The sequence below is a fragment of the Myxine glutinosa genome, chromosome 1, assembly GCF_964187855.1.
Source record: "Myxine glutinosa chromosome 1, kmMyxGlut1.1, whole genome shotgun sequence".
Classification (NCBI taxonomy): Eukaryota; Metazoa; Chordata; class Myxini; order Myxiniformes; family Myxinidae; genus Myxine; species Myxine glutinosa.
In genome coordinates, this window is record NC_136261.1 from 198,103,551 (window position 1) to 198,175,639 (window position 72,089).

The 72,089-nt window shown below is 44.6% G+C and overlaps 2 protein-coding genes across 5 annotated transcripts in view; one reads left to right on the top strand and one right to left on the bottom strand.

Annotated features, from left to right (window-relative positions):
- The window catches only part of LOC137432908 (beta-1,3-galactosyltransferase 1), a 22,119-nt gene extending 15,558 nt beyond the window's left edge, over nt 1-6,561 (top strand). The window contains exon 4 of one of the 4 annotated variants that reach the window (XM_068125222.2): nt 6,342-6,561. In XM_068125222.2, the coding sequence (XP_067981323.2) occupies nt 6,342-6,364 (23 nt within the window). In that variant the 3' untranslated portion in view covers nt 6,365-6,561. Of the gene's footprint in view, nt 1,081-5,817; nt 6,127-6,341 lie in introns of those variants that run through there. The other 3 variants (XM_078782249.1, XM_078782253.1, XM_068125229.2) reach the window with 3 other exon arrangements.
- Nucleotides 6,562-24,133: 17,572 nt separating this feature from the next.
- LOC137432900 (uncharacterized) lies at nt 24,134-42,928 on the bottom strand. Its single transcript, XM_068125208.2, has 11 exons — nt 42,758-42,928; nt 42,574-42,670; nt 42,341-42,487; nt 42,073-42,152; nt 40,881-41,217; nt 40,567-40,787; nt 39,920-40,070; nt 24,970-25,117; nt 24,747-24,857; nt 24,522-24,646; nt 24,134-24,367 (listed from the first exon to the last, which is right to left on the bottom strand). Exons 1-11 carry the CDS (start codon nt 42,926-42,928, stop codon nt 24,336-24,338), a joined length of 1,620 nt encoding a protein of 539 aa, XP_067981309.2. The 3' UTR covers nt 24,134-24,335.
- Between the last annotated feature and the right edge of the window lie 29,161 nt (nt 42,929-72,089).

Here is a 72,089-nt window from a genome sequence, read left to right on the forward strand (position 1 = left end):
GTGCAGAAGCGTGGGTTTTGTGCAGAAGGCGTGGGTGTTGGTGCAGAAGGCCACAAAGGCACAGGTTTTACTACAGAAGGCGCGGGCGTTGGTGCAGAAGGCGCGGGCGTTGGTGCAGAAGGCGCGGGCGTTGGTGCAGAAGGCGCGGGCGTTGGTGCAGAAGGCGCGGGCGTTGGTGCAGAAGGCGTGGGCGTTGGTGCAGAAGGCGCGGGCGTTGGTGCAGAAGGCGCGGGCGTTGGTGCAGAAGGCGCGGGCGTTGGTGCAGAAGGTGCGGGCGTTGGTGCAGAAGGCGCGGGCGTTGGTGCAGAAGGCGCGGGCGTTGGTGCAGAAGGCGCGGGCGTTGGTGCAGAAGGCGCGGGCGTTGGTGCAGAAGGCGCGGGCGTTGGTGCAGAAGGCGCGGGCGTTGGTGCAGAAGGCGCGGGCGTTGGTGCAGAAGGCGCGGGCGTTGGTGCAGAAGGCGAGGGCGTTGGTGCAGAAGGCGAGGGCGTTGGTGCAGAAGGCGCGGGCGTTGTTGCAGAAGGCGCGGGCGTTGTTGCAGAAGGCGCGGGAGTTGTTGCAGAAGGCGCGGGCGTTGTTGCAGAAGGCGCGGGCGTTGTTGCAGAAGGCGCGGGCGGTGGTGCAGAAGGCGCGGGCGTTGGTGCAGAAGGCGCGGGCGTTGGTGCAGAAGGCGCGGGCGTTGGTGCAGAAGGCGCGGGCGTTGGTGCAGAAGGCGTGGGCGTTGGTGCAGAAGCGTGGGTTTTGTGCAGAAGGCGTGGGTGTTGGTGCAGAAGGCCGCGAAGGCACGGGTTTATGTGCAAACGGAGTCTTGAGAGCTGTGGAGACGCCCTCCGATTCCAGCCCTGCACCGGTCACGTGATCAATGTCTGGGGCGTGGAGGGTATTCCATCGTTCTGTCCTTTCTCCCAATTCCTTCTCCTGTGGTATGCTTGGGGCCGGTTAAGGCTTTATGTTGTTAAGGACCTTCCATACAGTACGACACCTCAGGGCACGTATTTCCTGTTAATAGTACTGTAAATAGATGCTCTCATATTGTCATCTGTTCTTTCCTCTCCTGGTTTAATAAATACACAAATGAATTAACTTGGTGTCTGTGGAATATTTTGAGTCGCCCTGATCGTGAGCCGCATTAGATTTTAATAATCCGTTAAAGGATATGTTGAGTTTTGGGGCGATTAGTGTCCCACATGAGACGTTCCCCAGTCCTGGTGTAACGAAACCTCTTGTGCCGCCATTTCTGTGCCTCGCGTAAGGGAAAAGCCAGCGCATCGCTCGACCAACTCAGACGTTCTAACGGAGTAAGGTAGAGCAGCAAATAGTTCCTCGACCATGCTTGGAGCGTCCAAACCAGTGGATGGCCTAACTACTTTAACAGTGGTTTGTCAGGATTCGGATTAGGAAACAGGTCCTGTTCTTACAACTGTGGAAACTGGTCCCTCCTCCCACACCCTATCCAGTAGCCCAAAAAACCCCAGGAGCAGCAGTACACCCTCATCACCCAGAACCATGGGCATGAGTCTTTTGTTGGTATGGTGCAGAAGATGGATACCGGCTAGAACCTAGGACAAGTTGATGGCAAAGATGAGAGCTGGCCAGGCTATTCAGGACAACATTGAGGCCAGCCTGGGGCCATCAGGGCAGTATTGGGGTTCAGGCCCGACACAACAGTTTGGCAGGTCCTTGGCTGACGTGACGTACATGTACAGCGGAATGGTGGCCGGTCAGGCCAGGATAGCCACAACAATGGCTGCCAGGGGAGTGACTGGAGGAAACAATCAGGAGTAAAGTTGACAAACAAAATTGACAACACAAAATCCTCCTCTTGACATACAAAGCCCTCCATAACCTGGCCCCATCCTACCTGGCTGACCTCCTCTCCAGACACACTCCCACCCGCAACCTCCGCTCTGCTGGTACCAACCTCCTGACCCCCTCCATCCGGACCAAATTCAGATCCTGGGGGGACAGGGCCTTCTCCATCGCTGCTCCCACCCTCTGGAACTCACTACCTCACACCATCAGAGACTCCTCCTCACTCACCACATTCAAAACATCACTAAAGACCCACCTGTTCAACACTGCATTCAACATTCAACCCACAGCATTTAACCCCTGACTATCTCTTCTCCTTCTTCCTCCTTTTGCTTTAAATATTTCCCTATTGATTCTTGTCTTTTTGCAATTGTTGTTTTCATGTATTGTTATGCATTATGTTTGCCACTCTGTCAAAGCGCCTTTGGGCTTCTGGAAAAGCGCTATACAAAATAAATGAATTATTATTATTATTATTAAAGGGAACACAGAGGAAACAAGCGTTATGCCTAGGTCCCCCGTCGGTGAAGTGATGAGTTGACAAAGTGGAAGACGCAAGGTGGCCATCTTGGATTTTGACGTGGCGACCCAATTTTCAATAGTGTTCTCCTTTATGCGTAGATACACCCACACACCAGATTAGAAGTTAGTAGTTCGTTTATTTTTCAAGATATTTCGCTCACAAGGTTCAGACATATATATGGTGGTGGCCATCTTGGATTTTGACGTGGCAACCCAATTTTCAATAGCGTTCTTCCTTATGGCTAGATAAACCCACACACCAGATTAGAAGTTGGTACCTCGCTTATTTTTCAAGATATTCCACTCACAAGGTTCAGACATACATGGCGGTGGCCATCTTGGAATTTGACGTGGCGACCCAATTTTCAATAGCGTTCTTCCTTATGCGTAGATACACCCACACACCAGATTAGAAGTTAGTAGTTCGTTTATCTTTCAGGATATTTCGCTCACAAGGTTCAGACATATATATGGTGGCGGCCATCTTGGATTTTGACGTGGCGACCCAATTTTCAATAGCGTTCTTCCTTATGCCTAGATACACCCACACACCAGATTAGAAGTTGGTACCTCGCTTGTTTTTCAAGATATTCCGCTCAAAAGGTTCAGACATACATGGCGGTGGCCATCTTGGATTTTGACGTGGGTTGCACCCACACCAAATTAGAATTTGGTCCTTCGCTTATGCACGCATGGACGAACGGCCGCACGCACACACTAACGGAGGGGAAAACCATAGTCCCCCTTTCACTCGGGGGTCACTCGTGCTGCGGGGGACAATTTAAACAAGGATTGACAGAAAAGAAATATGGGCAGAGGAAACTAAGGGTCTAAAAGAGGAGGCTGTGAAACCAGTGCTTTAGGAAGAAATAGCAGTCACTTCGCCATCTTTTTCTGTTTTATGTATAATTCTCGTACGTCTGGCAAGAATTGTTGGCTGAATGTACGTAATATTACACCACACCCATCTTTAGAAGTGTTTTTCTGTTGTCGTTACTGTACGTAATATGCGTAGTGTTATGGATTCGTCACTTCCGTCGTTGTGGTTTTCATCCACTGTGAGGATTTTTGGTTCCATGTACTATTATTGTTATTGTTTAAGTGAAATGGAGATAACTGTTTGCAAAAGGTAAAAAAAATAGTGTTTTAAAAGAAACCGGAAACCGGATCGAGAGAAAAACCGGATGAAGAAGAGGAGGAAGAAGAAGCGGAGCAAGTGAGGTCGAGAAGAAGCCGAGCTGCTTTGAGGTCTTGAGCAAACGCTGGCGAACGGGGGTCACGAGCGAACTTTGGGTTTCCTATGAAAGCGATTCCTGTGACAGAGTGGTTATCGCTGTGACAGATAAACCTGCGTGACAGGTTTTGCGGTTGATTCCGAAGAGAATCGTTATTGGAGTGCAGGTACGCCTCCAGTACGGGCCCGTCGGCCATTTTGCCTCGCTCCCGCCATTTCGCATCGATCCAGCCTTTTCACCTCGCTCCAGCCATTTCACCGCACCCAGTCGTTGACCTGGTTTGCGTGTGTAACGTGGATTTCGAGTGGGAATTTGCGGTTCGCCGTTTGGGAGCCGTTGAACGTTCATACCTGAAGGTGTGATTTCCCAGTCGCCTTTTGAGGGCACCTTTGCGCATCTTTGGCAGCGTGACTGTCAGCCAAACTGGATTCTGGTCTCGATACGACATCGTTCTTACGATCACCGGAGCGTGGATCGACTTTGGCTTGATGCCGGGACAGAGACTTTGGGAATGTTCTTTTCGCTCACTTGGAGCACAGTGAGTTATATTGTAAGAAACTGATGGTACCATCATAGGAATGATATAATATTTGTTGTACAATTGATTAATATTGTTCTTGTGCTGTTATTCTTGTGTGACCTTAATACAATACTTGTTTGTTGGTAACAATTGGTGTGGTTTCACCATTGGTCATTGCCACCCAGAATAACACATCTTTCTGCCGTGACTCCTTTCGGGGCACAGAGGTACACCGTGACCGGGGTTTGGGGAGGAGCACGTAACAGTAGCTATGCAGTTTTGCCTACTTTTAGTGGAATCCTTTCAAGTTATGAAATGTTTTAGTCGTCATGGACCTTCCCACTATAAAATGTGGTCGATTCGTTTTTAAACCTAGGCCTTGTAGCCAGAAGCTATCCAGTGGATACATTTAATGCACCGGATATGTGATTTATCCACAGGATAGGCTTATCAGGGCTTCTGGCAACTGGGGTGGGGAGTGTGGAATTGTCCTTAACTTTAACCAATTTTGAGATAGCCTGGCTGAAAATAAGAATTGCAAAATCACTATTTTTCGTCGGTCAGTTTAGTAGCTCAGTGGTGCTGTTCAAGTCGTGTTATTACCTTCACAACCGAAGGTGGCCAGAGGTTATGTTTTCTCCCCCTTCTCTGAGCAGGATGTCTCAATTGTGGATGGATTCGGATGAAAGTTTGTGGACAGGTTGGGTATGTCACAAGGACGAAATGATTAGATTTTGGTGAAGATTCGAATCTGAGAATTTTAAAAGTGATTCTTCACCATTGAAAGATAGTTCCAAAAACTATATATAGCAGGTATCTCAAAAATATATGGATGGAGTTGGATGAAATCGTTGTTGGATTTGCCACGGGGAGCAAATCGTGCATTGGGGAGAGGATATCTCCCACGATAGGGGAGAGGTTGGGTTTGTGACAAGGACAAATTGATTCAATTGCGGTGAAGATATGAATCCGGATACAAGAGTTTTTAAAATCCTTCAAGTGATTCTTACCATTGAGTAAAGGACCAAAAACGATATGTAGCGTGATATTTCAAAAAGTTGTGGATGATTTAGGTAAGTGACAAGACCAAGCCGATTAGATTTTGGTTCAGGTCCGGATCCAGTATGACCTATCGGTGGGATACAAAACATAAACTGTTCAGCCTGGTGGAGGTATGCGCTCTACTGAGTGCCGTTCTAGTTATGTATCGATACACGTTCCATTCATATGTATTTTAAAGACGTACTCACCTTCCAATCCGCGAAGGAAATGAGTGCAAAATCCCATCCCATTATACAGATGGGATAAAAAAAAAAACCAAAAAAAAAAACACTTTCCCAACAGCACGTATTTTATAGACGTAATCACGTTCTTAATAGTACATCCTTTATAGATGCACTGTACTCATGTTTTTAATAGTACGTCATTTATAGACGTACTCGCATTCTAATCATACATACTTTATAGAGGTACTCAGTTGAAAAAGGATAACGCGTAATACTGGCTTACCCTCCATATTGTTCTGGAGAGCCATCAGTTGGTGTTTGTAGCCGATGTAATGTCAGCACATTGTGTGCAAACAGAAAACTAAAATGCACCCAAATGCAATATTCTCTAGTGAGGGTAATCAAATGAGCATGCAAAAGACAGCAATGAGCACACAATATGAACAAACAAACAAAACTGCACAACAATCGACACAAGTGGGAACGTTTTGCCTTACCTTGGAAGCAGGTCATTCGGAGAGGACAAAAAGAAAAGCTGCCACCACCACCAGAAACTGGAAATCGACACTTCTTACAAAGGAAGAAATCTCAGTTTTCATTTTCTGTAATACTTTCAAAAACATCACAAAGAAAACAAGACCGAAAGTCTAACAGCAGCGTAGCCGGGCTTGTTTGATACTTTACTTTAACCCTTGGATGCAAAAGTGGGTAATTTTTGACCCGGCATGGCTTTTGTTTTGCTCTAACTTTGTGATAAAAACATTTCTATGCATGACCTTCCATATATGCTTCAAATAAAGGTTAATATACATTTCTATGTGTTTGTTTTATTTTTTTTGTCTTTCAGGGTTGTTGTAATAATATTTTATCTAAAATTTTGGGGTCATCCATGAGTGGGTACTTTTTGACCCGGGCTAAGAATGATTGTTTTATCACGATAACAATACATTTTTACACATGACCTTTCATATGTGCTGAGAATAAAGGGTATTACGTATTCCTTTGTGTTTTATTTTATTTTTCTTTCAGAATTGCTGCAAAATAGCACTTGACTGTGCACCTTTGCATCCCAGCTTGGGTCACTTCATGGGTTCAAATTGGTTCCAAGTGAAGTCTGAAAATGAGCTTCAGGCTTTTTTTGGCTTGAACTTGCTGGCTGGCTATGAGAGGAGTTGGGACGTTCCCATAAGGGAACTGTTCAGCGAGCACTTGTGTAACCCTATATACCACGTGACGATGTCAGTCTCTCGCTTTGAAGGCATACAGCGCTATTTGTGCTTTGATAGCAAGCATACAAGAGCCACTCGCCTTCAGTCGGACAGAATGGCGGCCTTCCGGTACATTTGGGTCCTGTTCCTCAAAAACTAAGGAGAGCTTTGTTCCATTTGAGTGTATAACAATTGACGAACAACTCATACCATTTAGAGGACGTTGCTCCTTCGTTCAGTACATGCCAAGCAAGCCAGCTAAATATGGGCTGAAAGTTTTCTGGGCTTGTGACCTGGATGGAATTGCATACACAGGGAGACAGCCTGGTCAACCTGTGCAGAAGAATTTGGCACACAATATTGTCACAACATTGTGTGCTGATTTTAGGGGTACAAGAAGAAACGTGATGGACAATTTTTTCACGAGTGTGTCACTGGTTGAGGAGCTGCTCACCAAAGGATTCACACTTGTAGGCAAGGCACACTCAGAAAAAAAAACCTCGCATCCCACCGGTGATGGCAGCCAATAAGCAACGACAGTGGTACAGCAGTGTATTTGGATTGAGGGACAACACCACCATGGTCAGCTATGTGCCAAAACAAAGAAAAGCTGTAATTCTTCTCAGCACGTTACACCACGACAATGCCATTGATGAAGACGAGAGAACGAAAAAGAAACCTGAAATTATCCAGTATTACAACAGAACAAAGGCTGGTGTGGACACGATGGATCAGATGGATCCGCACATACTCGTGTAAACGGCAAACCAGGAGGTGGCCTGTGGTGTTGTGGCAGAACGTCATGGATGTAGCTTGCCTCAATGCATACATCCTGTTTACGTTACAACACCCACATTATTTGCCGAATGTGACCCACAAACGCAGCTTGTTCATGAAATAACTTGTCCTGGAACTCGTCAAACCACATATGGTCGACAGGATACATGTAAACCTCCAGCTTCCAGGAAGGGTCTTGAAATCTTTGGAGATTTTCAGCATCCAACAAACACCAGAGACATCTGGAGAACAGCAGAGGTCATCACTGAAAAGAAAAAGATGTATCCACTGCCCGTCGAAGAAAGACAAAAAGACAACAATGATTTGCAGCAGATGCACACAACATGTGTGCAAAGACCACAGCAAAATTGCGTGCAATACGTGCAAGTCATGAAAGACGTTTTTTTGTTTTGAACTTTTTTGTTTTGCATTTTTGACATTTTGCCAATGGCATTTTGCAATAAATGCTATTGGATGCATTTGTTTTTTTTTGTTTTTTTGTTTGTTTTTGCCATCTTGCCCCATACCCTCCCCCACACACACACACCCTACTATCCCCATGCCCCATACATACTCACGAGGGGTGAAGGTCATAGGGCAAAACAATTTTGGGGGAGAAAATGTTATTTCTGCTAAGTTTGAGTCCCGTGGGTAAAGGGTGTGTAAGATATACACACACACACACACACACACACACACACACACACACACACACACACACACACACACACACACACACACACACACACACACACACACACACACACACACACACGGTTCCTGTAAAGGGGATGGGGGTGGTGTGGTGGTTAAAAAAAAATAAATTAAATACACACAAAGGAATATGTATTACCCTTTATTCTAAGCACACGTGAAAGGTCATGTGTAAAAATGTATTGTTAGTGATAAAACAATCATTCTTAGCCTGGGTCAAAAAGTACCCACTTCTGGATAAACGTGAAATTTTTGATAAAACGTTATAACAATCCTGAAAGACAATAAATAAATAAAACAAACACATAGGAATATGTATTACCCTTTATTTGAAGCATATATGGAAGGTCATGCAGAGAAATGTTTTTATAACAAAGTTATAGGGAAACAAAAATCACACCAGGTCTAAAAGACCCAGGAATGCATTGAAGGGTGGAGAATTATTATTAGGTTTACTCTCCATGAAATGGAGAGAAACCTATTATTACTGCCAGAGTTTTTCTTATTAGGTTTACTCTCCATAAATGGAGAGTAACCTATTATTACTGCTAGAGTTTTTCTTATTATTATTATTCTTCCACCCTATTAGGCCATCTTGTTTTCCATGAAAAAACACAAAAAACCCTTTTTCTCCGCAACGGCTGAACGGATCGAGCCCAAACTTGGCATGCATACTCGGATACCCATGACGAACAAAAAAGTCAGTGAGCACGACGTCATCCGACACGTGGTTTCAGAGTTATGACGTTTTAAAATTTCAAACTAGAAATGGAATCACCTCCATAATTTGTGGAGATATCGAGTGGAAACTTTACACAAATGTTCCACATGGGGGGATGTTTCATCGTTACTTGAGACGTTTTGATAAGTCACATGGTTTGGCCGCAATAAATAATGGAAGTTAAATTTTAAAAAGCTTGTAACTCTTGAACCACTGCATGGATCGACTTGAATTTTTAATGCAATGTAGCTCTCATCGGGTGGAACAAGTGTGCAAAATTTCAAGATGATTGGATGTACGGTCGCGAAGCTAAAGTCTTTATTGTTGAAAGAAGAAGAAACACACCATTTTGTCTTCCCAGGCCACATCTCCCAGTGTTATTGCCATTCTCAGTTTTAATTTCCTTAAAAAAACATTTTCTCTGCAATAATAGGGCCGATTGAGATAAAATTTTCACCATAGGAGGGACTCGGTCTGTAGAATATTTTAATGGTAATTATGACGTCGCAGGTCACGTGGTTCGGCAGCCATATTGTTTTTCATGAAAACACGAAAACCGCTTTTTCTCTGCAACGGCTGAACAGATCGAGGCCTAACTTTGCAAGCGGCATCGCATACTCATGACGAACAGAAAAGTCAGCGAGCACAACATCATCCGACACATGGTTTCAGAGTTATGACGTTTTTAAGCATGAACCTTTAAAACCTAGCTCCTCCCTAATTTTTGATCCAATCGAGGAGAAAATTCACAGATCTGTTCAGCATGTCAGTCTACTAAAATGTCATTTTAGAATTTGCGATAGGTCACGTGGTTTGGCAGATATCGTTAATTAAACGAAAATATTTTTCTTTTAAATGGATATCTCTTGAATCGCTTTATTGATCGACGTGAAACTTCATACTGTAGTAGAAGTCATGAAGAGTAACAAGTGTGCAAAATTTCAAGATGATTGGATGTACGGTCGCGAAGCTATAAGTCTTTATTGTTGAAAGAAGAAGAAACACACCATTTTGTCTTTCCATAACGTGCTCACGATAACGCGATCTCCCGCGGTCATTTGAACGTCAAAAAAAATTATAATTGCAGCTTTGTCAATAGATGAGGCATATTAACAAACGAATGAAACAGATTTGCTCAAATTTTGACTATTTTTAACTTGATCGTATTTCACTGAAAGTAATGAGGACTGAAGAAGAAGATACCCTTCCAGGACGTGATCATTATCACACGATCTCCCGCGGTCATTTCAACCTCAAAAAAAATTACAATTGCAGCTTTGTCAATAGATGAGGCATATTAACAAACGAATGAAACAGATTTGCTCAAATTCTGACTATTCTGACTAGTTCTGAGACTCAAATGGCAGTTCTAGCGCGGAACGCGCCGCTGGTAAGATATGATAATTTATGCAGCACGACATGGTCATCACGGGGAACAAGGCGCCTTTGCGGCGCAAAACGGCTCTCTCAGGGTCAAACTCGGTATCGTTGTCAGCGCACGGTTAAGCCCTGCAAGAAAAAGTTTATTTGGTAAAAATCGAGCCACGCGTTCAAAATATATGACTGGTTATGTTCGCCAGCACGTCTCTGATCGAATCGGCTCGAGTTAAAACAAACACGTCCGTTGTCGGGTCCGTCTGAGACAACCATTGGGCCTAGAATGCTGGGACTGGTCTCGTTGGATAGGCCTGGATCAGATCTAGAAACGCTGGAAGCTGCACCTCTCTGTGATAATCTTGTGGACCGCGAGAAGAGATCGTGCGACACCATCGCAACTGTTTCCAGCACTTCCGCATTTGACCATTTCATGAACACCATACGCCCCGCCCATCACAGCGCGTACGTAATACACGAACATACAGTGGCCCATTTGCGCATACGCAAACATCCATCCACATATTACGTAAGCGTGCACATGTGACCTTCCAATTCAGCGCTACCATTTGCGCATGCGCCGAAGTCTTTCAGGGCATCAAATCAACACCAGAACAGCGCATTTGCGCATGAGAGCGATCCGGCTGTGTCCCATGCACATATTACGTACGCGTCCACACGTGACCTTGCGCTCCAGCGCTACCATTTGCGCATGCGCGATTTTTTCAGCGTTTAAGTGCTTCGTCGCACCACCTGCGCATGCGCAGGGTTGACGCATTAGAATGTTTGGTGCTGTGCGAGAAGGAAATGGCTGTCATGGTTGCAATTGGTCTTGAAATTTGCGCAATTAAATGCCCTACACGATGCCGTTAATTTCGTCAAAACCCATCCAGCCGATCTGAAGTTATATGAAGAAATGCATTTACGTCATGACGTCATCACGCGATTTTCGAATGCAGACGTCTTTTCGGAAATTAAATAAAGATGGCAATCAAAATGAATCATGTCCGCGATCTGCGCATGCGCGGTTTTCTCAGCCGCATTTCAGTGGCATCGCAGTGCAGCCCATCTGCGCATGCGCCAGCTATTGAAAATTGGGTCGCCACGGCAAAATCCAAGATGGCCACCACCATGTATGTCTGAACCTTGCAACCTGCATATCTTGAAAAATAAGCAAAGTAGCAACTTCTAATTTGGTGTGTGGGTGTATCTAGGCACAAGGAAGAACGCTATCGAAAATTGGGTCGCCACGTCAAAATCCAAGATGGCCACCACCATATATATGTCTGACCTTGCAACCTGCATTTCTTGAAAAATAAGCGTGTGTGTGTGTGTAGGGGGGATGTGTGTGTGTGTGTGTGGGGGTGGAGGGATGTGTGTGTGTGTGTGTGTGTAGGTGGGGGGGGGGGGGTTGGTTGTGTGTGTGTGTTTGGGGGGAGGGGTGTGGGTGGGGGTAGGGGGGATGTGTGTATGTGTGTGTGTGTGTGTGTGTAGGGGGGATGTGTGTGTGTGTGTGTGTGTGTGTGTGTGTGTGTGTGTGTGTGTCGGGGTTGTATCCAAGGGGGTTGTGTCAAAGCATGTCCAATGAAAGTGGGGTTGTATCACAAGTGGGGTTGTATCAAAAGTGGGGTTGTATCAAAAGTGGGGCGAGTAAACCGGTCATCACTGCCAGCAGTTTTAAAGTGGCGGTTCTAGTTATTAGGTTTACTCTCCATGAAATGGAGAGTAACCTATTATTACTGCTAGAGTTTTTCTTATTATTATTATTCTTCCACCCTATTTTGCACCTCCGAAAACTTCATAATTAAGTTTCTCAGCAACCGCTGGTCGGATTGACAGGAAATTTTCATCAAATGATCGGCTAGGCTCGTAGAATTTTTTAATGCTAATGATGACGTCATAGGTCACGTGGTATGGGCGCCATCTTGTAAAACACCTTCAACTTTGCCGCTCTGTATCTCCGAAACGGCTCAATGGAAAAATTTGAGGAATGGCTCATTCTAAAGAACTCTGCAATGGGAACAAAAAACATGTGTATTGAGTATATCAAAAATGCTAACGTTAAGAGGTTAGAATTCGTCAAACAGTTTTTCTCCCCCGAAAATGAGATTTTTTCCCCAGATGCTTAGTTAAAAAAAACTCAGAATGCGAAACTTTTCGAAGTCATACGTCACATGGTTCGGCCGCCATCTTGTTTTCCGTGAAAAAACACAAAAAACCCTTTTTCTCCGCAACGGCTGAACGGATCGAGCCCAAACTTGGCATGCGTATTCGCATACCCATGACGAATAAAAAAAGTCAGCGAGCACGACGTCATCCGACATGTGGTTTCAGAGTTATGACGTTTTCAAATTTCAAACTAGAAATGGAATCACCTCCATAATTTGTGGAGATATCGAGTGGAAACTTTACACAAATGTTCCACATGGGGGGATGTTTCATCGTTACTTGAGACGTTTTGATAAGTCACATGGTTTGGCCGCAATAAATAATGGAGGTTAAATTTTAAAAAGCTTGTAACTCTTGAACCGCTGCATGGATCGACTTGAATTTTTAATGCAATGTAGCTCTCATCGGGTGGAACAAGTGTGCAAAATTTCAAGATGATTGGATGTACGGTCGCGAAGCTAAAGTCTTTATTGTTGAAAGAAGAAGAAACACCATTTTGTCCGCCCAGGCCACATCTCCCAGTGCTATTGCCATTTTAAGTTTTAATTTCCTTTAAAAAACACTTTCTCTGCAATAATAGGGCCGATTGAGATAAAATTTTCACCATAGGAGGGACTCGGTCTGTAGAATATTTTAATGGTAATTATGACGTCGCAGGTCACGTGGTTCGGCCGCCATCTTGTTTTTCGTGAAAACACAAAAACCCCTTTTTCTCTGCAACGGCTGAACAGATCGAGGCCAAACTTTGCAAGCAGAATCGCATGCCCATGACGAACAAAAAAGTCAGCGAGGGCGACATCATCCGACACATGGTTTCAGAGTTATGACGTTTTTAAGCATGAACCTTTAAAACCTAGCTCCTCCCTCATTTTTGATCCAATCGAGGAGAAAATTCACAGATCTGTTCAGCATGTCAGTCTACTAAAATGTCATTTTAGAATTTGCGATAGGTCACGTGGTTTGGCAGATATCGTTAATTAAACGATTTTTTAAAAAAAAATGGATATCTCTTGAATCGCTTTCTTGATCGACGTGAAACTTCATACTGTAGTAGAAGTCATGAAGAGTAACAAGTGTGCAAAATTTCAAGATGATTGGATGTACGGTCGCGAAGCTATAAGTCTTTATTGTTGAAAGAAGAAGAAACACCCCATTTTGTCCTTCCAGGCCACGTCTCCCAGTGCTATTGCCATTTTAAGTTTTAATTTCCTTTAAAAAACATTTTCTCTGCAATAATAGGGCCGATTGAGATAAAATTTTCACCATAGGAGGGACTCGGTCTGTAGAATATTTTAATGGTAATTATGACGTCGCAGGTCACGTGGTTCGGCCGCCATATTGGTTTTCGTGAAAACACGAAAACCCCTTTTTCTCTGCAACGGCTGAACAGATCGAGGCCAAACTTTGCAGGCATAATCGCATACCCGTGACGAACAAAAAAGTCAGCGAGGGCGACGTCATCCGACAAATGGTTTCAGAGTTATGACGGTTTAAAGCATGAACCTTTAAAACCTAGCTCCTCCCTCATTTTTGATCCAATCGAGGAGAAACTTCACAGATCTGTTCAGCATGTCAGTCTACTAAAATGTCATTTTAGAATTTGCGATAGGTCACGTGGTTTGGCAGATATCGTTAATTAAACGATTTTTAAAAAAAAAATGGATATCTCTTGAATCGCTTTATTGATCGACGTGAAACTTCATACTGTAGTAGAAGTCATGAAGAGTAACAAGTGTGCAAAATCTCAAGATGATTGGATGTATGGTCTGGAAACTAGAAGTTGTTATTGCCTGAAGAAGAAGCACCACAACATGTTTTTTTGACCAGCCCATGTGACATAACCACCTCACGAGCTAAGGGTAGCTCGAAATTAAATTGTCTTCGGATTTGGCAGTCGCTGGAGGGTGTTAACATTCGAATGCAACAAATCTGGGCAAATTCTGATGAATTTTCGTAAAACTACACGATATTGTCATTTACATTGGAAAATAACATTGTAAAACTCTCCGCCGCCTCGGCTTATTTCTCGCTCTGAAGGTCATCCTGTCTTCAATTTTAAGGAGAAAGAGAGGTATCTGCAAGCAATGGTGACCTTTATTTTTTGGAAATCCGATTTAAAATGACGAAGTTATCCAAAATCTAACATTTTAAATGGATCGCATTTCCAAAGTGAATCTTCCACAGGTAAAATATCCATGCGCGCAGGCAGACCTTGCCGCGTCAATTTGGCTCCGATTTCAAATCGGATTTCGATTGTCGTATTGCCTCGGATGAGTTAACAAAATACCACAACAAATTTGGTGACAATCATGAAAAATTTGACCAAGTTCGATCGACGGGATACTTCGTTCTCCGCTGACATACGGCACGGGCCACGGAAGACGTCATGCCACGGCAGGACGTTCTTCCACGGGTGGCAGATATCGTTAATTAAACGAAAATATTTTTTTAAATGGATGGGGTGGAGGGGATGTGTGTGTGTTTGTGTGTGTGTGTGCGTGTGTGTGGATGTCTGTGTGTGTGTGTGTGGGTTGCGGGGGGGGGGGGGGATATGTGTGTATGTGGGGGGGGGGGGGGGGTTGGGGTGTGCGTGTGGAGGAGGGGGGTTGGATATGTGTATGTGTGTGTGTGTTTGTGTGTGTATGTGTGGAGGGGTGTATGTGTGTGTGTGTGTGTGTGGATATGTGTGTGTGTGTGTGTGTGTTGGGGGTGGGGTGTGTGTGTGTGTGTGTGTAGGGGGGATGTGTGTGTGGGGGTGGAGGGATGTGTGTGTGTATGTGGGGGAGGGGGGGGGTTGGTGTGTGTGTTTGGAGGGGTGTGTGTTTGGGGGGAGGGGTGTGGGTGGGGGTAGGGGGGATGTGTGTGTGTATGTGTGTGTGTTGCGTGCGTGTGTGTGTGTGTGTGTGTGTGTGTGTGTGTGTGTGTGTGTGTGTGTGTGTGTGTAGGGGGGATGTGTGTGTGTGTGTGGGGGGAGGGATGTGTGTGTTTGGGGGGGGAGGGATGTGTGTGTGTGTGTGTGTGTTTGGAGGGGTGTGTGTGTGGGGGGAGGGGTGTGGGTGTGTGTGTGGGAGGGGGTAGGGGGGTGTGTGTGTGTGTGTATGTGTGTGTGTGTGTGTGTGTCAGGGTTGTATCCAAGGGGGTTGTGTCAAAGCATGTCCAATGAAAGTGGGGTTGTATGAAAAGTGGGGTTGTATCAAAAGTGGGGTTGTATCAAAAGTGGGTGCGAGTAAACCGGTCATCACTGCCAGCAGTTTTAAAGTGGCAGTTCTAGTTAGGTTTACTCTCCATGAAATGGAGAGTAACCTATTATTACTGCTAGAGCTTTTCTTATTATTCTTCCACCCTATTTTGCACCTCCGAAAACTTCATAATTAAGTTTCTCAGCAACCGCTGGTCGGATTGACAGGAAATTTTCATCAAATGATCGGCTAGGCTCGTAGAATTTTTTAATGGTAATGATGACGTCATAGGTCACGTGGTGTGGGCGCCATCTTGTAAAACACCTTCAACTTTGCCCCTCTGTATCTCCGAAACGGCTCAATGGAAAAATTTGAGGAATGGCTCATTCTAAAGAACTCTGCAATGGGAACAAAAAACATGTGTATTGAGTATATCAAAAATGCTAACGTTAAGAGGTTAGAATTCGTCAAACACAGTTTTTCTCCCCCGAAAATGAGATTTTTTCCCCAGATGCTTAGTTAAAAAAAACTCAGATTGCAAAAAATTTCGAAGTCATACGTCACATGGTTCGGCCGCCATCTTGTTTTCCGTGAAAAAACACAAAAAACCCTTTTTCTCCGCAACGGCTGAACGGATCGAGCCCAAACTTGGCATGCATATTCGCATACCCATGACGAACAAAAAAGGCAGTGAGCACGACGTCATCCGACACGTGGTTTCAGAGTTATGACGTTTTAAAATTTCAAACTAGAAATGGAATCACCTCCATAATTTGTGGAGATATCGAGTGGAAACTTTACACAAATGTTCCTCATGGGGGGATGTTTCATCGTTACTTGAGACGTTTTGATAAGTCACATGGTTTGGCCGCAATAAATAATGGAAGTTTAAATTTTAAAAAGCTTGTAACTCTTGAACCACTGCATGGATCGACTTGAATTTTTAATGCAATGTGGCTCTCATCAAGCGAAACAAGTGTGCAAACTTTCAAGATGATTGGATGTAGGGTCGCGAAGCTATAAGTCTTTATTGTTGAAAGAAGAAGAAACACACCATTTTGTCTTTCCAGTACGTGCTCACGATAACGCGATCTCCCGTGGTCATTTGAACCGCAAAAAAAATTATAATTGCAGATTTGTCAATAGATGAGGCATATTAACAAACGAATGAAACAGATTTGCTCAAATTCTGACTATTTTTAACTCGATCGTATTTCACTGAAAGTAAGCCCATCAAGGCGCGTACGTAATACACGAAAATACAGTGGCCCATTTGCGCATATGCAAACATCCATCCACATATTACGTAAGGTGCTGTGCGAGAAGGAAATGGCTGTCATGGTCGTAATTGGTCTTGACATTTGCGCAAATAAATGCCCTACACGATGCCGTTTATTTCGTCACAATCCATCCAGCCGATCTGAAGTTATATGAAGAAATGCATTTACGTCGTGACGTCATCACGCGATTTTCGAATGGAGACGTCTTTTCGGAAATTAAATAAAGATAGAAATCGAAATGAATCATGTCCGCGATCTGCGCATGCGCGGTTTTCTCAGTCGCTTTTCAGTGGCATCGCAGTGCAACCCATCTGCGCATGCGCCAGCTATTGAAAATTGGGTCGCCACGGCAAAATCCAAGATGGCCGCCACCATGTATGTCTGAACCTTGCAACCTGCATATCTTGAAAAATAAGTGAAGTAGCAACTTCTAATTTGGTGTGTGGGTGTATCTAGGCACAAGGAAGAACGCTATCGAAAATTGGGTCACCACGTCAAAATCCAAGATGGCCGCCACCATATATATGTCTGACCTTGCAACCTGCATATCTTAAAAAATAAGCGAAGTAGCAACTTCTAATTTGGTGTGTGGGTGTATCTAGGCACAAGGAAGAACGCTATCGAAAATTGGGTCGCCACGTCAAAATCCAAGATGGCCGCCACCACATATATGTCTGACCTTGCAACCTGCATATCTTGAAAAATAAGCGTGTGTGTGTGTAGGGGGGATGTGTGTGTGTGTGTTGGGGTGGAGGGATGTGTGTGTGTGTGGGGGTGGAGGGATGTGTGTGTGTGTGGGGGGGAGGGATGTGTGTGTGTGTGTGGGGGGAGGGATGTGTGTGTGTGTGTGTGTGTGTGTGTTTGGAGGGGTGTGCGTGTGGGGGGAGGGGTGTGGGGGTGTTTGTGTGTGTGCATGTGTGTTAGGGTTGGGGGGGTGGGTGGGGGGATGTGTGCATGTTTGTGTGTGTGTTAGGGGTGGGGGATATGTGTGTGTGTTTGTGTGTGTGTGTTGGGGGTGGGGGGGATGTGTGCATGTGTGTGTGTTAGGGGTGGGGGGATATATGTGTGTGTGTGTGTGTGTATGTGTGGAGGGGTGTGTGTGTGTGTGTGTGTGTGTGTGTGTGTGTGTTGGGAGTGGGGTGGGGAGATGTGTGCGTGTGTTTGTGTGTGTGTGTGTGTGTGTATGTGTGGATGTGCGTGTGTGTGTATGTGTGTGTGGGTGTGAGGGGGTGGGTGGATATGTGTGTGTGTGGAGGGGTGTATGTGTGGAGGGGTGTTTGTGTGGGGGGAGGGGTGTGGGGGTGTTTGTGTGTGTGTATGTGTGTTAGGGTTGGGGGGGGTGGGGGGATGTGTGCATGTGTTTGTGTGTGTGTTAGGGGTGGGGGATATGTGTGTGTGTTTGTGTGTGTGTGTTGGGGGTGGGGGGGATGTGTGCATGTGTGTGTGTTAGGGGTGGGGGGATATATGTGTGTGTGTGTGTGTGTGTGTGTGTTGGGGGTGGGGGTGGGAGGACGTGTGCATGTGTTTGTGTGTGTGTATGTGTGTGTATGTGGGTGGGGGGTAGGGGGAATGTGTGTGTGTGTGGGGATGTGTGTGTGTGGGGGGATGTGTGTGTGGGGGGGGGGGGCATGGCGGTGTGTGTCGGGGGATGTGTGTGTGGGATGTGTCTTGGGGTTGGGGGGAGGGGGATGCGCGCTTGTCTGGATATGTGTGTGCGTGTGGGGGGAGGGGTGTGCGCGTGTTTGTGTGTGTGTGTGTGTGTGGATGTGTGTGTGTGGATGTTGGGGGTGGGGTGTGTGTGTGTGTGTGGATATGTGTGTGTAGGGGGGATGTGTGTGTTTGTGGGGGTGGAGGGATGTGTGTGTGTAGGTGGGGGTAGGGGGGATGTGTGTGTATGTGTGTGTGTGTGTGTGTGTGTGTGTGTGTGTGTGTGTGTGTAGGGGGGATGTGTGTGTGCACGTGGGGGGAGAGGTGTGCGCGTGTTTGTGTGTGTGTGGATGTGTGTGTGTTGTGTGTGTGTGTGTGTGTGTAGGGGGGATGTGTGTGTGTGTGGGGGGGGAGGGATGTGTGTGTGTGGGGGGAGGGATGTGTGTGTGTGTGGGGGGGGGGAGGGATGTGTGTGTGTGTGTGTGTGTTTGGAGGGGTGTGCGTGTGGGGGGAGGGGTGTGGGTGTGTGTGTGGGAGGGGGTAGGGGGGATGTGTGTGTGTGTGTGTGTGTGTGTGTGTGTGTGTCGAGGTTGTATCCAAGGGGGTTGTGTCAAAGCATGTCCAATGAAAGTGGGGTTGTATCACAAGTGGGGTTGTATCAAAAGTGGGGTTGTATCAACAGTGGGGTTGCATCAAAAGTGGGTGCGAGTAAACCGGTCATCACTGCCAGCAGTTTTAAAGTGGCAGTTCTAGTTTTTTTTTTTTTTTAAATTCGTTAAATATTCAAAGAATACACCTCAAAGAATATAAAAAGATAATTACATTTACTTTTGTTTTTCTTTTTTGCAACAATAAAAGCCTGACAACTCAGGGTCACTAATTACTCACTTCTGGATGCAAAACTTTATTTTACGACTGCATCTAAGGGTTAAGAGGATAGCATAATCTTGTGCCGCCAGCAACCTGGTTGGAGATACCAGTTAACAAATAATGTAAATATTAAATAATTTTGAAGTACTCCAAGTCTCCAAGCTGTCCGTCACCATGGAAGTGAAGAGATTGCATTGAGGCACTGGTATATTCTATATGTTGGTCAGTTAGTCAACACTATCAAAGTGACCTCAGCACCATCCCGACACACACCACTGTGTGTGTTACGGAATGAGGTGTTTTATGGCAGCCGAAGTGCAAATCCTGCCACCAACCTCCTTGAGAGAGGACCCAGCGAGTTGGGACTCATTCTTCCAACCTCTTCCAATTTCTTAAAGGGTGTTGAAAGAAACAACTGGCAAAGCCCAATAGCATTACATTCTACCTTTCAGACGTGTAATTGTCGGCTATAAAACCAACCCAATATGTGGGATAAATATGTGAGGGAAATACATACACACATATACACGGAGAGACAAACGCTGTAAACACAGGAACCAAACATCTATGCTGTAAAAAAAATCGTTTCGTTTACTAATCAAGTTTCATCGAAATTGTGTGTGCAGTTTCTGAGAATAAAGCAAATACCTATTTTGGGGGTGCAACCCCCCCCCCCCCCCCCCCGTAAACCCTCAAAGAGGCAGTTTTTTAAAATGCGGTGAACAAACTTCAGTACATCACGGGTGATGAAGGTTGTGGTCAAGTTTCATTGAAATAATGTGTGTAGTTTCAGAGGAAAAAGTAAATTCCTATTTTGGGGTGTCAAACCTGGATCCACTTCGACTCATGGTAAACTCCCTCAGACTCGAATTTTTTTTTTTATGCCGTGAACAAACTTTAGTCATAACACAACACATCATTTGTGCCAAATTTGTTCGTAATCCCACAAGCGGTTTCGGAGAAGGTTCAGGTGTTTATGGACTGACTGACAACACGCCATCACATAAGCTCCCCTGAACTTCGTTCCAGGTGAGCTAAATACATAAAACTACACAGAAGGAGCCCACAAACAACAACCTGCCACGATAATAAATCGAGTGTTATAAAATATCCTTATTTTCAGGTGTTTTGCTTCATGTGTTTCACGTGTTTGTTTGTGTTTCACACTGAATGAAAAACGTAAACGTCGGGCATGCAGATTGATACATGACAGGTTCAACGATATGTCCGGCCTGAACGGCATAGGAATCAAAATGACGGTGTGTGGAGTCAGCCGTCATAATGCTGTAATAACATCATATCACCCCTGTCATGTGACCAGATCCTCAGCTCTGATTGGTGTATGTTTGAGGGGACATACATACATACGGACAGACAAACACTGTTCTCAACGGCTTTGCCCTATGGGCTATGCTGTAAAAAATAGTTTTGGTTATCATGGGTGAGTACCCACACAATACTCGAGATAAATTATATAACACATGTGACAAAATCTTCAAACTTTGATAGCAATTCATAGGATGGGAAGTCCAACTCTCTTTTTGACTCAGGGATTATCGAAGATGAATCAATTATTCATGGCATCTACTACATACGATCATGAATATTTACCAAAAAAATTGTCAACTTTACTGCAATTTTTCGGATTGACAGAATATATCACAAGTATAACTCAGCGTTGAGCTGTTTAATTTGGGTTTGATTCCCAACCCAAAGGTGGACTGTCACCTTGATGTTTCACAAGTAGAATGTTCGATCAATGAGTGCACAGTACCGCAGATTGGATTTTAAGTAGGTATCCCATTTGCCAGAATTTGCTGATGGTGAATTTAAAAAATATTTTTATTTACAGAAGTGAGGCTCATGGAAGAGCAAGGTAGATCTGGCAGTGTAACAAACATCAAGGGTATTAACGAACAGGATAATCGCAAAGGGGAGAAAATACTGAAACTAGCAAGTAAGATGGTTGGGTTAGGAAAGGTGAATAGCTGTAATGAAGATAATGTCAGAATTGGGATGACAAGAGATGGCGGTGCACTGCTTGCTTGAAACCCTGGAGGGAAGAACGAGACAGCACAGCCTCTGGAAGGTGGTTCTACAGATATTAAATATCTGTGTCTTTAGCAAAGTGTTGGCTGTTGTGTGCCGACACCCTGGCCAAATTCTAAACTCCTGTCCTGACTACTGTTCGGAATGCAATTGCATACCACCCCCTGTATTCCTTTTCTTCATCAGCACGGACCTGCTTGAAAGGGTATGTGCTCTTAACACCTACAATTTCAGTTTATTTTAATTATTACTAGTAATAGGTGTCCACAACCATCCTTGACCATGCTGTGGACCATCGGTCAAGGCCCTCACCTTTTCACCTTTATTTGCTTTTAAATTCGTTTTATCCACAACAGCTTGAGAGATTGACACAATACTTTCAACATAGGACTGCCTACCCATGAAGAATTGTTTTTAACAAGGTTACATGATGACTGGATGGAAAATGCAGCCGGTGTTCCAAAAGGTTGGTTTTCTGTAGGTTGGGTTGCCAGGTGTTTCATATAGCAGGAATAAACGTAATCTGTACTGAATGTGAGTTTTATGTCTAAGCTTCACTTTTTCAAGAATGACATATGATTGTACAAGAGTAAAGTTTTGCATACAACATATGCAGTTTCCTTAGAGGTATTCAGGTTTTCATGGGGTTAAAATATTACTGGACAGCAACTTTGAAATGAGTTTATAAAACCAAAACACAAGGATTCAAATAAAGTGAGTTGGGATAGATATCACCATCCTCGAATACAGTAATATTAAATACCTTAAAAAATATATTATACTATACTAGCAGAAGTACCCGGCATTGCCGGGCGGGCAGGGGAGGGGAGGGGAGGGGAGGGAGGGGAGGGGGGAGGGGGGAGGGGAGGGGAGGGAGGGGAGGGGGGAGGGGGGAGGGGTGGGGAGGGGGGAGGGGGGAGGGGTGGGGAGGGGGGGAGGGGGGGAGGGGGGGGGAGGGGGGGGGAGGGGGGGAGGGGGGGGAGGGGAGGGGAGGGGGGGAGGGGAGGGGAGGGGGGGAGGGGAGGGGAGGCCCAATGGCCATGTCTATGCCACAAATCAAGTACGTGAGCGAGTCGGGCGCACTGAATTGAAAATATATAGAACGCTCATACTCCGTGAAAAGTGAAGCCAACTGGCGGCGGGGATGGAACATCACGTGATGGCTCTGAGCGAATCAGCGCGCTGCTCTGCCACCGGTCAGAATCCGTGTATAATATTCCTCGCTGAAAAAAATCTATGTGAAACATGCTACTATCTATGCTAAATCATGCTAAATGCTAATCATGCTAAAATCTATGCTACTTGCTGTGAGTTTCTGGCGGCAAGGAACATCACGTGATCGCGTCACGAACATCATTCGTGATCACGTCATCGTGATCGTCATCAATGAGCGAATCAGCGCGCTGCTCTGCCACCGATTCAGATTCCGTGTATAATATTCCTCGCTGAAAAAAAAATATGGATCTAAAGATGAAAGAAAAAAAAACCTATGCGGTGTGAATGGCAATGTTCCTCGCTGAAATGTGAAAAAACGCAATCGCTTTTCGCTCTGAAATACGTGTGAACGCGTAACTGAGTTAATGGTGGCAAGGAACATCACGTGATCGCTCTGAGCGAATCAGCGCGCTGCTCTGCCACCGGTCAGATTCCGTGCATAATATTCCTCGCTGAAATGCGCTGAGGTAAAAATATGGTAAAAAAATATTATGAAATATTTTTTTTTAGGTCGGTCATGTTCTTCCCAGGCTCAATGGCCATGTCTGTGCCAAATATCAAGTACGTGAGCCTCTCCGTTTAGGAGTCTATCGGTAACATCACACACACACACACACACACACACACACACACACACACACACACACACACACACACACACACACACACACACACACACACACACACACACACACACACACACACACTGTTTTATATATATAGATTATAATTTAGCACTTTGAAGACAGAATTATTCAACAGCATCTTTGTTGGAGATGAAGTGCATTTATATTCAAAATTCCTGCCTTTATGCAATTTATACATACGGACATTGGGTTTGATTCCCAACCAACAACCATTACTGCTGGGAAGGTAATGGCAAACCACAATATTTAGATGAAAGTGATATGTTGTATTTGGGGTTAGGTTATTCACTGTAAGTCAATACACCTATGGTACAGATAGGTAAAATTATTCAACACTAGTGAAGAACCTGACCTTACAGATGGGATTATGTTCCCATCGCTGGCGTATTTTAGAATGACTTGTAATACCCCCATCCAACAGAGGTGGCGCTATGCTTACAGTAACATGGAGAGAATCCTCCCCCTTCCCCCGCCCACTGAACCCCCGGAACTATGAATTTTCTCAACCACAAAACCTTCCCTTGCACACCCTGAGTATACCCAAAAGTTTCTAACTCATTCCAATAACATTTAACTCATTCAAGCGTTTCAGGAGTACATATAAGCTCTAGCAGGGAAAATGGCCTTAAAAATGCCTGTTGTTGTTGTTGTTGTTGTTGTTGTTGTTGTATAGAAGTCAAGTAAACACCCAACCACTTCTCGAATACGATACCAAAGCTTATGACTTTTACAACATTACAAAATGTAAATCTTTACCAATAACACCTCTCCCTGCTATTTGAAGCATTTAATATCCCACTTATGTATTTGTTTTACCATTCTGAAAAGCAGTAACACTAATAATGTCACAAGTTATGTCTTCATTTTTCATTATTTTTCCTTAATAAGAACCATTGGCCATGCAAATAGCTTTAAATGCCTGCCAATGTACATTTTTGTTTCTTACAGGTTTGTAAGGCTCATGCTAGAGGTGACCATCAAAGGAGTATCAAGTTTAATTGGCCTATGGGGAGGTGAGCAACATACATATGGGAAATATGCATAGAAAGGAGGTTAAACACACCAGAAAAACTAAACAAGACATGAAAACAATGTTGGACAAGACAAAGTAGTGAGCTGCCACTTTGAAGGATCAATGTGTATGCACAGTAACACCTGGACTGAAGTTTCACTTCAAATATCCTTTTGCTGTGAGACAAATATTCCTGCAAAACAAGTGCATTTAGAAGATTAAAATTAATTTTCAACAATGACAAATTCCACATTCTAGCAAGTGTTAAATATTTACAACAGAAACCTTGTTTATAGTCATGTTTTAAAAGCAGAAGTGTAGACATGTTTGTTGGTAGAAATATAAACCTTTTCCTTCCGCATGTAATATTGATCCGTCAGGATTTGTAATTTTGCAGATAATTGTAGCTTTTCTGTCTTCTTTGGATTGTAACTCTGCGTCAAACAGGATTGTTTTGAGAAGGGGAATGGTCCTGAATAAAGACAATTATTGGTAGCAAAATAAATATTTTACTTTTGTGCCATTTTAAAATCAGATGAAAAAAAGAACAATCATAAAAACCAGGTGCTCACCTTATGTAGTTTATATTCAAGTTGACAGTCATGACTCGGCCCAATGAAAGGAAGGCAAGCGTACCCAAAACTTCGTCTATAAGTGCAGCTGTGGCCCCGCCGTGTGCAAGACTGTGTAATATCAACAACACTTTAAAATCATTTTAATTGCGACAGGGACAACATATGCTAGCACGTAGTATTCCTGCAGAGTAGATAAATGCAAATGAATAGAACACTTTACCCAGGCACACCCTCCACGTAAGGCCCAAATTGAGCGACACATGCCAATCGCACGTTGTCCAAATTGTAGAACATTGCATGTTCAAACATGGAGCCCTCTTCATCCGTGCATCGTGTGAGCAACCTTCCGTTTGGAAACGATTTCAAATCTGAGTGAAAGAGGGAATGTTTTGTTTTGTTAATTTTTCAATCAACATGAGTAACACTAACATTCTCAAAAATGTCTTTAAAACAATAAAAAGTAGAACAGTACTCAGAGCGCATACCTCCGCCAGGCTGAACAGTTCAGGTTTTGTATCCCACTTATAGGCCAGATCTGCATTCAGATCTTAAACCAAAATCTAATCAACTTCTTCTCATCACCAACCCAACTCGTCCACCAGGTTTTGTCAAAATCCATCCACAACCTTTTGAGATATTGTCATATGTTTTTGACTATATCTCTCAATGGTGAAGGATCGTTTAATAAAATTCTCAGATCCAGAGCCAGTATATTCACCAAAATATAATGAATTTGTCATTGTCACGCCCCCAACCTGTAACTTTTTGAGATATCCTGTTCACAGACTAAACAAAGAAACAGACAAAGGCAAACAGGGGTGAAGACATAACCTCCACCCACCTTCAGTGGCAGAGGAAAAAAGGTCAATATTGTGGCTGGAACTAACGGATATTGAAAAAGTACGTAATTAAATACTATTATGTTTGTGGGGGTAGTGATATGTAGAGTCAGGTACATTCGTATAGGTCGGTGCTCCGGATGTCGGGTAAGAACCATCACCTGTAATAAGTTCTGTTTAGCCAAATGTCGGAGTAAGGTGTATCTTCGTCCCTGTCCCTGTAATCTAGCATGTTAACTAGATTAGGGCATAATGATAAATTATCCCTTGTAAGTCTTACCCTATGTGATTTATCCTTTGGCTCTTTTGGCACTGCACCGTAGACACTAGTGAGAAATGCCCATTAATTGCACTAAATAATAGCCATAAAACAAACCGGAAGCCAGTTCTGAACACTGCCATTTGGGACACACCAGCTACATTGCCATGAAAGACAGGCAGGCCGAAGACACGCCCCAAGGGACTCGTGATTGGCCAGGGCGGAGCAAGAAGCTACCTGCCGATTGGTGGAAGGAAGGCCAAGGAGGAAGCTGAGCGCCGATTGGCAAGGACCACCGAGGACGTCAGAAGCGAGCAAGAAGCGGCGCCCTGAGTGGTGGAGAAGCGCTGATGACGTCACTACCTGACATTAAAAGAACTCTAAGACTGACATTTTGAGGGGGAGGGAAGGGTCGGAGAACCGGGGGGCGGGGGGAGGGGCAGTGGGGAACTGGCAGGCAGGGGGCGGAGGTGGGGGGGGGGGGGTGTCAGGTGGAGGCGTGGCAGGGAAAAACTGAGAAGGGGGCAGGAGAACCGTCATGGTAGGGGTGGCAGGAGAGCTGGTGGGCAGGGGGGAGGGGAGGAATGAGAGTCAGTGAGGCAGGAGAACCGTCGGGGCAGGGGTGGCAGGAGAGCCGGCGGGCAGGGGAACCGCTGGGGCGAGAAAAACCGGTGGCCCGTGGGGTGCAGAAGAACCGCCTGGGTGGGGGCAGCGGCTGGGCCGGGGATGCAAGGAGGGGAGTGTGACTGGACCAGACCAACGACCATTGAACTCCACACTCCTGAGGGGTTGGCAAGCAGGATTCAAACTCCAGCCACAGAGCCCTTCCACCCGAATACAAAGATCGATAAAACCCAAATACAAATACCCTGGGAATAATGTACTGCATCACTCCACCAGGGTCTGGACACAGAGGACTCAAATCAATACACTTGTTGTCAAAGTAAGTTTTAAACTTCGGAAAAATACAACACGATAAAGTCCCTCAAAAAAACACATTTTTATTTATAAGAAACCCCTTCCAAATGCATATCTCAGCCAAGCCACATAATTTTCAGACAAGTCCCACATTTCCGAACCAGGGAGGAAACGGTGCCCCATGACCACCACCCAGTCCGAGAGTGAGGACACGTGCACCTGGACTGACGCACCCACCGGGACATCACAAAACGATCCAAAAATGGCATCACTCTACCTCCAAAGAATGGCCATGTCGGGGGGGGGGGGGGGGGGGTGGAGGGGGTGCGGGTTGGGGGGAGGTGTGGGGGGAACTGACACTGACTTGTTACGGATTAGTCACTTCCGTTGTTGTGGTTTTCACCCACTTGACATATTTCTGATATTATGTACTATTATTATCTTCAAAAGGTTTATGGTTCATGAACAGTTATCAAAAGTTAAAAAGGTTAACTTTAAATGATACAGTAAACCGAACCGGAAGACGACGCGAGAGAAGAGGAGAGGGCGGAGCGAGAGAGTCGGAGAAGAAGCGGGTTGCTTTGCGGTCTGAACGAACGTTGTCGAGCAAGAGTCACGTACTTTGGGTTTCCTGGGAAAAAGAAATTCCTGCGATAAAGTTGGTATTGCTGTGACGGATCATCCTGCGTGTCCGGTTTGGCGTTAGATTCCGAAGAATCATCGCTGGGTCGCGAACACTCGAGAACCACGAGCCGTCGGCCATTTTGACTCGTGCGCTTCGTGCGTCGAGCAAACTTTCCTTGCTTCGTCAACCGTTTCCACCGTTTTCAGACGTATCAGTGGTGTGGGTGGGCACCGAGGCTTTTGACGATTACTTTGCGGCTCGCCGACCTGAACAGTGAAAGTTCATACCTGGAAGGTGCCTTTGGATTTCCCAGTCGCTGCGAGTGCGCCTTGGTGCTGCTTTAACCACGTGACCTTTTTCTCCGCTTTGGGCCACGTGCACCTTTGTGCCGTTTTGGGCGGCGTGTCTGTGCCTGTCCTCTGAACGAGATTCTGGTTTCGATTCGACATCGTTCCGTTGATCACTGGAGGGGACCATCTCTGAGCTCGAAGACGGGAATATAGAGACATTGGGGAAGGTTCATTGCCACTCACTTGGAGTACAGTGAGTTACCTTATGCATATTAGCTGATGGTACCATCATAGGAGATATTGATTGTACTCTTGATTCCCATTAGTGTTGTACTGTTTTTTGTGTGATTTTTTAATACAATTTTTATTTGCAATTGGTGTGGTTTCACCATTGATTTTTAGACACAGGATAACATATTTTTCTGCCGTGACTCCTTTCGGGGCTCGGAGGTACACCGTGACCAGGGGGTCAGGGAGGAGCACGTAACAGACTGCAGAAAATGTTTGAACAAAGTCCCTCAGAGAATGCCAAAGGAGACTCCTACCTTTCTCCAACATCCACAACCATTAGTCCTGCGTTCCCATCAGGTTGGCTGAAGGGAAATCCCCGGCCCAAGTCTCGCACGAGTCCTTCCAGGGCAAGTCCTTCAATAACACACACCAATAATACATGAACACTCCAGAGCGTCCTTTGTTTTGGAAGTTTAAATATGGTAACCCCACTTTCGTAGGTCAGCTGGGGCAAGTCTTTCACAACTGCACATTAGTGGTGCATCTGAGCCATTGTCTGCAGACGGGAGGTTACCTCCGATGGGAATGAAGCAGGTCAAGGAGCACACCTCAGAGGGGAGGGATCTCAATGGAATAGCACGGTTCTCACACAAGTCTCATTGTTTTGGGCTCGGAGGTGTGAAGTGGAGAGGGTGGGGGACTCGGGTTTGTCGTTAGGGCAGGGGTGGGAACGGGTGCCGTCGAGGCCACACCCACAACCCACCACAATGCAATTTCGAATTTAATTGAGCAATATCATTATTAATGGTAAAAAAAACCCATGTAGCCTATGTTCAACAGGACGTCCAATTTGTTCTATGTGTCAAGTTTGGTGGCAATTGTCCCAGTAGTTCGGGCATGACTGGTGTTTGACGCGCACGCACGCACACACACACACACACACACACACACACACACACACACACACACACACACACACACACACACACACACACACACACACACACACACACACACACACACACAATTATAAGAAGGTAGAGTAGATCGTGTCTTGAGAGATTGCCTCTTTTTAGTGCCAAGCCCAGGTTTCTCGAAACAACCAGTCTTTTATTCTCTCAAGACGTTTTATTGCGACCCATCTACTTTACCGTTTGTATGATAACTACAGGGTCAATCCGGCAATTTCAGTGTTTAAAATACAGTTGACATCAGATGGCAATAAAATGTTTACTTTTCAGAGAGATATCTTTTTTTTTTCCCCACAATACTTGTATTTACTCCATGTTAAAACTCGAGCTTCCAGGGAAGCAGAACTCAACTGAACTGACTGGACAACATTAAAGTAGGTTAGTCAGTTGTCTGTACTAGATTTGACTTAAATGAAAAGCCAACAACCTTGTGTAATAATTTTAAGGTCCTTGTATCCTTATACTTGTCCTTGTTTTACAATTGATACAATGTTACACTTTGCAACAATGTTGCAGAAATATAGTGTAGGCGGCCATTTTGTGACGGATCGGGTTGGAATGCAATAGCAACCTACCTTGTGTGGTAAGGGTTAAACATTCTAAGTTTGATCAAAATCTGTTAATATTTGTGGACGCGAGAGTGTTAACGTCGTTTTCATGACCAAAAACAAAATGGTCGCCTAAGTCCGCCATTTTTCAACAGATCGGGCTGAAATGTAATACCACCCTGGTCCTTGGGGTAAGGATACTGCATGTCAAGTTTGATCAGAATCGGTTGATATTTGTGGACGCTGGAGTGTTAACATCGAAAAGTTAACGGACGACAGACGACAGATGATGGACGCGAGGGTTCAGGATGTGATGAACTCAACTGGACGGTAGTCCAGTTGAGTTAAAAATGAATCGACAGCATAAAGTACAATTTTCATAGAACCCATTTCTGGCATATTGGTGCTGTACAAGAATAAAGAGTGCAATAATTGCACTTGTTGGCACACTTGAGCCAACAAACTATATTCACATACTGTAAGCTCCAAATAATGTCAGTTAAGTTGGTCATATCCAGCATCCAAATGGAGCCATGTACAGAATAAAGCATTTCCATTTCACAAATTTAGTATCAACAGCTCGAGGAGTATTGGCAATCATGAATTATAGTGGCGTTTAATATTGACATTAACTATTACATACAATTATTTTTAATTATAACAATTAAAACATCCATGAAACATCCAACCAGCCTTGTCCGACATTTCAGCCTGCTACCAACATGCATCCGGGGAAAAGAGATGGGGAAGGGGCACGATAAGATGAGAGAAAGAAGATGGGGTCATACATCATGCCCCTTCACACTTTGCACCAGCCCGGTTGAACTAGCGCTGTCCAATGGTTCTGGCAAATGGTCTTGCATCCGGACTCCTCACACTCACGTTTTGGCAGGAAAACACGGGAGGAATTAGGCGAAGTGACTCGGTGATGTAACGAGGCGGCGTAGTGTGACGAGCGATTCCCGATGCAAAGGTGTGAAATGGCGAGAGGTGTTGGATGTCTGTGGATTAAATAAACTAGCAACGGTACCCGCCCCACGGGTGGGGCTTCAATTGGGAGGCCCAAATGAAAAGGCAAAATATCAGAAATTGAAGGCTTTTTTTCATTTTAAACGATTTATATAAACATCTGTTAAATCAAATCACACGCAAATCATCAAAATCTAAACAGTATTTGTAGAATTTCAATAAAAGCCACATCCCTGTTCATATCGGTAAATATTATTCCATCGTGTTTGGAAAAACTGGAAAATTGGAAAAAAATTTGGAAAAACAATAAAGCCGATTTTACTCCAGGGAGTCCCAGCATTACCCACCCAAAATTTCGTTGTGATCGGTTCAGCCGTTTTTGCAGTACCTGGGAACAGACAGACAGACATTTGGTGAATTATAGTAACTAGGGCATGCCCGTACTATATATATATCTAAAATTATATCCCCCCCCTCTATTTACATGAAATGGTTTGGTCCATTCGCAAAGCCAAAGCGAACGGCTTGCGAGTACGGTGACAATCCCCCCCCTCTATTTACATGAAATGGTTTGGTCCAAAGCGAACGGCTTGCGAGTACGGTGACAATCCCCCCCCTCTATTTACATGAAATGGTTTGGTCCAAAGCGAACGGCTTGCGAGTACGGTGACAATCCCCCCCCCTCTATTTACATGAAATGGTTTGGTCCAAAGCGAACGGCTTGCGGAGTTTGGTAAAGAAATCGCCATAGCGTGCACAAACGCGCAGGAAAGCGAAAGAATCGCAAATTAGTTTTAATTAGTTTTAAAACATAGTTTAACGCCAACATAGCGGCAACATAGTTTGCCAACGTGAAATAAATGAATACGCTCTCAAATGTGCCGTCCGAGGCAGAGTCTGTTCGGCACGTTCGGCACACGTGATAACTCGCTGCTCTCTGATTGGTTGAATCGTTTTTTGGACATAGCTCGGTAACTACTTCTCCGATTAATATGAAACCTTGAAAAGGCACATCCTCGGGTCCCCAGCAATATACCTGGCAAGTTTAAAGTATATCGGACCCGTGGTTGTCGAGAAACAGCGGTCAGACACACAGACATACACACACACATACACACACACAGAGATTACTGGAATTATAGATAGATGAAGGATGGAGAATGAGATCTTGCCTGAGGATCCTCCCCTTGTACATGATTGGTTTGTTGGTGCTCCGACCTCTGATGACATCTTGAGATTGGCTTTCGGGTATTTCTCTCAGATTGAGTTCTAGCCTTAGATCCTTACCAAACCGGTCTGAGCTGGTTTGACAACATTTGCAATGAGGGCTGGGAGCAGATGGCATGGCCTCATCATGGAACTTTAGCAGAGAAGGTGTTTGTGATGCGCAATGCGGGAAATGGGAATACAAAAAGAAATTGACACATTGGATTTCTAACTACACACTCGCAACGCATATCTGCCCACATGAATGCAATATACTGTACTCAAAACTTAAAAGCTAAACAGAATACTATGAAATAACTAGGTTTATTCTTTGTGTGTGTGCTTCTTTCACCACAGAGGTCCAAAACCGTAACACCTCGACTGAGGCTGTTTTCAAGTTCAAAGGGCCCAGTTATCATACAACACAACTCCCCTTAATCTAAACCTAGTGTCAGAAAATACAAGTTTTACAGGTTCATGTTCCCATGTCAGTAAAATATGAAACAAAATGCATTGCGTAACTAAGGCTACACGTACGTATATCCCCCCCCAACCACCCCCCCCCCCCCGCCCCACCCCGTCTGACATTGAACCTTCTACTATCATGGTGTGCGTGTGCTCTGGCTCTCAGTATCGCAGGCGCCTCAAAAAGAGAGTTATTTTGGCCTGGAGGGCCCGCCATAACAACAAGGGCCATGTGGCCGCTCAGTGCAAAGATGAGTTTTCAGTCCATATAGCCCGCAATGATGAACAGGTGGCTGCAACGATAAACAAGCGACCGCAACAATGAAATAGTGACCACAACAATGAACAGGTGGCCGCTCACTCGGGTGTCTCTCGGCCCACGTGGCCCACCCTGAACAAAAACCTTGTCGGCTCTCAAATGGCCTGAACAACAAGGCACAGCAGGTGAGTGGTCATGGCAACACAGATGGCATGGTGAGGCAGATGGCAATGCAAGTGGCATGGTAAGGTACATGGCATGTTAAAGCAAGAAAAGGCATGCAGGACCAGCATATGTTGTAGGGCAGGCCCAGTGATGCACTCGTACTGTCATGGGGGCAGGAGTGTAGTAGCAGATCATTCACTGGCTTCAGCCCTACTATCTCTACACTTGCCCGCCTTAATCCCTCTGAACTAACTCTAACCTTGACCCTTTACTCCATTATCTTGAATGCTGTCCCTCTAAACCATGCTAAACGATCTCTCTCTCCCGGAACCCACTAATCCCATAAACTAACATACTGTTATGTTGGTTTGGTAGGGCATATATAGATCCAGGTAGTTCTGCATAGGTAGGTGCTCCGATGCCGTGAAGAAGAAGAACCACATCGATGTACAGTAAAAGTCAGGGACCCGTCTAGCCCGTTTGTTCGGATTAAGGTGCATCTTTGTCCCCATTACGAGGAATGGGGCATGTTAAATAGTTGTAGGGATTACGCTAATTCCATTGTGTGACATCCCCTCTGTGATCATCCTTTTGGCAACACATCACATACATTGGATAGATCCATTAGTGCACACACTAATTAAATCCCCGTCCGCCACAAGACGATAAAACTGAACAGAAGAGCAGACAGCAAGCGGCCGCGCAATGTTACACGATGGCGATGATACATCGAACAGGCAGGCTGAGAGACACACCCAGGAAGGCTCGTGACTGACAGGGGGGAGGGGCGAGCAAAGAGCAGGCCACCGATTGGCAGAGTAGGGAAGGATGTGTGATTGGTCAGGGAAGGGACAGAAAGCTTCCCCGTGATTGGGGGTAAGGAAGGTGAAGGACGTGCCACACTGATTGGCCACAGACCAATGACACCACAGCCAATCAGTGCGGAAGGCGCGAAACCACGACCAAGAAGCTACGCACTGGTTGGAGGAGAAGCACCGGTGACGTGAGAAGGTGCAAAAGGCTACGAGCAAGCGACGCACTGGTTTGGAGGGGGGGGAGAGAGCTGATGTGAGAGGACAAGTGACAAAACGACGGGCGAGCCGACATTTTCCCTCTTCTCGTTTTGGCTTCCTTCCTGCTTGGACCTCCCTTCTGCCTTTGCTTCTCGTTCCCGTTTGGACCTTGGTGATCGAGAGCCGACGATCATCCTCCCCTGTTGTTCATCCTCTCCTGGTGCCTGCGTGCAAGTGCTGTGCTGTGCTGTGTGGCGTGGGACGGACCGTGCAGCGAGGCCGGGGTTCGCGCCGACCGGAGCGCGGTCGGACGACTGCGCTTGGAGCTGACCATCCCGGACAATTCCTGACGACCACATCCAGACAGATAAGATGCACCCACAGCCCACAACGATTTATTTGCTTACTTCCTTCCCCTGTGCTGTTGTTGAAGTCTGTGAGTGGTATCCCAACCTAGGTCTTAGTTATTTATCGTCGCGTCCATTGTTCTCGGGTTCCGTTAATAAATATTTCTTTTTGTACATTTTACATCCGTTTTTGGTTTGATTTATTAATTTGCAGGTGAAGACTGCGCGGGGCCGTGAAGGTAAGTGGGCATTCTCCCCCAAACCCCCCTGCTCGCGTATCGTCCGCCATCAATTGGAAACGCCTCAAAGTAAGCTCGATTAGGCATCCCTGGACGCTCTGTCTTAATAGAGTCGTCCACAGGACAATATTGTACCTCCAGGGAGGAAAATTAAGGCACGTGACGATAAACACAATGCGGTGACGTGGCCTCACAAGGATCTCTGGCAGAGTAGCCTGATGGGAGGTGTGCATGTCGGTCACATGATTTTATTCTTGTATAAACCTTTGTTATAGGCTTAAGTATAATCGTTATTTTGTAGTTAATAAGAGATGCTTGCTTCACCATTTATATTCCAATGAGAACGCTCGCTTTCTCCTACGTGCTGGAGTCGAGCCTGTTACTTCTCACTCTTGCTTTGAACATGTTTTACGATCTAACCTCGGCCAGGAATGTAAACTAATCAAAGGCCGGCCACTCCAACGTGTGAAATATAACCTCCAACCTCCGGCCATTTCTTTGAGTTTGGAGAAAACATCTGCTCCGCGTGATAAGAACTCTAAGCTCCACTCCCTCGAGGCCACAGGAAGGGACCCCCGGTGGGAGGGATTAAGCCCGCTGATTTCCTTTGTTTGAGCCCACTTTCAGCGGAGATCTTGTGGATATGCTTTCTTATATAAACGGACCTCGGTCCGCTTATTCTCTAGGTGGGTCAACGAGGCACGCTGTCCATTTGTGCAGTATATGTTGGCTCTTCTCCGCAGCTGTGTACATGATGGATCAATAAACGCTTGTTACTCCTTTTCTTCGTTGTGGAAACCTGATTCGCTTCCCAACATGCATATCCATACACTAAAAATTGGGACACAATGGGTCCACTCAAAACCCAATTACCACACTCCGTTATTCCAGAGGCTGCAGACATTAAAAATGGTACAACGGGGGACCATCCATACTCTATCCTAGATTTCCAATGAAACTCTTCTTCTTTTATCATTAACTACCCCCCTCCCCTATACAGTGGTTCTATGCAACCAATATACCTGTAGATCAGAGTGTTGGTTCTCTAACAAGTTTGGACCTCATCTTGAAAATTCCTTCTGTGACTCCGCACAACATCGCGGCTGGGCAATGTGGCTCTCCTCACAGGATCTCCCTGCTTTCTCAAAATTTGGCATCCCGTGCTGCTGGGTCATTGGTTGCATAGACCCCCTCCCCCAAACCCCGACCAACCCTCCTTAATTACTGAGTCATGGGTGGAACTCCCTGGCCTCCCCCAATAGTTCTCTTCCTGGCATGTGGCACTTGAGTCCACTTTTGGGTACTCAGTCCATGCCGTACTTCCCCTGCCCTTCTCTGGGCTCCACCTTGATTACCGCCTGGTGCAATGCACACTCAGGGCCGGGATACTCGCTGAGCCACACTCCCAGACTGTCAATGCCCTTCTGCACTCCGCAAAACAAAAATTTTCTACTCGCAGCACCAACAGCAGAACGACATTCTGCACCAAATTATCTGAACCCCATCTGATCTAACACCAATAAAGGTGAGGGTTTGTCCACAGTGGGGCATACTCTGCTCCACTCAAAAACACCATCCTCGTACCATGCACTCAATCTTCAATCTCTAAAAACTCATTCACACTTGATCACACAAGACAACTCATCACAACTATCGGGGATGCCTCTTCGCAGTGGTTGTACCCCCCAATGCAAGTCAGAGGCCAAATATTCCCCATTCTTCCCTGCTGCCTGGATTCGTTAGGGCAGTACGGTCAGGGTTAGAGTGCCGATCTGTCCACATGGACCGGCTCTTTCCCTCTTGTCCATGTCTCTTTTTGTACACCGCACCTTTCCTATGCCGTCTCCAGGCATTGCAAATCGTCATTGCCGGGCACCGAAGGGGGCTCGGCAGTGACGCACGCTGAAAGAGAGTACTCAGTTTTCACTCTCGTTGTTTGTTTTCTTGTTTTCTTGTTTGTTTGTTGTTTGTCCGGACGATATCTCAGCCATCCTTTGAGCTAGGAAGCTGAAATTTCGGCACAATAGTGAGCAAGTCCTTTGTAAAAAACGGTATTTTTTGTTTTTTGATTAATCAATAAATTGAGGAGTTATTTTAATTATTAGCGATTAATTAAGTACTTATTTAATTAATCAAATTTCCTTTCTCTTCTGACCATTAACTCAGGCACCTTTTGAGTTAGGAAGCTGATATTTGGACATGCCAATGACCAGGTGATTTGGCTGCAAAGGCTATTTTTGATTTATTAATTAATCAATTAATCGATTAATTATTTAATTATTCGATTAATGACAAAAATGTTTTTTTTTTTTAAGTTACAGATTCTGATGAAATAGTGGTAGTTTATGTGTTCTCTGACCAAACTGATTAATAATTTAATTTTTTTATGATTATTATTTATTTATTTTCATTATTAATCATTTATTTATTTTCTTTCTCATTTGGCCAATATCTCAGGCACCTTTTGAGCTCGGAAGCTAATATTTGGACATGAGTGACCAAGTGATGTGGCTATCAAGGATATTTTTGATTTATTGATCAATCAATTAATCGATTAATTATTTAATTATTCGATTAATTACTAAAAAAAAAAAAAAATATTCAGTTACAGATTCTGATGAAATGGTGGTGGTTTCTGTGTTCTGTGACCGAATTGATTAATAATTTAATTTTTTCATGATTATTATTTATTTATTTTCATTATTAATCATTTATTTATTTTCTTTCTCATTTGGCCAATATCTCAGGCACCTTTTGAGCTGGGAAGCTAATATTTGGACATGACAGTGACCAAGTGATGTGGCTATCAAGGATATTTTTGATTTATTGATTAATCATTTCATCTATTAATTATTTATTGATTAATCGATTAATTATTTATTGAGTAATCAATTAATTATTAAATTTTTTATAAATTACTTATTTAATTAAATTTCTAAAAGATACATCTTCGGATGAAGCACAAGTGGTTTAGTTATGCTATTAGCCAATTGATTATGAAAATATTTTGTGATAATCTTTTATTGATTTTAATTATACAATTAATCAATCAATTAGTGTACACCTCTCCCTCCCAATGCAGCCTCAATGAGCTGCACTGCAGTATTGCCGGGCGCCCGAGGCGCCCCGGCAATGCCGGGCTGTAGGATATTTAATTATTTGGCATGGGGGCGGTGTACTTTGAATGTATCTTTACTTGTCTCTATTTCTTTCTCTCTCTTTCTTTCATTCCCTCTCTTTTTCTCTCTCTAACTCTGTTGTGGCCCTGACCTGACTTTGTGAGGGTGGGGTACACCATCCTGGATGTGGGGGATTTCTGGGTCGCTTCTGCAAGATCGATCGGCTGTATCTGTGACGCGGGCTTGTTCGAGAGAATTGTCCAGGGCTATTATTTTTTTTATTTTTTTTTGTATACTGAATCGAGGCTCGTGAAAGAGCTAACATTTATTTCACTAACAAAACAACCAGACAAACAAAATATACAAAAAGAGGGAGCGGAAGACAAGATGGGGAGAGAAGGGGAAGCACACAACCACAACTTTTGAGAGCAGGAAGAAGTGTGGGAGGGAGAGGGCTTGGGGGGAGGAGGCATGGGAAGGGGGGGGGGGAGGAGGCATGGGAAGGGGGGGGGGGGAGAGGTATAAAACACAAGGGGACCGAAATTAGCAGGGGTAGAAAAGATCAAGGTTTTGGATAGGGGAGGATAAGAGATGGTGGTGAACAGCTGTTTTAAAGACCTGGAGGCTGGAGTGGGATTGAAGAGAGTGAGGGAGTTTGTTCCAGAGGCGGGAGAAAAGAGGAATGAAGGAGTGAAGGTGAGCAGAAAGTCTTGATTTTGGCAGTTTAACCATAAGAGGGTTGCAGGCAGATCTTGTGCGACCTGTAGGAATATTTGGGGGACAGAGCCCAGAGAGAGCTGGGGGGGGAAGGCCAGAGAGGAGTCGGTAGAAGACGGAAAGACCACCAACCTGCCTGCGGTGAGTGAGTGAAAGGCCCTTGGAGTTAGCTTCATCGCGGGAGATTCCAATGATTCTGAACGCTTTGGTTTCAACAGCCTGAAGACGAGCTAGGTGTGAGGCAGGAGCACCAGACCAGAGGGGAGAGCAGTATTCCATAGAGCTGCGGATGAAAGCCTTGTATGTGGTGAGGAGCTCAGGTGTGCCAAGGAAGGACTTCGCACGACAGAGGATGCCCAGTCGGCGACTGGCTTTGGAGGCCAGATTTGAAATGTGGTTTTCCCAGGAAAGATCATGGCAAATAGTGAGACCCAAAAGCTTGAGTGACAGAACTTCTTGGAGAGGATTATTCAGAAAGTGGATGGGAGGGTTGTCCAGTCGGTCTTTTCGGAGAGACATCGTAAGAGTGTGAGATTTATCAGGATTGAAAGACATGTTCCATTTGGATGCCCAGTCTGTGATTTTGTCCAGGTCTGCAGAGAGTGAGGAGGCTGCAGACTGCCGATCTGAGGGATGAGGAATGGAGCGACAGAGAGTAGAGTCGTCAGCAAAGAGATAGAGAGGGTTTTTAAGAGAGTCAGAGAGATCATTGATGAAGACCAGAAAAAGCACAGGGCCCAGAACACTACCTTGGGGAACTCCAGCCTGAACAGGAAGAGGAGATGAGAGAAACCCATTCAGGGCCACACGTTGACTACGACCAGAGAGGAAGTCCGCCAGCCATGCGTGGAGATTTCCATGGATACCAAAGGAGGAGAGTTTGGTGAGCAGAGCAGGGTGCCAGACCGTATCGAAGGCATGTGAAATGTCAAGGGAGACAGCTCTAATTTCCTGTTTGGCGTTGAGGACCTCCATCCATTGTTGAGAAAGCAGAAGCAACATGTCCAGAGTAGAGTGACCAGGTCTGAAACCAAATTGATGATCAGAGATCAAGCCATTGGAGAAGAGGAAAGATTTCATATCTGAAGCAATGATGGATTCCATGACTTTGCTGATAATTGGGAGAAGGCTGATTGGTCTGTAGTTGCTAGGATCTGTTTTTTGCACCTTTTTTGTGCAAAGCGGTGATGTTGGCTGATTTCCAAGCAGATGGCAGATGGCCTTGAGCAAAAGAGAGGGTGAAGAGAACAGAAAGAGGGAGTGAAAGAGCGGAACAACAGGATTTTAGGACCCGTGGGCTGATGCCGTCAGGACCAGTTGCAGAATCAGAGTCGAGGGTTGACAAACTTTTCCACCTTGTCAGGAGGAAAGGACACAGAGTCCAGGAGCAGCTGGGTACGACTGGGTACGGTGGGTACAGAGAGGGATGGGTTTGGGACACAAGATTTAGAGGCAAACACAGAGTTGAGGCATTCAGCTTTTTCACGTGTGGAGTCAGCCATTAAGCCGTTTGAGGTGAGGGAGGGGATGGAGGGGGAACAAACACCAGAAACAGATTTGACCAGACGCCATCAGGATTTGGAAGAGGGAGACAGATAAGAGAGTTCGGTCTCTCTTATCAACAACGACAACAACAATAACTCAACTCATCACACATTCCTCCTTCCATTCCAAACTTTGCCAGGAGGAAGAGGAAGAAAAGAGGAAGTCTCTAATCTATGGTCTGTAAATTGTAATACAAAAATAATTTAAAACCACAAATCGTCAATTTCAAATGTCACTAATCCCTCTAATCCTATAATCGTCCCCCATCAAGCAAAATTTTAAAAACTTATTTATTCAATTCAATGTCATAAACCGTAGATAAGTCGATCCGGAGTAAAAGTTGAGGCCTGGACTTTCAGAAAAAAAAGTTTCGACTTGGACTACACCGGTTTTTTCAGCGTACAAGTGATAGTGTTAAATAAAATTGTATGTTTCTTATACTCACCCTCAAATTTTCCCATTTGTACATATCTTCTTGTGCTTGGAAGCTTTATCCATGAGTCATTCAAAAACTTGTTGTACAGATTCAATGTCTCTGAAGTCCAGCTTGAGTTCGGTGTCCCGTAATCCTTCAAATCCATCTCAGTGTCAGATGTCTGAAAAAGATCATGAACATCATGTAAAAATTTTTACGGCGTAGCCCATAGGGAAAATTCGTCTAGAACAGTGTTTGTCCGTCTGTATGTATGTATGTATGTATGTATGTATGTATGTATTGTTATGAATTATGAATTTTGGGGTAGTGATATATAGATTCAGGTAGATCTGTATAGGTAGAAGCTCCGATGATCGGGGGTAGAAAGAACCATTTCGATGTACATAACTCAGGGACCTGTTTAGTGTTTAGCCCGGATGTCGGATTAAGCTTGTATATTTGTGGTCATACGAGGATGGCCTTGTGCTAGTAGGGATTATGCTAATTCCCCTGTTTGTGAGACATTGTGATCTATCCTTTGTCCCTTAGGGCACCATACATAGACACTAAGCAGGCCCAAAAGCACCACACACACTAAATAAATCCCCCCCCACAATAAAACGAACCGGAAGCCAGATGACACACTTGGGCTGACAAACCCGACTTGGCAGACTCACATAGCACAGGCAGGCTGGGAGCCACGCCCAGAAGGGCTCGCTATTGGGCAGGAGTCGACCAACCAAAGGCCAGGAGAAGGAGGGAGCCATGACTGGTCGCCACGGAGCAAGAAGCGACCCGCTGATTGGTGGAAGGAAGCGACGCACTGATTGGCCACCGACCGATGGCATGAGAGAAGTGACGCGGCCATTGGTGGAGAACTGGGCCAAGTGCGGGTGGCCTGCGGGGGTTGGTGAAAAGGACTGATGACGTCACGACTCCGTCGATAAAATAACGCTCTGACTGACATTTTCCCCTCTTGCCTTGGACTTACTCTCTTGTCTTCTCTCCCGCTGGCGCTGGCCCCTCACGCCTTCCTCCGCCATCGACTCTCTCCTCTTGGTTCCGGACTCTGGTGGAAGACGGTTGAGCGAGGACGAAGAGTTGGGTTCTCTGTGCGAGTGGCGAGCATACAAGCACGGCTTGCCACTGGAGCGTGACGAGGCAGGGGCGAGCGAGACGACCGGTGAGGCCTGGCAACGCGTGAACGAGGCGGACCGAGGTCTACTTCCCACCAATGACTGGGCAGTTCCTGCCAAAGCACCAGATGAGCCGACGAGACCCCGAGTGGCTGAGCACACACACACACACACACACACACACACACACAGCTTTTATTTTCATTTAAATTCTCCCCTCGCGTGTGTTATAAGTCTGGTGTGAGGGATCCCAATTTAGGAGTTTTGTTTATCGTGTTTCCTTTGTCCTGGCATTCCGTTGAAAATAAATCCTTATATTATTTTCCCTGTATATTCTAAATCCGTTTTCATGTGAGTTTATTTCCTGCAGGCTTTGAAAACTGCCCGGCGAGATCGCGTCAGGTAAAAGCTTCCAGCTTCTTCTTTCTTCCTCCTGCGTGTCGATATAAAATCCGCTATTGAACCGAATGCCTCAAAGTAACGCTCAATTGCTATTCGTGATTTCCCGGTCTTCACCGAGGGGAATCGCAGGTCAGTATGTATGTCCCCTCAAACGTATACCAATCAGAGCTGAGGATCTGGTCACATGACAGCGTGATGTGATTACATCTGATGTGATTACGGCGGTATGGCGGCGAACATATCGTCGAATCTGTCATATATCACAATAGCTATGCTCTACCTTTACGTTTTTCATTCAGTGTGAAACACAAACAAACCGATTGTTAAAATGACCATCAAATATCGAAAGCATCGGCGTTACGTGTCTCCCAACAAAACGGTACGTACCCAACCCTTGTGGGGTATAATCTAGATTACAGTAGATCTTCCCTCAGTTCTGTAAGTAAAGCTTACCTCATGGATGTCTGGATTCCTCCAAATTTCTTTGTTGAATGTTATAAACAGCATTAGTGACTGTTTAAAAAGCTAATCATGTGTTTGTGGTTTATAATATTTTACAAGCTCGGCTACGCCGCTGTTGGACTTTCGGTCTTGTTTATATTACATTTTATTCCTTTTCAATGAAGTAATACGTGACCTAAGCACCAACAACTGCCCGCAGTTCTTGTGTTGACCCGCGTTATCCGCAAATGAAAGCAGTTCCTTCATAGCACTACATTTCCCCCCTTTTGAAAATAAACATTCAGGATAAACAGATACACATGCATGTGCCGCATTCAAATTTTCCATGAAAGAACAGGTAGCAACACATTAACAACACAATGTTGCATCAGTTAACTTACAGAATGTTGCTCTTCGGTGAGGCAATAGACATATATATCATGGTCTCAATCGCTATATCTAGCTGGTTTACCTGATCTGGTGGTCATACTGTGTCGCTCGGGGCTTGCACTACTCCGAGTTGGTGCGAGTCTGTCACGAGCTGTGTCTTGGTCCCAATCGTTACTTATGCCTTTTCTGGACAGCTTTGGCCTATGGACTCGCGTAGCCTCGTCACTGCCTTCCAAATGTGACTAATCAGCAAATCAAACGGGCTTTAGGGGATCTTTGAATTGGATGCAGCTAGGCTGGTGTGTAGGCACTTACTGGTGGATACGGCCTCGTATTTGCATCCCTCAACAAGTAGCTCGTAAATGGTGAAACCCACTGGTTTGTCGAGAAGATCTTTTTGGAACGCATCAAACTGAGTGGAGGCAATGACCAGCTATATTACACATCCGTGTAGTTCTGCGGGCTAAAAGTCCATCAAGTCGCCACCTCCTCCACGTACTTTATTTTTGCATATGTTGTCGAGTTTCGTTTGTATAAGAGCTAACACACAGAATATATCGGTGTTATGAAGGATGTCACTCTCGTGTCTTTGTGGTGTAGTTTTAATGTGTCGGGGCCTGTGGGTGGTTGTACATGCAGTGGCATGGGTGATTGGGTTGGCATTTGCCATTGCAAGGAACTGTCAACCTCTCGTGTCTAGGTGGTCTTTGATTTTTAGCATTTTTACTTCTGTGTGTAGGTGCTCAATGGGTGTCACTAATGTGCAACCTGTGATGACGTGAAGGGCTTTGTTTTGTATGGCCTGCAGGGTGTTGAAATGTGTGTTTGATAGGCTGGAGGCCCAAGATGAGTTGGAATAGTTTATGATTGATCTAATGTACTGTTTGTATGTTAGTGATGTTGTTTCTTTGTGGTGTCCGAAGTCTGTGCCTGTGAGTGCCCAAAGTGGGTTCGTCCTGGGTGTGCATGCTATTTTAAAGTTTGTGATGGGCTACTTTTAGTCTGTTGATGGTGAGCCAGGTTTGTAGGGTGCTGAGGAAAGGTTGAAGTTGTGCTGTGGCGGTGTTGATGTTGCTGCGTGTATAGGTGATGGTTATATCGTCCGCATACGAGGCTATTTGTATGTTCTCAGGTAGTTGTGGAATGTCGTGCATGAACAGATTAAAGAGTGTGGGGGAGAGTTACTCCATTTGAAAAGAACTAGGGCATGCCCGTACTATATACAGTGGTACCTCGGCTTACGAGTTTAATCCGTTCCGTGACGGAGCTCGTAAGCCAAATCGCTCGTAAGTCAAAGCAAATTTTCCCATTCAAATGCATTGAAATGCTATTAATCCGTTCCAGCCTCAAAAAAAAAACACCAATTTTTTTTGTTAGGTGCTTTTAAATAACAAAAATGTACTTTATAAATAACAAATAATGTATAAACAAGCACGACCTCGTATATACTGTACATAATACAAGAGAATGTAAAGAAATAAACTGGACCTCTATCCATGAAGATATGGAGAAGTTGTTGTTTGTGTGGTTGAAGGAGAAGCAGCTCGCAGGAGATACCGTGACCGAGAGCATCATGTGTTTGAAAAGATTGAAACTCGGATATCGAGCACGGACCACGAGGTGTTTTTTCTTTTTTCTTAATCTCGGTTTCAGTGAACTTTTGCTCTGTGCTCACGTGTACTGTACCTGTACCTGTAATGGTACGTCAGAGGATGGCACCTGTTGTCATCATATTAAGTGCAAGATGTTCTGCATCGTAAGTTGGTACACCGTGGTCTTTCGGCGGTGTTTAAGCCGGCCGTCTTGGCTTCTGTCACCATTGGCATTGAGTCTTTCGATGTAGGTAGGTCGTTGTGTGCCGGTGCCTTGGCCGAATTCCTTCATTGCTGCATTGTTAGCTCACCTGGTTTTTTATACCACATCTTTGGTTATCGGACCAGCGAATGACGTCATCTCCAAAGTATGGCTTATTCTCACTTGTCTTGGACGATCTTCTACTTCTAGCCTTCCACCGTGCATTTGGTGTCCACTGTACTTACTGTACAGTGCCTGGTAAAATTGATGTAATGGGTTTTTGACCGTCAACGCCATGAACCGTCATGAACCGTCAACGCCATGAACCGCTAACACTCAAAAGCCCATTTATCGCGCCTTATAAAGCAAAACGCAAACCGAAAGCCATGCCTCTCAAGCGAGGCGTGCTTCCGTGGTCACGTGATCCACAGGTGTAGCTCATTATACCCGCACGCGCGACACGCTTTGGCGGTCACGTGACCAGCCACTGGAGGCGGGGATCCCCGCCGATGACGTCACCGGCTGGAGCAAGGAGATTCCTCGCTAATGTATTTCGACGATTGCGTGTTTTATATCCAAGCAGAGATGCTTTCACGGCAAGATAACCACGTGACCGGAACCGGAAGCCACAACCGGAAAATTCAAAAAAATAAATTTTTTGAGCTCGTACATCGGATCTCGGCTCGTATCCCAAAGCAACAAACCGCCCGAGCGACGGCTCGTATCCCGAAAAACTCGTACGTTGGGGCACTCGTAAGCCGAGGTACCACTGTATATATCTAAAATTATATCCCCCCCCTCTATTTACATGAAATGGTTTGGTCCAAAGCGAACGGCTTGCGAGTACGGTGACAATCCCCCCCCCCCTCTATTTACATGAAATGGTTTGGTCCAAAGCGAACGGCTTGCGGAGTTTGGTAAAGAAATCGCCATAGCGTGCACAAACGCGCAGGAAAGCGTAGTTTTAATTAGTTTTAAAACATAGTTTAACGGCAACATAGTTTGCCAACGTGAAATAAATGAATACGCTCTCAAATGTGCCGTCCGAGGCAGAGTCTGTTCGGCACGTTCGGCACACGTGATAGCTCGCTGCTCTCTGATTGGTTGAATCGTTTTTTGGACATAGCTCGGTAACTACTTGTCCGATTAATATGAAACCTTGAAAAGGCACATCCTCGGGTCCCCAGCAATATACCTGGCAAGTTTCAAGTATATCGGACCCGTGGTTGTCGAGAAACAGCGGTCACAGACATACAGAGATTACTGGAATTATAGATAGACTAGGGCATGCCCGTACTATATATATATCTAAAATTATATCCCCCCCCTCTAGTTACATGAAATGGTTTGGTCCATTCGCAAAGCCAAAGCGAACGGCTTGCGAGTACGGTGACAATCCCCCCCCTCTATTTACATGAAATGGTTTGGTCCAAAGCGAACGGCTTGCGAGTACGGTGACAATCCCCCCCCTCTATTTACATGAAATGGTTTGGTCCAAAGCGAACGGCTTGCGAGTACGGTGACAATCCCCCCCCTCTATTTACATGAAATGGTTTGGTCCAAAGCGAACGGCTTGCGGAGTTTGGTAAAGAAATCGCCATAGCTCGGTAACTACTTGTCCGATTAATATGAAACCTTGAAAAGGCACATCCTCGGGTCCCCAGCAATATACCTGGCAAGTTTCAAGTATATCGGACCCGTGGTTGTCGAGAAACAGCGGTCACAGACAAACACACAGACATACACACATACACACACACACACAGAGATTACTGGAATTATAGATAGATGTGCATCATGACCTGCGGTTAAAAAATACAAATGACTGTCTGCATGATAGGTATTTGCCCAGGCAGTGTTTGTTATTTTGCATGTTTGCGTTAAGTATTTTGTTTGTGAGTAAGAGCTTTGCGAGTGTGTTTACCTGGAGGTTGTAAGTTGTGGGGACGATATAGTTTTATTCCATGGGGGATGAATCATAAATCAAGAAGTTGTGTTGACACTGTACAGGAATTTAGTGAGGCCTTACCAAGACTAGTGGGTATAGTTTTAGTCACCACATCTGAGGAAGGACAGTTGCCATGGAAAGGTTTCAGTATGAAGCGCCTCGACGGATTTTGAGGCGAGCAAGACATCAGATAAGAGGAGTGGCTGAATTATACAGGACCTGATACATTACAAGGGAGGTGACCTGATAGAGATGTTCAAGATAATGAAGAGTATAGACAACTTAAAAGTGCAGAAAATGTTTTTTTAATAGAAGTATGCACAGTGACTGGACCAGGGGACAAAGATCCCTCGTTTTTTCACTGTGCATTCTTCAAAAACAAAAAAACATGTTTGTTTTTTTTTGAGATGAGTAAAGAAGAGTTAGAACTTGGTCTTTCAAAGGTCTTTCGTAAGGCAAAGTTCTTTCACTCAGAGTATTGTCACGTCTACCCTGTAGTGAAGACCTCAGGGCGACAGATGACCAAACGAGCTTTAACTCCGAGGCGTATACGCAACGATGGCGGTACCTTTTGCACGCGCGGCGGTGGTGGAGGGTAGCACGGTCCTTACCTGCACGGACAGACCACACACGGGGGGTTATCCGATCCCCACAACAAATAAACGTACAAGACAGGCAAATCAACAATACAACAAATTAAATGCAACAAATAATGGTTTAATGCCCTGGTGTTGGGCTAGCGGCTAGGGTGCCGGCTTAGGATCCTAGGATCCTGGGTTCGAATCCCGGTCGATCGCTGAATTGAACGCCAGGGGGGTTGACTCAGCCTGTCATCCTTCCGAGGTCGGCTAATTGAGTACCAGTTCACTGGTAATTCCCTGTTTGTCGTTAAAGGCGGCAAAAAGGGTTGGCGTCAGGAAGGGCATCCGGCCGTAAAACATTGCTTCAAAAAGGGGACCGAAAAACAACAACAACCACGGTCCCCGAAAAAGGCCAACCTTTGCTTGCGGGGAAAAAATGGCCTCTAAAGGTGGTTTTTTATTTATTTTAAATAATGGTTTAATGAAAACAAATGCCAGGATAACAAAAATGAAAGGTAAGGTAAAAACTAATTCCTAAATGAGGGACCCTCCACACAGACTCGTATACAACACAAGGGGATGATAAAATAAAGATAAACTGTGGTGTGGTGTGTTGGCCCGTACTCGGCTCCGGTCTCCTCACACGACCCTCGAACCCTGGCGGTTGTCAAATAGGTCCCCGAGGCCTTGCGCGGGAACGCTCAGGATGGTACGCAGTCGCGCCCGTAGCAGCCACCAACCCGTAGAGTGACGGCCAAACTTCTTCCTCCTCCGATCATCGCGATTTACCGGACTCCACCACTCGCCTCACTAGCGCGCACTGCCCCACGCGCAGCCACCTCCGTCGAGGGCACAGGGAGAGGGTGAGGGAGAGGGAGAGAAATGTGTCCGTCTTCCACACAGCCAGGAACAGTGAGAGGGAATGCGAATGCGACCGCCTTTTACCGTGCGAGGAACAGAGAGAGAGAATGCAACTGCTCGTACCCAGAGCCCGGACCAAGAGAGAGAGAAAATGGCAGTGCTTTCCCTTTTTGCTCTGACTGTCTCGAATGTTCTCTCCGATGTCACCCGCACTCCGATCGCCGAGCGCCGTCGAATAGTCCCAACCAATTGTTCTTCGGGGCGTGGCCTCACTGCCACAGTTGGCGCCCATCAAGATGATTCGGCTAGGTGGTGTAGTCGTGTCTGGATATCGTCAGAGATTATGTTATTTGCAATTACGTGCCAATCGCATGGGCTGGCCGAGTACGAAGGGAAAGGGAAAAAGAAATAAGAACGAAGGGAAAAATCACAAGGGCAATTACACACTGGGAATTTATCCATAGGCCCTAACTATTTGGCATCGCTCCACCCCTCGCATGGAGACACATAGCGCTTACACGGACATCCGGTCCCAACTTAGATACAGGGTGTCTCAAAATACATGGAACCCATGTCACTGCTCATAATTCTGCCAATATTAATGTTATTGTTCTTTTTTTTCAGATTTGAAGAGAGGAGACCATAACAATTAATAATTATCAATCAAAATGCCTTGGACAAAGGAGGAAAAAATATTTTGCGTCACTACTTATTTGGAGACGAAATCATTCAAAACGGTGCTAGCAAAATTTCGCAGGAAGTTCAACTTCAACAACTATCCCCAGAAAAACCAAATTTATCGTTGGGCACACAAATTTCAAGCCACTGGATCAGTAAACAACCTCAACAAGAAGGCAGAAACACCCAGTTCTGGCAGGAAGCTGACTGCAAGATCTCCTGACAATGTGAATGCGGTGAGACATTCTGTCAGAAGGAGCCCGAAAAAGTCGATCCGAAGACGTAGCCAAGAGCTGGGTCTTTCACGTGCGTCAGTGCAAAGAATCTTGATCAAGGATCTTCAGCTGTACCCATACAAGATCCAGATCAAGCATAAACTCACACCAGCTGACATGGCAAAACGTGTTGTGATGTGCCGGTGGTTCGAGAACAAGATCGAAGAGGATCCTGACTTTCTTGATGATGTTTGGTTCAGCGACGAAGCACACTTCTTGCTCTGTGGGCATGTCAATAGCAAGAACAATGTGTTCTGGGGCACACAAGCCCCAGACGAGGTGCCTCAGAGGACCTTGCACTCTGTAAAATGCACGGCCTGGGTGGCCATCTCAAAACATGGCATAATCGGACCGTTTTGGTTTGAAGACGCAGACGAGGAGGCAGTCACTCTCACAAAGGAGCGTTACATTGTGGTGCTCAACAAGTTCTGGAGGGGACTTGGGAGACGTCGTGGCGTGAATGAAGATGTGCAATGGTTCTAACAAGATGGGGCAACTCCACATACAGCCAACATCACGATGGAGTATCTGGACCACCGATTCCCTGATCGGCTGATCAGCAGGCGCCGCGAACCCGAGTGGTCTCCGCATTCACCCGATCTGAACCCCCCAGATTTTTATGTCTGGGGGGTTCTTGAAGGACCACGTTTATGAGAATCGTCCTCAATCCATTTCTGAACTGAAAGTGGCCATCACCCAGAAGATTCGTGCCATCAGGAAGGAAGAGTGTGTCAGGGCGATTGACAACTTCGCTCGTCGGCTTCAAGTGTGTCTAAGGCGCAACTTCAACAATATTGACAGATGGAGGTGATATAATATAACAAATATCATGAAACATTTACATTTTGTAGTCCATTGTATAATTTAAATAAACATAAAAGCAAATTTCGCATGTGGAAAAAGTAAGTACACCCCTACATTTATCACTACTTCAAAGACCTAAAATTAGAATCAGGTGCACCAGCTCAGGTGCAAATGATTAGAACATCGTTAGAGAGGATCTTGGAGGAACCTGTCTTATTTAAACCTCAGACATTTAGTTTGGTTTGCTCTTTGTTGTTGAAGTGTGCGGCATCACCATGCTTAGATCAAAAGAGCTCTCTGAGGCCTTCAGAAAGAAAGTTATAGATGCCTACTAGTCTGGGAAGGGATTTAAAAAGATCTCCAAACAATTTGAAATCAATCATTCGACTGTCCGGAAGATCATCTGTAAGTGGAGAAGATTCCAAACAACTTCCAACTTGTTCAGGCCAGGCCACCCAGCAAGTTCAGCCCGAGAGCAGACCGCAAGATGCTGAAAGAGGTCTCGAAGAACCCCAGAATGTCATCACGGGACCTACAGGTAGCTCTTGCCACTGTTGATGTCAAAGTGCATGAGTCTACCATTAGAAAGAGGCTGCACAAATTTGATCTACATGGGAGGTGTGCCAGGTGGAAACCTTTGCTGTCCAGAAAGAACATCAAGGCAAGACTAAAGTTTGCCAATGAACACCGAGGCAAAGACCAGCACTTCTGGAACATTGTGCTCTGGACAGATGAGTCAAAGGTAGAGATATTTGGCCACAGTACCAGAAGACATGTTTGGCGAAAACCAAAGACAGCATTTGACCACAAGAACCTGATGCCAACTGCAAAGCATGGTGGTGGAAATATTATGGTTTGGGGCAGCTTTGCTGCATCAGGGCCTGGGCAGCTCACCATCATAGAATCCACTATGAATTCTTCATTGTACCAGAGGGTGTTTGAGGATAATGTGAGGCCATCTGTCGGAAAGTTGAAGCCCAACCGAAGGTGGACCTTGCAACATGACAATGACCCTAAACATACCAGTAAATCCACCAAGGAATGGCTGAAAAGAAAGAAATGGAAGGTTCTGGAATGGCCAAGTCAAAGCCCGGATCTAAATCCCATCGAGATGTTGTGGGGGGATTTGAAACGAGCTGTGCATGCAAGAAACCCCTCAAACATCGCACAGCTGAAAGAATTCTGCATGGAGGAGTGGGAAAATATTTCTCACAGTCGATGTCAGAGACTGGTAGACAGTTATAAGAAATGCCGACTTGAGGTCGTTTCTAAAAGGGGACAATACCACCTATTAGAGCGAAGGGTGTACTTACTTTTTCCACATGCGAAATTTGCATTTATGTTTATTTAAATTATACAATGGACTACAAAATGTAAATGTTTCATGATATTTGTTATGTTATATCACCGTTATCTGTCAATATTGTTGAAATGAAGATCAAATTGCTGTATGTTGAAATATGTTGAAAAAGTCAAAACTTTACATGGGGTGTACCTACTTTTTCACGTGACTGTAGTTGCAGCAGAAACAGCAGATAGGTTTAAACTTTAATTAGATAGGCATGCACAACACACTGGAGTACAAGGATATTGGCAGAATGTGCAGGCATGATGGATCTGATGGCCTCCTCATGCATCAAACTTCCTTGTATTGTAAAGCAAATGGCGATAGAGAGGTACATGGATATTGGCACAATTGATATGGGATAGAGGTGTACGTGGATTTTGGCACGACTGATAGGGGATAGAGGGGTACATCGTACATGGATATTGCCTATTGTCATGACTGATAGGGGATAGAGGGGTACATCGTACATGGATATTGGAGGGGATAGAGTGGTACATCATACATGGATATTGTAGGGGATAGAGTGGCACATCGTACATGGATATTGTAGGGGATAGAGTGGTACATCGCACATTGATATTGTAGGGGATAGAGTGGTACATCGTACATGGATATTGCCTATTGTCATGACTGATAGGGGATAGAGTGGTACATCGTACATGGATATTGTAGGGGATAGAGTGGCACATCGTACATGGATATTGTAGGGGATAGAGTGGTACATCGCACATTGATATTGTAGGGGATAGAGTGGTACATCGTACATGGATATTGCCTATTGTCATGACTGATAGGGGATAGAGTGGTACATCGTACATGGATATTGTAGGGGATAGAGTGGCACATCGTACATGGATATTGGAGGGGGTAGAGTGGTACATCGTACTTGGATATTGTAGGGGAAAGAGTGGTACATCATACATGGATATTGTAGGGGATAGAGTGGCACATCGTACATGGATATTGTAGGGGATAGAGTGGTACATCGTACATGGATATTGCCTATTGTCATGACTGATAGGGGATAGAGTGGTACATCGTACATGGATATTGTAGGGGATAGAGTGGCACATCGTACATGGATATTGCCTGTCATGACTGATAGGGGATAGAGTGGTACATCGTACATGGATATTGCCTGTCATGACTGATAGGGGATAGAGTGGTACATCGTACATGGATATTGCCTATTGTCATGACTGATAGGGGATAGAGTGGTACATCGTACATGGATATTGCCTATTGTCATGACTGATAGGGGATAGAGTGGTACATCATACATGGATATTGCCTATTGTCATGACTGATCGGGGATAGAGTGGTACATCGTACATGGGTATTGCCTTTTGTCATGACTGATAGGGGATAGAGTGGTACATCGTACATGGATATTGCCTATTGTCATGACTGATAGGGGATAGAGTGGTACATCGTACATGGATATTGCCTATTGTCATGACTGATAGGGGATAGAGTGGTACATCATACATGGATATTGCCTATTGTCATGACTGATCGGGGATAGAGTGGTACATCGTACATGGATATTGCCTTTTGTCATGACTGATAGGGGATAGAGTGGTACATCGTACATGGATATTGTCGGGGATAGAGTGGTACATCGTACATGGATATTGCCTATTGTCATGACTGATCGGGGATAGAGTGGTACATCGTACATGGATATTGCCTATTGTCATGACTGATAGGAGATAGAGGGGTACATCGTACATGGATATTGTCGGGGATAGAGTGGTACATCGTACATGGATATTGCCTATTGTCATGACTGATAGGGGGATAGAGGGGTACATCGTACATGGATATTGCCTATTGTCATGACTGATAGGGGATAGAGTGGTACATCGTACATGGATATTGTAGGGGATAGTGGTATCGTACATGGATATTGTAGGGGATAGAGGGGTACATCGTACATGGATATTGCCTATTGTCATGACTGATAGGGGATAGAGTGGTACATCGTACATGGATATTGCCTATTGTCATGACTGATAGGGGATAGAGTGGTACATCGTACATGGATATTGCCTATTGTCATGACTGATAGGGGATAGAGTGGTACATCGTACATGGATATTGCCTATTGTCATGACTGATAGGGGGATAGAGTGGTACATCGTACATGGATATTGTAGGGGATAGAGTGGTACATCGTACATGGATATTGTAGGGGATAGAGGGGTACATCGTACATGGATATTGCCTATTGTCATGACTGATAGGGGATAGAGTGGTACATCGTACATGGATATTGCCTATTGTCATGACTGATAGGGGGATAGAGTGGTACATCGTACATGGATATTGTAGGGGATAGAGTGGTACATCGTACATGGATATTGTAGGGGATAGAGGGGTACATCGTACATGGATATTGCCTATTGTCATGACTGATAGGGGATAGAGGGGTACATCGTACATGGATATTGCCTATTGTCATGACTGATAGGGGATAGAGTGGTACATCGTACATGGATATTGTAGGGGATAGTGGTATCGTACATGGATATTGTAGGGGATAGAGGGGTACATCGTACATGGATATTGCCTATTGTCATGACTGATAGGGGATAGAGTGGTACATCGTACATGGATATTGCCTATTGTCATGACTGATAGGGGGATAGAGTGGTACATCGTACATGGATATTGTAGGGGATAGAGTGGTACATCGTACATGGATATTGTAGGGGATAGAGGGGTACATCGTACATGGATATTGCCTATTGTCATGACTGATAGGGGATAGAGTGGTACATCGTACATGGATATTGCCTATTGTCTCATGACTGATAGGAGATAGAGGGGTACATCGTACATGGATATTGTAGGGGATAGAGGGGTACATCGTACATGGATATTGCCTATTGTCATGACTGATAGGAGATAGAGGGGTACATCGTACATGGATATTGCCTATTGTCATGACTGATAGGAGATAGAGGGGTACATAGTACATGGATATTGGAAGGGATAGAGGGGTACATCGTACATGGATATTGCCTATCGTCATGACTGATAGGAGATAGAGGGGTACATCGTACATGGATATTGGAAGGGATAGAGGGGTACATCGTACATGGATATTGGAAGGGATAGAGGGGTACATCGTACATGGATATTGGAAGGGATAGAGGGGTACATCGTACATGGATATTGCCTATTGTCATGACTGATAGGTAGTTTACGAACTTAAATCGTTTTTACAAGTTGCCCATTCTAATCTAAACTAAATTAATTCTAAACTAAACTAAACTAAACCAAAAATTGGTTTAGATTGAGAGAATGAATCAATGGCTTCGGATATGAAAATATCTTCGGATATGAAATCTTTCCTCTTCTCCAATGGCTTGATCTCTGATCATCAATTTGGTTTCAGACCAGGTCACTCTACTCTGGACATGCTGCTTCTGCTGTCTCAACAATGGATGGAGGTCCTCAATGCCAAACAGGAAATAAGAGCTGTCTCCCTTGACATATCACGTGCCTTCGATACGGTCTGGCACCCAGCTCTGCTCACCAAACTCTCCTCCTATGGTATCCATGGAAATCTCCACGCATGGCTGGCGGACTTCCTCTCTGGTCGTAGTCAACGTGTGGCCCTGAATGGATTTCTCTCATCTCCCCTTCCCGTTCAGGCTGGAGTTCCCCAAGGCAGTGTGCTGGGTCCTGTGCTTTTTCTGGTCTTTATCAATGATCTCTCCGACTCTCTGGAAAATCCTCTGTATCTCTTTGCTGATGACTCCACTCTCTGCCGCTCCATTCCTCTTCCCTCAGATCGGCAGTCTGCAGCCTCCTCACTCTCTGAAGACCTGGACAAAATCACAGACTGGTCAAACATGTGGAACATGTCTTTCAATCCTGACAAATCTCACACTCTTACTATGTCTCTCCGAAAAGATCGACTGGACAACCCTCCCATCTACTTTCTCAACAATCCTCTCCAAGAAGTTCTGTCGCTCAAGCTTTTGGGTCTCACTATCTGCCATGATCTTTCTTGGGAAAACCACATTTCCAAGCTGGCCTCCAAAGCCAGTCGCCGACTGGGCATCCTCCGTCGTGCAAAGTCCTTCCTAGGCACACCTGAGCTCCTCACCACATACAAGGCTTTCATCCGCAGCTCAATGGAATACTGTTCTCCCCTATGGGCTGGTGCTCCTGCCTCACACCTGGCTCGGCTTCACGCTGTTGAATCCAAAGCTTTCAGAATCATTGGAATCTCCGCGATGAAGCTATCTCTGAGGGCCTTTCACTCACTCACCGCAGGCAGGTAGGTGGTCTTTCTGTCTTCTACCGACTCCTCTCCGGCCTTGCTCCCCCAGCTCTCTCTGTGCTCTGTCCCCCAAATATTCCTACAGGTCGCACAAGATCTGCCAGCCACCCTCGGATGGTTAAACTGCCGAAATCTCGGCTCTCTGCTCACCTTCACTCTTTCATTCTCTTTTCTCCCGCCTCTGGAACAAACTCCCACACTCACTTCAATCACACTCCTCCCTCCAGGTCTTCAAAACAGCTGTTCACCACCATCTCTTATCTTCCCCCATCCAAAACCTTGATCTTTTCTACCCCCACTAATTCACCCCAGATCCACCTTGTTTGAAATTCCAACTTCTTTCCTGGAAGTCTTGGCAGTATCCATATGTTTTATACCTCTCCCACCCCCCCCCCCCTTCCCATGCCTCCTCCCTTCCCATGCCTCCTCCCTTCCCATGCCTCCTCCCCAAAGCCCTCTCCCTCCCACAGTTCTCTCGATGTCTCCATGTCTCTCGGTCCCTGCTCTCAAATGTTGTGTTTGTGTCCTTCCCCCTCTCTCCCCATCTTGTCTACCGCTCCCGATGTTATTTGTTTTGTGTGTCTGTTTGTCTTTCTTTGTGATTAATGTTCGCTCTTTCACGAGCCTCGATCTTGTATACAAAACAAAAAAAAAAAAAAAAAAAAAAAAAAATGGCGAATGGATGAAGCACAGGGGATGATCGGCCAAACGGCCTCTTCCAGTGTCCAAGTTCATTGTAAATTGTACAATGGCGAATAAACAGTTTTGATAATAATATCCAGGACAAAACGATGAACACAGCGAGGAGTCGAGGACGCACAATTACCGAGCCGACAAGTCGCTGCGGAGCCACATTTACGATGCGCCACGACCGTAAACTGGAGCGACCAGCGAACGACATCACCGGAAACATGGCAAGGATTCCTCAAGGGTGCAGATCGGCCGAATGACCTCTTCCGCCTCCTCCTTTCGCATCCACCTTCTGTGAGTTCACACCCATCCGTCGCGCCCCCCCCCAATCGCAGGCACACTACTGCGCATGCGCACAACGATATTTTTGTTTCACAAGTTGCCCATAAATTCGTGCACACTTTTTAGACCCAAAATCGATTATATCTTGTCATTTCTCACAACTTTTCTAAATAGTAATATCGCGGCAAAAATTATTAACGGAGAAAATGCGAATAGACATTACTTCCTTCCGACGAGAAAGAGCCAATCATAGAGCAGCTATACATCATGTGCTCATGTCGGCCAATGAGCGGCCTTCTCGGTTTCGCGTTTTGGGTTCGGGTTAGATTTAGGGTTAGATTTAGGTTAGGGTTACATGAGATTCATTCAAATTCGATATTTATTTCGGTCAAAATAACTAATTTTTGATTATTGGGATGGAGGTGGGCGGGGGGGGGGGGGGTTCTTTCTAAAAAATGAGCCATTTGCCGCCGAAATGAATATCAAATTCGAATGAATTTCATCAAAAAAACATCGGAAAACTTTGGTTTAAATGTGAAAAACGATTTTGGGCAACTTGTAAAAATTCACCCGCACAACTCGCAGCGCAAGTCCAGTCGTGACCACGTTTATTGTGAAATAATATAAATATGATTATAAATACAACTGCAGTGTTTCCTTGAACGCTTTTTTAAATTTTAAGCGCAAAAACTAACCACAGCCAAGGACAACGCAAAACAAAGACCGAGTCTATTGACACACTTTAAAAATATTATAACCAAGGTCAGGGAACATAAAGGAAAACACATAAATAGCCTGGAAAATACATCCACAGCCCAACAGCGCCACCTACAGGAAAAACAAGGAATAACAAGGATACTGACGAACGAAGAGGTCATTCGGCCCATCATGCCTGCCCCACACCTATACAGTGCCAGTTTATAAGATCTCTTCGACCGTTTTTACAGACCCGAAACACTAGACCCCTTGGAGTCTTATATTAGACCCTCAGATCTTTAACTTTAGACCTTTATTTAAAGACCTCTTTAGACCCAATAACCCCTCAATACCGTTAGACTCACCATTTATCTCCTCACGGACATCAAAACACCTCAGACCCTCAAGACCCCATTAGATCCTTAAGACACTTCAGAACCTTTGACCCCTGAAGACCTATAAGCAGGGGCGCCACCAGGGATTTTGGGCCCCATGAAAAGATATCACAATGGACCCCTATGAAGCACTTGCGCACATTTTTACCTCATGTTCTCATAATTTTTAGGGCCCCTGTCAGTGCAGGGCCCTTGGAATCATCCTAACTTTTCCCCCCCTTACGGCGCCCCTGCCTATAAGCCACTTTAGCAATTAGACCCTCAATACCCTTTAGACCCTCAAGACACCATTACACCCTCAAGATGCTTAAGAACCCATTACAGCCTCAAGAAGTACTCCATTACACCCTCAAGACCCTTAACCTACTTTAGACCCTTAAGACCCCATTACATCCTGAAGACCCTTAAGCCACTTTAGACCTTCAAGACCCCATTACATCCTCAAGACCTTTAAGACACGTTAGACCTTCAAGACCCTATTACACCCTAGAGACCCTTATAACATTTAGACCCTCAAGACTCCCATTAGATCCTCAAGACCATGAAGACCCTCATTAGATCCTCAATCCCGATAGGGCTTGAGAATTATTCTCATGGACTGCGAGTATGCCGATCCCCAGGACATTTTAACAGATGCGATCATTGCTGCCATTTATGAACCCAAGGTACAGGAAAGGTTACTGGACCAAGGTGAAGGACAGACACTAGCAAAGGCTCTGGAGAATGGAGAACAGGTTCAATTGTCTCGCAAGCAAATTTGCATCATGTGGGATGAACCTGAATCAAGCTGAATCAAGAGAACCTGATATCTGGGGAGACTGCTGAGTACCTTGGCCTCATTGCATGGCTGAGTTTTCTGGCAGAGGTCCAGTCAGTGGATGGTGAATTGGTTCCCCCAGAGCTACGACACTTTCCCGATATCAAATACAAATATACAAATATATATATACATACATACAAAAACACACAAGCATATATTCATATACCATTTATATTTAAATAAGTATGAATACACCACCTACATTTGTAAATGACATATAAAGGTAGAATGAATGAGTGAATGAGTGAATGAATGGGTTACGGTTAATGATTTGATTGGGTTGATGTTGAAACATTCTTTAATCATCAAAATTTATGCCATGAGGGATTTTTGTCCGAAGTTTGTGTATCCTAAAGGACTCACGTTTCAGAATCGTGGTGTGTGATCGATTTGTAATTGATTCAATGGCAGAGATTTGAATGTCATTTATAGAGTGATCTGGTTGATGAAAGTGTATCGTATAAGGTGGAGATTTGCCCTGACTGGTGTGGAAGTTATTGATTTCTGACCGGGTGTTATTAAATCGTGTGTAGAGTGTATTCTCAGTTTTTCCAACATATTGTTTGTTGCACTTTTGGCAAGTGATTAGGTATATGACCCATGTAGATTTGCAGTTCTTTTCGGAGGTGATGGGGAATTTTTGTCCAGTGCTAGAACTACAAAATTTGTTTCCTTCTAGCAAATGCTTGTGAATAATAAATTTGTTTGCTGTGCATTTATAGAAGCCAGGGATCCTAGTTTCTTTGTTTTGAAACAAAGTTGTTTTGCCCGTCCACAGCCCAACAACAAAGAAACTAGGATCCCTGGCTTCTATAAATGCACAGCAAACAAATGTATTATTCACAAGCATTTACTAGAAGGAAACAAATTTTGTAGTTCTAGCACTGGACAAAAATTCCAATTTCCAATTAACACAATAACACAAGTGCGAAAAGTGGTTTTGCAACACTAACCCAAGTGTGAAAACTGGTTTTCAATGCCATCACAAGTGTGGAAAGTGGTTTTTGCAACACTAACACAAATGCGAATAATGGTTTTCAACGCCAGCACAAGTGCGGAAAGTGGTTTTGCAATACTAGAACATGTGTGAAAAGTGGTTTTCAACATGAGCACAAGTGCTGAAAATGGTTTTGCAAAACTAACACAAGTGCGAAAATGGTTTTTCAACACGATCACAAGTGCCAAAAGTGTTTTTCAACACCAACATGAGAGCGAAAAGTGGTTTTGCAACACGAGTGCAGGTGCAGAAAGTTGTTTTGCCACACCAACACAAGTGCGAAAAGTGGTTTTCAATGCTCACGTAAGTGCGAAAAGTTGTTTTCAACACTAGCACGAGTGCGGAAAGTGGTTTTGCAACATTAGCACAAGTGTGGAATGTGGTTTTCAACACTAACATGAGGGCATAAAGTGGTTTTGCAACACAAGCGCAGGTGTGATAAATTGTTTTCAACGCCAGTTCGAGTGAGGAAAGTGGTTTTTGCAACACGAGCACAAGTGCAAAAAGTGGTTTTCAATGCCAGCACAAGTGCAAAAAGTGGTTCTGCAACACTGGCTCAAGTGCGGAAAGTGGTTTTCAACGCCAGCACAAGTGCGGAAAGTGGTGTGCAACATTAGCACAAGTGTGGAATGTGGTTTTCAACACTAACATGAGGGCATCAAGTGGTTTTGCAACACAAGCGCAGGTGTGATAAATTGTTTTCAACGCCAGTTCGAGTGAGGAAAGTGGTTTTTGCAACACGAGCACAAGTGCAAAAAGTGGTTTTCAATGCCAGCACAAGTGCTAAAGTGGTTCTGCAACACTGGCTCAAGTGCGGAAAGTGGTTTACAACGCCAGCACAAGTGCGGAAAGTGGTTTTGCAATGCTAGCACGTGTGTGGAAAAGTGGTTTTCAATGCCGGCACAAGTGTGGAAAGTGGTTTTGCAACTCTAACACAAGTGTGGAAAGTGATTTTGCAACACTAACACAAGTGCAAAAAGTGGTATTCAATGCCAGCAGAAGTGTGAAAATTGGTTTTTGCAACACCAACACAAATGCGAATGATGGTTTACAACACCAGCACGAGTGCGGAAAGTGGTTTGCAACACAAACACAATTGTGGAAAGTGGTTTTCAACACGAGCACAAGTGCGAAAAGTGGCTTTGCAACACTAACACAGGTGCTAAAAGTGGTTTTGAACACTAACAGGAGCACGAAAATTGGTTTTCAACGCCAGCTCAAGTGCGGAAAGTGGTTTTGCAATACTAGAACATGTGTGAAAAGTGGTTTTCAATGCCAGCACAAGTGCTGGAATTGAAAACCACTTTTTGCACTTGTGTTAGTGTTGCAAAACCACGTTCCACACTTGTGCTGGCATTGAAAACCACTTTTCACACATGTTCTAGTATTGCAAAACCATGTTCCACACTTGTGCTGGCATTGAAAACCACTTTCCACAATTGTGTTAGTATTGCAAACCACTTTCCGCAATCGTGCTAGTGTTGTAAACCATCATTCGCATTTGTGTTAGTGTTGCAAAAACCAATTTCCACACTTCTGCTGGCATTGAATACCACTTTTTGCACTTGTGTTAGTGTTCGCCTTTCCCCTTTTCGCCCACGTGCGAGCATAGAAAACCACTTTATGCACAAGTGCTGGTGTTGAAAACCACGTTCTGCACTTGTGATCGTGTTGAAAAACCACTTTCGCACTTGTGTTGGTGTTGCAGAACGATTTTTCGCACTTGTGTTAGTGTTGCAAAACTATTTTCCGCACTTGTGCTCGTGTTGAAAACCACTTTTTGCACTTGTGTTAGTGTTGCAATACCACGTTCCACACTTGTGCTGGCATTGAAAACCACTTTTCACACATGTTCTAGTATTGCAAAACCACTTTTCGCACTTTTGCTCGTGTTGAATAACCATTTTCCACAATTGTGTTAGTGTTGCAAACCACTTTCCGCACTCGTGCTAGTGTTGTAAACCATCATTCGCATTTGTGTTAGTGTTGCAAAAACCAATTTTCACACTTCTGCTGGCATTGAATACCACTTTTTGCACTTGTGTTAGTGTTGCAAAACCACTTTCCGCACTTGAGCTAGTGTTGCAGAACTACTTTCCGCACTTGTACTGGAATTGAAAACCACTTTTTGCACTTGTGTTAGTGTTGCAAAACCACGTTCCACACTTGTGCTGGCATTGAAAACCACTTTTCACACATGTTCTAGTCTTGCAAAACCACTTTCCACACTTGTGCTGGCGTTGAAAACCACTTTTCGCGCTCCTGTTAGTGTTCAAAACCACTTTAAGCACCTGTGTTAGTGTTGCAAAACCACTTTTCGCACTTATGCTCGTGTTGAAAACCACTTTCCACAATTGTGTTAGTATTGCAAACCACTTTCCGCAATCGTGCTAGTGTTGTAAACCATCATTCGCATTTGCGTTAGTGTTGCAAAAACCAATTTCCACACTTCTGCTGGCATTGAAAACCACTTTCAGCACTCGTGCTAGTGTTAAAAACCACTTTTCGCATTTGGTTTAGTATTGCAAAACCACTTTTCACCCGCGTGCTAGCATAGAAAACCACTTTATGCACAAGTGTTGGTGTTGAAAACCACTTTCCGCACTTGTGATCGTGTTGAAAAACCACTTTCGCACTTGTGTTGGTGTTGCAAAACCACTTTTCGCACTTGTGTTAGTGTTGCAAAACCATTTTCCGCACTTGTGCTCGTGTTGAAAACCACTTTCTGCACTTGAGCTGGTGTTGCAGAACCACTTTCCGCACTTCGCTGGAATTGAAAACCACTTTTTGCACTTGTGTTAGTGTTACAAAACCACTTTCCACATTTGTGCTGGCATTGAAAACCACTTTTCACACATGTGCTCGTATTGCAAAACCACTTTCCGCACTTGGGCTCGCGTTGGAAACCACTTTTTGCACTTGTGTTAGTGTTGCAAAACCACTTGTCTCACTTGTGTACATGTTGAAAAACCACTTTCCACACATGCGCTGGTATTGCAAAACCACTTTCCGTACTTGTGCTGGCATTGAAAACCACTTTTTGCACTTGTGTTAGTGTTGCGAAACCACTTTCCACACTTGTGTTAGTGTTGCGAAACCACTTTCCACACTTGTGCTGGTATTGCAAAACCACTTTCCGCACTTGTGCTGGTGTTGAAAACAACTTTTCGCACTTTGGTTAGTGTTGAAAAGCACTTTTTACACTTGTGTTCGTGTTGAAAACCACTTTTTGCACTTGTGCTCGTGTTGAAAATCACTTTTTGCACTTGTGCTAGTGTTGCAAAACCACTTTCCGCACTTGTGCTGGTATTGAAAACCACTTTTCACACATGTGCTGGCGTTGAAAACCACTTGTCTCACGTGTGTTGGTGTTGCAAAACCATTTTCCGCACTTGTGGTGGCGTTGAAAACCACTTTTCGCACTTCTGCTCATGTTGAAAACTCCTTTTTGCACTTTTGTTAGTGTTGCAAACCACTTGTCTCACTTGTGTTAGTGTTAGTGTTTCAAAACCACTTTTCGCACTTGTGCTGTCATTGAAAACCACTTTACGCACAAGTGTTGGTGTGGAAAACCACTTTCCGCACTTGTGTTAGTGTTGCAAAACCACTTCCCACACTTGTGTTAGTGTTGCGAAACCACTTTCCACACTTGTGCTGATATTGCAAAACCACTTTCCGCACTTGTGCTGGTGTTGAAAACAACTTTTCGCACTTTGGTCAGTGTTGAAAAGCAGTTTTTACACATGTGTTCGTGTTGAAAACCACTTTTTGCACTTGTGCTCGTGATGAAAATCACTTTTTGCACTTGTGCTAATGTTGCAAAACCACTTTCCGCACTTGTGCTGTTATTGAAAACCACTTTTCACACATGTGCTGGCGTTGAAAACCAATTTTCACACATGTGCTGGTATTGCAAAACCACTTTCCGCACTTGTGGTGGCGTTGTAAACCACTTTTCGCACTTCTGCTCGTGTTGAAAACCACTTTTTGCACTTGTGTTAGTGATGCAAAACCACTTGTCTCACTGGTGCTGGTGTTGCAAAACCACTTTTCACACTTGTGCTGGCGTTGAAAATCACTTTCTGCACTTGAGCTGGTGTTGCAGAACCACTTTCCGCACTTGTGCTGGAATTGAAAACCACTTTTTGCACTTGTGTTAGTGTTGCAAAACCACTTTCCTCATTTGTGCTGGCATTGAAAACCACTTTTCACACACCTGTGCTGGTATGGCAAAAGCATTTTCCGTACTTGTGGTGGCGTTGAAAACCACTTTACGCACAAGTGTTGGTGTGGAAAACCACTTTCCGCACTTGTGTTAGTGTTGCAAAACCACTTTCCACACTTGTGTTAGTGTTGCGAAACCACTTTCCGCACTTGTGAAAACCACTTTACGCACAAGTGTTGGTGTGGAAAACCACTTTCCGCACTTGTGTTAGTGTTGCAAAACCACTTTCCACACTTGTGTTAGTGTTGCGAAACCACTTTCCACACTTGTGCTGGTATTGCAAAACCACTTTCCGCACTTGTGCTGGTGTTGAAAACAACTTTTCGCACTTTGGTTAGTGTTGAAAAGCACTTTTTACACTTGTGTTCGTGTTGAAAACCACTTTTTGCACTTGTGCTCGTGTTGAAAATCACTTTTTTCACTTGTGCTAGTGTTGCAAAACCACTTTCTGCACTTGTGCTGGTATTGAAAACCACTTTTCACACATGTGCTGGCGTTGAAAACCAATTTTCACACATGTGCTGGTATTGCAAAACCACTTTCCGCACTTGTGGTGGCGTTGTAAACCAATTTTCGCACTTCTGCTCGTGTTGAAAACCACTTTTTGCACTTGTGTTAGTGATGCAAAACCACTTGTCTCACGTGTGTTGGTGTTGCAAAACCATTTTCCGCACTTGTGGTGGCGTTGAAAACCACTTTTCGCACTTCTGCTCATGTTGAAAACTCCTTTTTGCACTTTTGTTAGTGTTGCAAACCATTTGTCTCACTTGTGTTAGTGTTAGTGTTTCAAAACCACTTTTCGCACTTGTGCTGTCATTGAAAACCACTTTATGCACAAGTGTTGGTGTGGAAAACCGCTTTCCGCACTAGTGTTAGTGTTGCAAAACCACTTTCCACACTTGTGTTCGTGTTGCGAAACCACTTTCCACACTTGTGCTGATATTGCAAAAACACTTTACGCACTTGTGCTGGAATTGAAAACCACTTTTTGCACTTGTGTTAGTGTTGCAAAACCACTTTCCTCATTTGTGCTGGCATTGAAAACCACTTTTCACACACCTGTGCTGGTATGGCAAAAGCATTTTCCGCACTTGTGGTGGCGTTGAAAACCACTTTACGCACAAGTGTTGGTGTGGAAAACCACTTTCCGCACTTTTCTTAGTGTTGCAAAACCACTTTCCACACTTGTGTTAGTGATGCGAAACCACTTTCCACACTTGTGCTGGTATTGCAAAACCACTTTCCGCACTTGTGCTGGTGTTGAAAACAACTTTTCGCACTTTGGTTAGTGTTGAAAAGCACTTTTTACACTTGTGTTCGTGTTGAAAACCACTTTTTGCACTTGTGCTCGTGTTGAAAATCACTTTTTGCACTTGTGCTAGTGTTGCAAAACCACTTTCCACACTTGTGCTGGTATTGAAAACCACTTTTCACACATTTGCTCGTTTTGCAAAACCACCTTCCGCACTTGGGCTCGCGTTGGAAACGACTTTTTGCACTTGTGTTAGTGTTGCAAAACCACTTGTCTCACTTGTGTACATGTTGAAAAACCACTTTGCACACATGCGCTAGTATTGCAAAACCACTTTCCGTACTTGTGCTGGCATTGAAAACCACTTTTTGCACTTGTGTTAGTGTTGCGAAACCACTTTCCACACTTGGGTTAGTGTTGCGAAACCACTTTCCACACTTGTGCTGGTATTGCAAAACCACTTTCCACACTTGTGCTGGTGTTGAAAACAACTTTTCGCACTTTGGTTAGTGTTGAAAAGCACTTTTTACACTTGTGTTCGTGTTGAAAACCACTTTTTGCACTTGTGCTCGTGTTGAAAATCACTTTTTGCACTTGTGCTAGTGTTGCAAAACCACTTTCCGCACTTGTGCTGGTATTGAAAACCACTTTTCACACATGTGCTGGTGTTGCAAAACCACTTTCCGCACTTGTGGTGGCGTTGTAAACCAATTTTCGCACTTCTGCTCGTGTTGAAAACCACTTTTTGCACTTGTGTTAGTGATGTAAAACCACTTGTCTCACGTGTGTTGGTGTTGCAAAACTATTTTCCGCACTTGTGGTGGCGTTGAAAACCACTTTTCGCACTTCTGCTCATGTTGAAAACTCCTTTTTGCACTTTTGTTAGTGTTGCAAACCACTTATCTCACTTGTGTTAGTGTTAGTGTTTCAAAACCACTTTTCCTACTTGTGCTGTCATTGAAAACCACTTTACGCACAAGTGTTGGTGTGGAAAACCGCTTTCCGCACTTGTGTTAGTGTTGCAAAACCACTTACCACACTTGTGTTAGTGTTGCGAAACCACTTTCCACACTTGTGCTGATATTGCAAAACCACTTTCCGCACTTGTGCTGGTGTTGAAAACAACTTTTCGCACTTTGGTCAGTGTTGAAAAGCAGTTTTTACACATGTGTTCATGTTGAAAACCACTTTTTGCACTTGTGCTCGTGATGAAAATCACTTTTTGCACTTGTGCTAATGTTGCAAAACCACTTTCCGCACTTGTGCTGTTATTGAAAACCACTTTTCACACATGTGCTGGCGTTGAAAACCAATTTTCACACATGTGCTGGTATTGCAAAACCACTTTCCGCACTTGTGGTGGCGTTGTAAACCACTTTTCGCACTTCTGCTCGTGTTGAAAACCACTTTTTGCACTTGTGTTAGTGATGCAAAACCACTTGTCTCACTTGTGCTGGTGTTGCAAAACCACTTTTCACACTTGTGCTGGCGTTGAAAACCACTTTCCGCACTTGTGGTGGCGTTGTAAACCACTTTTCGCACTTCTGCTCGTGTTGAAAACCACTTTTTGCACTTGTGTTAGTGATGCAAAACCACTTGTCTCACTTGTGTTGGTGTTGCAAAACCACTTTTCACACTTGTGCTGGCGTTGAAAACCACTTTCTGCACTTGAGCTGGTGTTGCAGAACCACTTTCCGCACTTGTGCTGGAATTGAAAACCACTTTTTGCACTTGTGTTAGTGTTGCAAAACCACTTTCCTCATTTGTGCTGGCATTGAAAACCACTTTTCACACACCAGTGCTGGTATGGCAAAAGCATTTTCCGCACTTGTGGTGGCGTTGAAAACCACTTTACGCACAAGTGTTGGTGTGGAAAACCGCTTTCCGCACTTGTGTTAGTGTTGCAAAACCACTTCCCACACTTGTGTTAGTGTTGCGAAACCACTTTCCACACTTGTGCTGATATTGCAAAACCACTTTCCGCACTTGTGCTGGTGTTGAAAACAACTTTTCGCACTTTGGTCAGTGTTGAAAAGCAGTTTTTACACATGTGTTCATGTTGAAAACCACTTTTTGCACTTGTGCTCGTGATGAAAATCACTTTTTGCACTTGTGCTAATGTTGCAAAACCACTTTCCGCACTTGTGCTGTTATTGAAAACCACTTTTCACACATGTGCTGGCGTTGAAAACCAATTTTCACACATGTGCTGGTATTGCAAAACCACTTTCCGCACTTGTGGTGGCGTTGTAAACCACTTTTCGCACTTCTGCTCGTGTTGAAAACCACTTTTTGCACTTGTGTTAGTGAGGCAAAACCACTTGTCTCACTTGTGCTGGTGTTGCAAAACCACTTTTCACACTTGTGCTGGCGTTGAAAACCACTTTCTGCACTTGAGCTGGTGTTGCAGAACCACTTTCCGCACTTGTGCTGGAATTGAAAACCACTTTTTGCACTTGTGTTAGTGTTGCAAAACCACTTTCCTCATTTGTGCTGGCATTGAAAAGCACTTTTCACACACCTGTGCTGGTATGGCAAAAGCATTTTCCGCACTTGTGGTGGCGTTGAAAACCACTTTACGCACAAGTGTTGGTATGGAAAACCACTTTCCGCACTTGTGTTAGTGTTGCAAAACCACTTTCCACACTTGTGTTAGTGTTGCGAAACCACTTTCCGCACTTGTGTTAGTGTTGCAAAACCACTTTCCACACTTGTGTTAGTGTTGCGAAACCACTTTCCGCACTTGTGAAAACCACTTTATGCACAAGTGTTGGTGTGGAAAACCACTTTCCGCACTTGTGTTAGTGTTGCAAAACCACTTTCCACACTTGTGTTAGTGTTGCGAAACCACTTTCCACACTTGTGCTGGTATTGCAAAACCACTTTCCGCACTTGTGCTGGTGTTGAAAACAACTTTTCGCACTTTGGTCATTGTTGAAAAGCAGTTTTTACACATGTGTTCGTGTTGAAAAGCACTTTTTGCACTTGTGTTAGTGTTGCAAAACCACTTTCCACACTTGTGTTAGTGTTGCAAAACCACTTTCCACACTTGTGCTGATATTGCAAAACCACTTTCCGCACTTGTGCTGGTGTTGAAAACAACTTTTCGCACTTTGGTCATTGTTGAAAAGCAGCTTTTACACATGTGTTCGTGTTGAAAAGCACTTTTTGCACTTGTGCTCATGTTGAAAATCACTTTTTGCACTTGTGCTAATGTTGCAAAACCACTTTCCGCACTTGTGCTGGTATTGAAAACCACTTTTCACACATGTGCTGGCGTTGAAAACCAATTTTCACACATGTGCTGGTATTGCAAAACCACTTTCCGCACTTGTGGTGGCGTTGTAAACCACTTTCTGCACTTGAGCTGGTGTTGCAGAACCACTTTCCGCACTTGTGCTGGTATTGAAAACCACTTTTCACACATGTGCTGGCGTTGAAAACCAATTTTCACACATGTGCTGGTATTGCAAAACCACTTTCCGCACTTGTGGTGGCGTTGTAAACCACTTTTCGCACTTCTGCTCGTGTTGAAAACCACTTTTTGCACTTGTGTTAGTGATGCAAAACCACTTGTCTCACTTGTGTTGGTGTTGCAAGACCACTTTTCACACTTGTGCTGGCGTTGAAAACCACTTTCTGCACTTGAGCTGGTGTTGCAGAACCACTTTCCGCACTTGTGCTGGAATTGAAAACCACTTTTTGCACTTGTGTTAGTGTTGCAAAACCACTTTCCTCATTTGTGCTGGCATTGAAAACCACTTTTCACACACCAGTGCTGGTATGGCAAAAGCATTTTCCGCACTTGTGGTGGCGTTGAAAACCACTTTACGCACAAGTGTTGGTGTGGAAAACCGCTTTCCGCACTTGTGTTAGTGTTGCAAAACCACTTCCCACACTTGTGTTAGTGTTGCGAAACCACTTTCCACACTTGTGCTGATATTGCAAAACCACTTTCCGCACTTGTGCTGGTGTTGAATACAACTTTTCGCACTTTGGTCAGTGTTGAAAAGCAGTTTTTACACATGTGTTCATGTTGAAAACCACTTTTTGCACTTGTGCTCGTGATGAAAATCACTTTTTGCACTTGTGCTAATGTTGCAAAACCACTTTCCGCACTTGTGCTGTTATTGAAAACCACTTTTCACACATGTGCTGGCGTTGAAAACCAATTTTCACACATGTGCTGGTATTGCAAAACCACTTTCCGCACTTGTGGTGGCGTTGTAAACCACTTTTCGCACTTCTGCTCGTGTTGAAAACCACTTTTTGCACTTGTGTTAGTGAGGCAAAACCACTTGTCTCACTTGTGCTGGTGTTGCAAAACCACTTTTCACACTTGTGCTGGCGTTGAAAACCACTTTCTGCACTTGAGCTGGTGTTGCAGAACCACTTTCCGCACTTGTGCTGGAATTGAAAACCACTTTTTGCACTTGTGTTAGTGTTGCAAAACCACTTTCCTCATTTGTGCTGGCATTGAAAACCACTTTTCACACACCTGTGCTGGTATGGCAAAAGCATTTTCCGCACTTGTGGTGGCGTTGAAAACCACTTTACGCACAAGTGTTGGTATGGAAAACCACTTTCCGCACTTGTGTTAGTGTTGCAAAACCACTTTCCACACTTGTGTTAGTGTTGCGAAACCACTTCCCACACTTGTGTTAGTGTTGCGAAACCACTTTCCACACTTGTGCTGATATTGCAAAACCACTTTCCGCACTTGTGCTGGTGTTGAAAACAACTTTTCGCACTTTGGTCAGTGTTGAAAAGCAGTTTTTACACATGTGTTCATGTTGAAAACCACTTTTTGCACTTGTGCTCGTGATGAAAATCACTTTTTGCACTTGTGCTAATGTTGCAAAACCACTTTCCGCACTTGTGCTGTTATTGAAAACCACTTTTCACACATGTGCTGGCGTTGAAAACCAATTTTCACACATGTGCTGGTATTGCAAAACCACTTTCCGCACTTGTGGTGGCGTTGTAAACCACTTTTCGCACTTCTGCTCGTGTTGAAAACCACTTTTTGCACTTGTGTTAGTGATGCAAAACCACTTGTCTCACTTGTGCTGGTGTTGCAAAACCACTTTTCACACTTGTGCTGGCGTTGAAAACCACTTTCTGCACTTGAGCTGGTGTTGCAGAACCACTTTCCGCACTTGTGCTGGAATTGAAAACCAATTTTCGCACTTCTGCTCGTATTGAAAACCACTTTTTGCACTTGTGTTAGTGATGCAAAACCACTTGTCTCACTTGTGTTGGTGTTGCAAAACCACTTTCCGCACTTGTGGTGGCGTTGAAAACCACTTTTCGCACTTCTGCTCATGTTGAAAACTCCTTTTTGCACTTTTGTTAGTGTTGCAAACCACTTATCTCACTTGTGTTAGTGTTAGTGTTTCAAAACCACTTTTCCTACTTGTGCTGTCATTGAAAACCACTTTACGCACAAGTGTTGGTGTGGAAAACCGCTTTCCGCACTTGTGTTAGTGTTGCAAAACCACTTACCACACTTGTGTTAGTGTTGCGAAACCACTTTCCACACTTGTGCTGATATTGCAAAACCACTTTCCGCACTTGTGCTGGTGTTGAAAACAACTTTTCGCACTTTGGTCAGTGTTGAAAAGCAGTTTTTACACATGTGTTCATGTTGAAAACCACTTTTTGCACTTGTGCTCGTGATGAAAATCACTTTTTGCACTTGTGCTAATGTTGCAAAACCATTTTCCGCACTTGTGCTGTTATTGAAAACCACTTTTCACACATGTGCTGGCGTTGAAAACCAATTTTCACACATGTGCTGGTATTGCAAAACCACTTTCCGCACTTGTGGTGGCGTTGTAAACCACTTTTCGCACTTCTGCTCGTGTTGAAAACCACTTTTTGCACTTGTGTTAGTGATGCAAAACCACTTGTCTCACTTGTGCTGGTGTTGCAAAACCACTTTTCACACTTGTGCTGGCGTTGAAAACCACTTTCCGCACTTGTGGTGGCGTTGTAAACCACTTTTCGCACTTCTGCTCGTGTTGAAAACCACTTTTTGCACTTGTGTTAGTGATGCAAAACCACTTGTCTCACTTGTGTTGGTGTTGCAAAACCACTTTTCACACTTGTGCTGGCGTTGAAAACCACTTTCTGCACTTGAGCTGGTGTTGCAGAACCACTTTCCGCACTTGTGCTGGAATTGAAAACCACTTTTTGCACTTGTGTTAGTGTTGCAAAACCACTTTCCTCATTTGTGCTGGCATTGAAAACCACTTTTCACACACCAGTGCTGGTATGGCAAAAGCATTTTCCGCACTTGTGGTGGCGTTGAAAACCACTTTACGCACAAGTGTTGGTGTGGAAAACCGCTTTCCGCACTTGTGTTAGTGTTGCAAAACCACTTCCCACACTTGTGTTAGTGTTGCGAAACCACTTTCCACACTTGTGCTGATATTGCAAAACCACTTTCCGCACTTGTGCTGGTGTTGAAAACAACTTTTCGCACTTTGGTCAGTGTTGAAAAGCAGTTTTTACACATGTGTTCATGTTGAAAACCACTTTTTGCACTTGTGCTCGTGATGAAAATCACTTTTTGCACTTGTGCTAATGTTGCAAAACCACTTTCCGCACTTGTGCTGTTATTGAAAACCACTTTTCACACATGTGCTGGCGTTGAAAACCAATTTTCACACATGTGCTGGTATTGCAAAACCACTTTCCGCACTTGTGGTGGCGTTGTAAACCACTTTTCGCACTTCTGCTCGTGTTGAAAACCACTTTTTGCACTTGTGTTAGTGAGGCAAAACCACTTGTCTCACTTGTGCTGGTGTTGCAAAACCACTTTTCACACTTGTGCTGGCGTTGAAAACCACTTTCTGCACTTGAGCTGGTGTTGCAGAACCACTTTCCGCACTTGTGCTGGAATTGAAAACCACTTTTTGCACTTGTGTTAGTGTTGCAAAACCACTTTCCTCATTTGTGCTGGCATTGAAAAGCACTTTTCACACACCTGTGCTGGTATGGCAAAAGCATTTTCCGCACTTGTGGTGGCGTTGAAAACCACTTTACGCACAAGTGTTGGTATGGAAAACCACTTTCCGCACTTGTGTTAGTGTTGCAAAACCACTTTCCACACTTGTGTTAGTGTTGCGAAACCACTTTCCGCACTTGTGTTAGTGTTGCAAAACCACTTTCCACACTTGTGTTAGTGTTGCGAAACCACTTTCCGCACTTGTGAAAACCACTTTATGCACAAGTGTTGGTGTGGAAAACCACTTTCCGCACTTGTGTTAGTGTTGCAAAACCACTTTCCACACTTGTGTTAGTGTTGCGAAACCACTTTCCACACTTGTGCTGGTATTGCAAAACCACTTTCCGCACTTGTGCTGGTGTTGAAAACAACTTTTCGCACTTTGGTCATTGTTGAAAAGCAGTTTTTACACATGTGTTCGTGTTGAAAAGCACTTTTTGCACTTGTGTTAGTGTTGCAAAACCACTTTCCACACTTGTGTTAGTGTTGCAAAACCACTTTCCACACTTGTGCTGATATTGCAAAACCACTTTCCGCACTTGTGCTGGTGTTGAAAACAACTTTTCGCACTTTGGTCATTGTTGAAAAGCAGCTTTTACACATGTGTTCGTGTTGAAAAGCACTTTTTGCACTTGTGCTCATGTTGAAAATCACTTTTTGCACTTGTGCTAATGTTGCAAAACCACTTTCCGCACTTGTGCTGGTATTGAAAACCACTTTTCACACATGTGCTGGCGTTGAAAACCAATTTTCACACATGTGCTGGTATTGCAAAACCACTTTCCGCACTTGTGGTGGCGTTGTAAACCACTTTCTGCACTTGAGCTGGTGTTGCAGAACCACTTTCCGCACTTGTGCTGGTATTGAAAACCACTT

Coding starts and splice junctions, on each gene's coding strand:
- LOC137432900 (XM_068125208.2), bottom strand. CDS start 42,928: ATGGCAAATGCCAACCCAATCACCCATGCCACTGCATGTACAACCACC. Junction 40,788..40,880: donor GCGGGAGAGAAGACAAGAGA/GTAAGTCCAAGG, acceptor CAACCCCCGCAG/GCCACCCGCACTTGGCCCAG. Junction 24,858..24,969: donor TACGTGGAGGGTGTGCCTGG/GTAAAGTGTTCT, acceptor GATATTACACAG/TCTTGCACACGGCGGGGCCA.